The sequence below is a fragment of the Pyrus communis genome, chromosome 10 (genome assembly GCF_963583255.1).
Source record: "Pyrus communis chromosome 10, drPyrComm1.1, whole genome shotgun sequence".
Classification (NCBI taxonomy): Eukaryota; Viridiplantae; Streptophyta; class Magnoliopsida; order Rosales; family Rosaceae; genus Pyrus; species Pyrus communis.
This window is the reverse complement of record NC_084812.1, coordinates 25,785,263-25,856,875: the sequence shown is the minus strand read 5'-3', so window position 1 is coordinate 25,856,875 and position 71,613 is coordinate 25,785,263. Positions and strand designations below refer to the sequence as shown.

Genomic DNA, 71,613 nt, shown 5'->3' with positions numbered 1-71,613 from the left:
TAAGGCCAAGTCCAAGTCCAAGTCCCTAGCCGGACCAGGGTCCGGATCCGGGCAGGAGAAGATTCCAGGCCAACGGACGAAGCTCGGAGGTGAGATCCGGGCTCCTCCCTCTTCTCTTGGTGTGCTTTTTCGCATGTTTGTTGGTTTTAGGGTTTGTGAGGAGGAAGAAGATTTGCAAATTTGTTATGGTTTTAGGGTTTGTGAGGAGGAAGATATTATCTCTAATTTCGAATTTGCAGCTTATTTAACTCGATGTATATATGATTTTAGGGTTACCGTGCTTGAACTTAATTAGGGTACTTGATGATGCCTAATTTTTTGTCTTCATAAAAATTCCCTGGCTATGCTGAAAATTTGTATTTTGTTTCCTTTCCATGCCTCATTACATAATGCGAACTGAGCATAACTTTCTGTAGGATCTATCAAGTATCGTCCCAAATCTTTTTGATTTGGCCCTCCCGCAGTTACTCTACTTGTGTAGAATTAATTCTCAACAAATTTCATGCGTAGGGGACTATCTATTATTCTCAGTTAGCTATTTATACATATAATTCCCTTGAGGATACCAGCCTTCGAACCCACGACGTTGAGGATTTGTGCTTGCACCCTTAAATCATAATGGTAGGAAGAAGGCCGGGAGCTATTTACACACACACACACACATGCACGAACCCACAACATTGAGGACTTGTGCTTCCACACTTAACCACAATGGTAGGAAGAAGGCCGTTAGTTATTTACACACGCGCAAACACACACGAACCCACAACATTGAGGACTTGTGCTTGCACACTTAACCACAATGGTAGAAAGAAGGCCGGTAGCAATTTACACACACACACACACAGGTGGCAATGACATGCATATGGCAGGCTTTGTTATCTTCCTAACAAATTAACCTAGAGACAGAGTAGGACGTAATTGAGCATGAAGCACTAGTGGTAGGTATTTGATGATTCAATGAGATATCCTCCTAACAAATTAACCCAAACAGAGTAGAACTTAATTGATCATGAATCAGTAGTAATAATTATTTGATGACTCAATGAGATCGAGAATACAAAGTAATTAAGGGCCCGACTCAAATTCAGATGGCTTGCTTACTTAGCTTATATATGCACTGTGCAATTTGTATTATTAATTAATGTATCTCCACATTTCCTTAAACACCCAGATGGCCCTCCCTCTCAAGTCAAAAATGAAAAGGCTGTTGAAGAGAATCTGGCTAAACTCCAACTTGACGAGGGGAATACTACTACTCCAAAATCAAAACCAGAAGAGAAGAAAATGAGCAGGGCATTCACAGCTGAGAAACCTTTCAGATTCCAATTCAAACACCCTTGTGAAGTTTGCAATGTGTTTGGCCACTGGAGTGATTCATGCCCCTACCTGAAACGTATACCAGACAATGTAACTGAGGTTGGCAAGGGCTACATAATATTGGATGGCCGTGGGCTGAGGTATGCTGATATGATGTTCTGTCTTCTTTGTGGCAAATTTTGTGACCACGAGGATGAGGACTGCCCGGATTTAAGCAAATTCATTGCAGAAGGCCACCCCCTTCTCAACCTAGTTCCTCGCAGCCCGTAATCTTGCTGATGGCGAGGATGCTGTTGGATTGTCTAGTCTTGGGCTGTTGCTTTCTTCTTTATTTTCTTTGAGTTTCAGCACTCTGTAGTCTGTATATATGTCTTTGAGTAAGCTCACCTGCCCCGTCCGTAGTGACTGATGGCTGGCGGATGGATACTGTACTTGGGTTTGGTTTGCTTGTACTGGTCTTGAAATATTAATACTTGGTTGTTCTTGTTTCTAAGTGGACAGCCCTTTGCTTGTACTGGCCTTGGATGCAAAAGTTATTCAATACACAGCTAACTTGCACATTAATGAAACAAAAACTGTTAGATCCCGTTTGACCAATTGATCCAACTGTTTTTTGTTTCATTGTTCGCTAGAGAAAGCCCAGTCTTGGATGCGCGTTACAAAGGTTTGGGCGGCTGGTAGGGGTCTAACGCCTAGACGTCTAACTAGTGCATGGGTGGCAGCCTTGGCCTTTCTTTTTTAATTTTAATTAATTTGTTATATAACATATTTTTGTGTGTATATATATGTATATAAATATCTATTTATACATAACAAAATACATCATTGTATAGGATACATAAATTGCAAAATAGAATAACATATAGATTATAAAATATTAGAACATATGAAACATGAGTGTTCATCCAAGTATTTTACAATTTATTGAAAAAAATAAAATGCAAAATGAAAGTTATTTATTTTCTGCTTAAATAATGCGGTACCTGGTTGGATTGATGCTTTGCTTTGCTATGTTGTTTGATCTCTTATTATTAAAATAAAAAAAATTCAAAAAATTACTATTATTAAGGAAATGGGAAGAGTTCGAAACTATTACAATATTTAGGAGAATGAAGAGTTTTGAACCTAGGATGAGATGCATGAATAGAAACTCAATACCCTATCCACTAGGATATTGGACAACATGTTATTAGGTAGTACCGTACTACCACATCAACACATGATCATTCCACTCAAAAGTTGACACATGTATAATTGTTATACAGCTGGAATGAAAACTTATTTTAACATGGAAAATGAAATTTTAAAAAAATAATAAAAACTTGAAGAAAAAAAAAATACCCCTAACCACCTTCATCCCTTTCCCAGTGCAGTTCTCCAGAACTCCACCCCTTGCTCTAAGGCTGCCGCCCCTTTTTATTACATTGTTATAATACTTCTTGAATCTATATTTGTTATCATTTTTGTTTTACTTATTTATGTTCATTCTAATTTTGATTCATAGTTTCACTATCGTTGTTTCCATTGCTTGCTTAGACTTTTTCGATCATGAAAATTTGTGATGGCTCGTAGAATTATTAATTATTATTATAAAAATATTATTATTTGACTGAATCAACTTGTTAAAGGTATGTAAATTCCTTTCTTTCAAATTCTTTCAAAACAGATTGAATTATCCAATTCACTTTGTTATTGAGGAGTCTGTTTTTGTGAAAAATTGTGATAATGAATTCCTAGACCTTTTTTAAATGGATGAAAATGAATTTGGCGAATTTTTTTACTTCTCATGATTTTTTAATTCAGTTACTTTTTCAGCTTCTAGTAAATTGCCTGAAACGACTGTTGATTCTGCTACCACTGGTACAATCTTGTGTACAATTGTTTTGCCTAAAGGTGTTTTAATGTCTTTTGATGCAACGATTACTAATCTGGACTCCACAAAGAGTAATTTTCTATTATTCTTTTTTTTTTTTTTTTTTTTTTTTTATTTTGCAACAATTTACGTTTATTTCACTTATTTGTTTCTTTCTTTTTTTTTAGTTTCGTATCCTAAAAAAAAGCTTTGGAAAATACATGAAAATCCTCCCATCTACAACTCCTAGTGCCATTATAACCGGGGTGGTGTTGCCTTTATGGGATACTTAAAACTTGAAGCAGGCAATCAACTTGCAGTGTTACATATGCTCCGTTGAACGAGAGGTATCATATTTTTTATTTTTTATTGGCTAGTGTTATTTTTGTCTCTGATTTTTTGTTTCTATTGATTTTTTTATTAATTTTTGTTTTGTGTGTTGGTTATTTGTAGGTTCCAAAAGCTTATGTTATAAGTAGATTTTGTGACATTGTACACATTAAAAATTGTAAGGATGACGGCTGCAGATGTTCAATGATAGATATTAACGGCTGGTCTAAAGAATTGAACTATGGCGTCTACTGTATGAGAAGTGGAGCTAAATATGCATCCAAGTCATTGAAGTATTCATTCAAAGGGAATTCTGAACGTATAGGCAAAACTAATGAATGTAACGTAGAGCTGTTAAACATTAACAAAAATGTTAAATTTGGAGAAGCTGATGATGTGATGCTGCTTGTAATGTTAGTTTCCTCTTTCAGAATTGTCTCTTGCGGGGCTCTGTATTTGGGTATGTGACTACCACATATTTTGTTATAAATTTGTTTTTGTTGAATTTTTTTAAATTTATTTTGTTTATTGTTCTGATATATTTTGTTTATGTATTTTAGCTTCAAGGATTCCTTGCGTGGGTGAAAGAGATTTAGATATTCATGATTTTCTGCCTTGTTTGAAACTGGTAGTTGGCTTCTCTTACTCTGTTGCCGACTATCCCCTGTTTATGGTTGTGCTCAGGTAGCTTTTCAGGGTTGGAGGTGGCGTCTGGTGAGGTATTACTCGGCGGCGGTGGACTGGGATTCGCTTGGATGGACTAGAAAGCCGATGGTGTAGAAGGCAGTGGAAGCTTCGTGGTTTCTTGGTTGTTGTGTACGTCTTTGGGCCTTACTGCTTTCGTGGGCTCCTTTTCTGTTTGTATTTAGTCTCGGCCCCTTGTTTTGTTTGTTAGTAGGTGTTTCTTAGATCTTGTTTTGCTTGTAAATTTGTGGTGGTTGTCTAATAAATTCTCCTTTTGACCAAAAAAAAAAAAAAAAAAAAAAAAAAAAGGAGCAAACATGCAAGACATATAATGTAGAATCCTAGAATTTGATGAACACCTTCATAAATGTAAGAGCAATTTTAACAACTTTCCATCAAAACTTTCTTCCAAATTGATTCTTGACCTGTGAATGCTAAGGCAGGTTAATCCCCTGAAGAGCCATCCAATCTATTTCTTTCTGCATCTCTCCCAATCCCGCCAAACAAATGAATCTGCCAAAAAGTGTCATATCCCATACAGTTATTAACTTTCCATTGCCACGATAAACATATAAAATGTGTACTTTCTTCATTTCTTAATTTACTTTTCATCCTCGTATTTCTCTTTTGGTTTTACTGTCAAACTCATTGAGTTTGAGTCGCTAAACCTACCCAGACTCAGTCCACATTACAGCTGGATGTAACAACGTTTTGCTAGTAGTTCCAGGGGACTCGTCGTTGAATCTTTAACCCTTGGTCTCTTACATGGGGCAGTGATCCTTGTTTGGGATGGATGCTAACTGTGCACCCCCAGTCATTGTTCCAAGCAATTTCGACTGCTGTGGTGCCTTCAAACCTGAAAGAGGACTGCAATAATCATAAAATTACAAGTGCAGATATTCCTCCTTAATTTCTTACAGTCATTTAGTTTTAAGCTATCTAGCTCTTCACACCAATTTATCCTTATATACTTAACAATATATCCATATTGCCAAAGCAAGCAACCAATCGAGTCACAAAACGGTAATCTCATTAGTAACAGGTTTTAATAAATCACATCTTCTTCAATGGGGACCAACTCTTGAGGACAATTTATTTAATAAGTTAGTAAGTCCCACCCAAATTTCAAACACTGCTAAATCCGAACTTATTACGACGCTAAAAAATATCAAATACTTCAAATTTTTAACAGTTACTTCGTTAATCAAAACATAAAACTAAAACCTAATAATTGAAATTCAAACCTTCTTATACTCCAACATCATTAAAAAAATTATATATATACTACTCCCCCATGTACATACAAACGTATGGATCTAATAGCTTGAGTCAAAAGGCAAACCAACCCTCCCACGTGAAACCCATACACGTGGCATTCTCCGTCGATGACCGAGGACTTCCTCCTTCCCGACGGATTAGATCCCGGTGCGGCCGAGTCTAATTCGGGGTCTCCGGAATCGGGTAGCTCCGCGATTTCGGTTTCCGGCGATGATAAGGGGGGTCTGGACGTCTTCAGGTTTCTGAATTGTCCGGCGTCATCGAATGAGTGTTCGGAGAATTCTGGTGGGCCTGCGTCGTCTCAGGGCTCTGGGATTTCCGAGGCGGTGGACTCGCATTCGGGCAATTCGGGTAATTCTGTTACTGTTTCTTCCAATGCGATTTGCAGTTCAGATGATGAGAAGGTTAATGTGGAGGATGAAATGGCGAAAAATTACCTTGTGAAGAGGAAGAAAGATAGCGACGACGGCAACGTGGAGTCAAGAAGTGCCAAGTATCGGAGGTCAGACAATAACAACAATTCTGTTTCTGTGAATGTGGGTGCAAATGCGAACGATGAGGAGGAGAAGAGGAAGGCGAGATTGATGAGAAACAGAGAAAGTGCTCAGCTTTCTAGGCAGAGGAAGAAGCATTATGTGGAGGAGCTGGAGGACAAGGTGAGGGCTATGCATTCCACTATCACTGATTTGAATAATAGGATTTCTTATGTTATGGCCGAGAATGCTACTTTGAAGCAGCACTTGAGTAGTGGTGGCACCATGTGCCCGCCACCGCCACCACATTTAGGGATGCACCCGCTTCCTCCCATGCCACCGATGCCTTATCCATGGATGCCATATTCGCCCTATGTGACGAAGCCACAAGGGTCCCAGTCCCTTTTGTTACCAATTCTTAGATTGAAATCCCAGCAGCCAGCGGCTGCGGCCAAGTCCAAAAAGTTGGAAAGTAAGAAGAGTGAGGGTAGAACTAAGAAGGTTGCTAGTATTAGTTTTTCTGGGTCTGTTGTTTTTTATCTTGCTTTTTGGTGGGCTTGTTCCTATGGTGAATGTTAACTTTAGTGGTGTAATGGGTAGAGGTTTTGGTGGGTCTTCTTAAGTTCGTGATAGGTTCCATGGTCAAAACAGGGGGAGGCTTTTGAATGTTCACAGTCATTTGAACGGATCTGAAGAAATTATATCGTTGGGCATATCTGGTGGGAAATTCGATGTCTCTAACAAAATTCTTCATGAGAGGGGTCATCATACAAGAAATATGCCGAAAGAACAAGCGTCACGACCAGTTCCAGGTTCTGATGAATTTGCTCGTCTGCACAATACTAGTAGTGAGCCACTTGTGGCTTCTTTGTATGTTCCAAGAAATGATAAGCTTGTCAAGATTGACGGAAACTTGATTATACATTCGGTCCTGGCCAGTGAGAAAGCCATGGCTTCCCATGAGCCTTTTGAAAGGCAAAATAGTAGAGAGACTGGTTTGGCTGTGGCTAAAGATTTGGTTTCAGCATTAGCAATTCCTAAACCGAGAGGGAACAGAGGGATTCATGCTCCCTTATACAGAAATTCTGCCGGACCACACAAGGCTCTCACAAGTGGTTCAATTGATGTTCCAAAGGATCGTATGAAGTCAACTTCAGCTGATGGTAAACTGCAACAGTGGTTCCGTGAAGGTCTTGCGGGTAATAACATTGCACCTGGTTTCTTTTTTGTGTTAGGTTCTGTATATGTGCACATAGTGGATGCCTAACACGTTTATGGTTGGTTTGTTTTTGACTATTTGCCATGCATTTTCATTATATCAACAAGTGAAGTCGAAATTATTTTCATCAGTGTTGGTAATAGTTGTGCAGCTAAGTTTGAGGGGACCTATTGGTAGTTCGTAGTAAATATAAGTTTAGTTTAATCATGCTAGTAAGGAAATATCACTTGGGTAGATGAATTGTGAGATGAAGCTCTTGTTTTGAGTTTTCTTTTGGGTAGATAAGTCATGAGCTTTGAATTAGGAGAAATTAGGAAAATTGACTTTTGTTTGCAGTAGGTATAAAGAAAATTGTGTGAGGCTATGAGCCAGTTTCTATGATCAGTGACATGATTAATCTTGGACCTGACTGTTTTGAAAAAGTCGTTATGAGCCTGGACCAGTGTGTTTTGTTGGTACATGTGTGATGAGATCGGATCCATTTTCCAATTACAGCTACTTGTCAAGTAGTTAGGGTGTTGAGCATATTGTTAGTGTACTTGTATGGTTTGAAGGTCGATTTTATATACTTAGATTTGAGCTTTAACCATGCTTGAAAGTATGTCTGACAGTTTATTCATCCTTGCATCTCTTGTAAGTCTTAGAAATTGACATCAAATCAATAGTAAGCTCATTGTCGATAGTAATAGTAGTGCTTCAGACACATACCTACTTACACTTTCAGATGGGTATCTTACATATAGGGGTGATTAGCTTCCCTAGTCATCCTCTGGTAAGTTCTATATATATATTAGAATTTTGGACACAAAACTACCTACAACCCCAAATTGAGATACCACAGATAGAATCCTACTATTCTTTCTGTTCATTGTACTATGTTGCTTTTTCTAGTATCCTAATATGTTTGCTTTAACTCCTTCTGTTCATTTTACTTCCTTTGTCGGTGCTCACATCAAACACTTTGATACAAACTACATTATTGATTTCTTGAATATTCTGCAGGACCAATGCTGAGTTCTGGAATGTGCACTGAAGTATTTCAGTTCGATGTCTCAGCTACTACCTCTTCAGGAGGTATAATACCTGCATCTTCAGTTTCGAATGTTTTTGAAGACCATCAGAATACTACAGAGCTGAACAGGGGAAGGAACAGAAGGATCCTCCGTGGTCTCCCAATTCCCCTTGCTGGATCTGGTCATAACGTCACCGAAGAAAATGTGAAGGGAAATCAACGGAACAACACCCTGCCCGGTAATAGATCGGTTTCTCCCATGGTTGTCTCTGTTCTTGTTGATCCTAGAGAGGCTGGTGATATTGACGTGGATGGCGTGATCAAGCCGAAGTCACTTTCTCGAATTTTCGTTGTCGTGCTTTTAGACAGCGTGAAATATGTCACATACTCGTGCGTGCTCCCTCGATCTGGTCCTCACCTGGTGACTACTTGAACATGGAGAAGCGGCTTTGGAGTTTTGAATGATGACGACAACTACATCTACTAATTCTAGAAGCTCCCCCCTCCCCCAAAACAAAAAAACACAAAAAAAAAGGCCAGTTTTGTATATAAACAGAAGAAGAATTGATTGCCCGTATAAGAGAGGGCTTTAACTTATTGTGGAAGGTTTGGTTGTATGCCCTTCCTGTGTTAGGAAACATGTTTAAGAATAATTATCATTAGCTTGCGTGTGCACGCATATGTTTCGCACTGTTTTTTGTTATTGATGACGATGAAAAAGTATTTTCGTAGCCATTTCTGAAGGAACACTTGTGGTTCTGTAGTACGAGGACGGGAGGACGAGGATGAATTACATCGTCGTCTATTGCCTCGTATCGAAGTGGAACTATATAAATTAAGTTGCTGGATGGCAGAAACCAACCCTTGAAAATATGTAGGACTGGGAATTGAGACGTGAGGGTTAGTTTGGTATAGCTGTTCTTTAAGAAAAACTGTTTTTGGCTATACTGTGAAAATAAAAGAAGTGTAAAATAAATTTGTTGAGTGTTCGGCAAATATTTTCTTGTAAAAGTGTTGTTAAGGGTACGTAAACCTGTTTTTTTTTTTTTTTTCTCCTTATTTTGTAAAAGTGCTTTTAATAAAAAAAAAATAGTATTTGAGTTTTCGGTAAACTTTTAGGCCTAAAGCCAAAACAGTTCCTGTGTTGTAGTCATATGGCCAATTTAGTCTATGTGTTTTCAATTTGGTTAATTTGGTCATCGTATTTGTCTCTGTTAGCCAATTAAGGACAGTTCATTTGATATCTGTTAAAAAATTCATAAGAAAATTATAACAGATATAATTACCCTTTTTCTTTATAGAAAAATGCAAATCAATGAGAAATAACACATATACGATATAAAACTTCCAATCTAAAAAATGATTAAGGTAGTGACATAGAAAGGACAAGGGGTAATGTTAGGGAGGCGGTCGGGGAGTTGGGAGAAGAATATTTTTTTTTTTTTCATATTTAAATATTTCAAATCAAATAAATAAGTTTATAGTAATTTATAACTTTTTTTTTTACAGAAATTAGATCGAAATGTTCTTAATTGACTAACGGAAATAAACACAAGGACCAAATTGACTAAATTGAAAACACAGGAACTAAATAGACCCAATGACTAAAACACAAAGACCATTCTAACATTTAAGCCAAATTATATAAAATTGATGTGAATATGTGTTTTTTTTTTTTTAACAAACGGGGGTAAGGGAGTGTGCTAATCCTCAAACTAGGCTAGCCATAATAATGTGGTTCAAATTCACTTTTGACGAGAATCGAAACTAAGACATCTCGCTTACAAGTGAAGAGAAATACCACTAAAACCTAATACTAAATGGTTTATATGAATATGTTAAATAACTAAAAATAATGTAGTATTTAATGTGATATGATAATTGCCAAAGAGAATAATGAAGAAAGCAAAGATTGTCATTTTGTAAAATATGCAGGGGTATACTTATCATTTGAAATTTTTATTAAATGGGCACTATTCACTATGCTTTGAAGAAAAAAAAAACTTTTTTAAAAGCATAATAAACCTGCTTTTTGCTTTTCTATGTTTTCTACTGCCATTTACAATAATTTTTAAATAGGCAATTTTTTTATGGCTTTTTATATTAGCATCCTACAAAGTGTTGAATGCATTCCATATTAAAATTTAATATTCAATGACTTATTTACCCCATTATGCAATGACAATTTTGACCTTATTGGGTATTTAAAAAAAAAAAAAAATTCTAAATACACCCCAAAGCACTTTTAACTTATTATTTATCTTCTCCACTATCAAAACCCTCCATTGCTAAACAAAACCCTAACCCCCCTTGATCAGTTGATTGTGCATTGGATGCATCCTATGCCCAAGCCCCTTTGCCTTTTTCCAACCTCAAGCCTCTAGGTCTAGTTCTATTTAATAGTGATGTACGTGAAGTGAAAGATGATGAAAGTTGCTATGAAAAAATTGGGAAAATCCTCTCTTCCGTTATGGGGAAATTTGCAGCAAACAAAAACTCTAAAAAAATATTGCTCCTAATTTTTCATATCTCAAAAACCCTACCACAAGAATATCATCCAGGGCTCCTTATTCTACTACAAGTGACCACCATCTTGTTAGCAAGTATGGCAACCCTTGAGATCATCTTCTTCTATGTGGATGGGGTAACGTTGCCGAGATTCACGAGCGATGGTGGAGTACTTGTCGAACTAAGGTAATGGAACCAATTTGATCAGTTAATTTGAAATCTTTCAACAAATTAAACGTTCAAATGGTTAGATTCAATCCCTGAAAATTAAAAATGAGTGTTATAAGATTTGAGAAATGTGGAGTGTATAGAAAATATGGGATGTATGTACAAAATATAAAGTGTATATTAAGAATGTGGGGTGTGGGGTATTATAGGAAAGTATGTGGGGTGTATTAAGATAATTTTTAAGTGAAAAAGCAAATGTGGGGTGTATTAAGTATGCGAGGTTTATTCAACAATTTGTGAGGTGTTAATATAATAAGCCCAAACCAGCAAAAAATGAGCTAAAAACATATCTTGCTTGGTTTGGTACTGAGGTGATTCTAAAAAAAAACTGGTATAAAAAAAAGCTGTGAGCTGTTTTTGTGTTTGGTAAACATTTAGCTTCAATTTTTTTTCACAGTTTTGGGTGAAAAAAAAGCCAAAAACAAGAAGCTGCAAAATCTAGCTTTGAAAAACGGGTTTTTTTTCACATTTGTTTTACATAAAAGTTTACCAAACACTATAATACTGCTTTTTTTTTTTTTTTTTTTCAAAAGCACTTTTACAAAAAAGTTTACCAAACACTCTGCTGCTTTATTTCACAGCTGCTTATTCTCACAGCACAGTAGAAACAACTTTTTTTTCGAAGCACATCAATACCTAACCAACCCTTAGTAAGTTTGTTGATTGAAATCAAATAAAGCAGTTTTTAGGACACACCTAAAACATCGACTTTAACTAGGCTTGACATTTTTGGCACAGACTGTTATCCAAATATGAATCGACATTAAAATAATAGGTTTCGGGTTAACATGTTAACGAGTTGGGTCATTATTAAGTCAATCATTAAGTATTTGTTTGGTACTGAAATGCTTTTATAAAAAGTGGGTATAAAAAAAACTGAGCTAAAAAAATGTTTGGTAAACACTTAAAAACAACTTATTTTCACAGTTTTGGGTGGAAAAAAGCTGAAAACGTGAAGCAACAGAAATGAGCTTATTCTCACAGCACAGCAGAAACAGTTTTTTTTAAAGCACAGCAATACCAAACCAGCCGTAAGAATCTATTAACGAGTTGAATTGTTACGGATTACCTATTAAGAACCTAATAAAATATCTTGTTGCCAGACTTAATATTAAGCATGACAAGTTATTGCATGATTCTTTAACTTGACACAAAACCACGCATCTCGTTAACGAATTGGGTTATTATCCAACCAACTGTTAAAAACTAGTTAAAATAATGAATTTGACAAGACATGATTCATTAAAATAACGGCTATAGTTAAAAAAAGGATACAAACACCACAAACACGATCCCTTTTTAACAGGTCTAACTCTAACCCACTATAGTTGGCGAGCGACTGATTAGAAGAGAGAGAATCTTCACCTTCACCTCCGAGTGTTAGCGATGGCGCCGGAGCGGAGGATTTCAAAGGTGGTCAGAAACCCAAATCTGATCAGAGAAATTCGGAAACAATCGAGGTCCAAGACGTACCACAAGCGAGGGCTTTGGGCTATCAAGGCCAAGAACGGCGGCGTTTTCCCCCGCCACGACAAGAAGGCCGAGGCCGAGGCCCCGGCTGTCAAGCGCCCCAAGTTTTACCCCGCCGATGATGTTAAGAAGCCTCTCGTCAACAAGCGCAATGCCAAGCCCACAAAGCTCAGGTCTCTCTCTTTCCCTGTTTCTCAATCATCTTTATATCTATAGATTATGTGTATGTCTGTATTTCTTTCTGGCTGGTGATTGACGAGAAGATGTGCTGAATTGTTGTCTTAATGTGTTTGGATTCTGAGAAAAATGTGTGCTCCTGTGTGATTATTGTCTGAATTATGTGACCTTTTATCTATCTAATGGCTGGTTTGGGAAATGTTTTGTAGATAACTGTGAAGGTGTTTTTGGAACTAATTGAGAGTAAAACTAGGGTATCTTAGAAAAGCACTACAATTGCTTTTAAACTCAAAAATATTTCCTCTGAAAGCGTTTGTTGTTTAAAATTTGCTGTCATTTAAAAGCACTTTTCAGACGAGTTCTAATTTGTATATTTTTTTAATGAGTACTTTTTTTTAGGAAATTGTTATTGGCACTCTAAAAATCTTATTCTACACTCCAAACTTCCTATATTTGGAAAGAAACATATACTTCTAAGGAGTATAGAATGAGATTTTTGGAGTGCTAATAACACTTGTATAGAATGAGATTTTTGGAATGCTAATAACACTTCCTTTTTCCATCATGTATGTAGTTTTAGGTAGTGGGGTTTTATTTTTATTCGAGAAAATACCGAAAAATAGGTCGAAAGTGAGAAATAGGTGGGATTTTGCTAGCACAGATGGGGCATATGGGTGGGTACTATTGCTCTGCATTAAAATTGGCACCTGAAATGTGCAAAATGTTGAGATGTGATGTAGCAATGTGCATGTATTCTGTTTAACATTGTCGTATTGGGGTTCTGTTTATGATTTTCAATATCCATTTCAATCGCGAGGATAAAAAATTGGGAACGTTGAAAGTGGAGATATATAGTGTGGAAGTTACAACACGGAGAGTAAAAAATGGATTACTTTTTTTGCGACCTAACATGCACAAACTGCGAGATGGAAATTCTTTTTTTTTTTTTTTTAACTTTCATTGTTTACTTTCAATTGGATTGGTTTCTATAGTCTCATAAGTTTTTGAGTTGTGGTAACCTTTCTGTGTGTTCTTCTTTGGATACCTAATAATGTCTAGGTATTTTCTTTCCTTTATATCATGTAGGGCTAGCATTACTCCAGGTACTGTGTTGATCATTCTTGCCGGGAGGTTCATGGGAAAGAGGGTTGTGTTTCTGAAGCAGCTTTCATCTGGCTTGCTGTTGGTCACTGGTGAGTTCTTGTTCTCCTTAAACGTTGTTTCCTCTGTTTCAGTTCTTCATTATCGAATTGGTCTGGTTGATTTATCAGTCTTATTCTTTTTGTCAGTTGTTCTGCTGGTTGATTTCAGTTTATGAGCTGATGACTTGGTTTAATCTATATTAATATTAGATACAAATATATTACAAAGGAAAACAGGCTGATGAACGTTTAGTTGTAATTTGATGAAGCGGTGGCCATTTATCATTGAAAATGGTCACTATTTACACCGTGAGATTACAGTGATTAATTTTGTTAGTGTGTTTAAGTTCAAGAGAGCCACTTGTCTGTACATGTTGGTGATTGGATTTGTAGTTGTAAGAGTGTTGTTTTCCCTATATATTCTCCGTGCCTTGTGTCCCTGTATTGGAATGTTTCTGACTGCTGTTGTTTCTTGCTTTTCCAGGACCATTCAAGATTAACGGTGTTCCTCTAAGACGTGTGAACCAGTCTTACGTGATTGGAGCTCAGACTAAGATTGACATCTCTAAGGTTAATGCGGTTAAGTTTGATGACAAGTATTTTGCAAAGGAAGTCCAGAAGAAAAAGAGAAGGGGAGAAGGCGAATTCTTTGAAGCGGAGGAGGTTGGGTCTTTTATCTTTTAAGTGTATACTGTGGATGGTCATTCATTTGACAGTCTTTTTTTCGTTGTCTTCTAACTTTGATTTCTTTCTTCAAATTGTAGGACGAGAATGTACTTCCCCAGGAGAAAAAAGATGACCAGAAGGCTGTTGATACACCCTTGATTAGATGCATCAACAGAATTGCCTATATGAAGGAGTATTTAGCTGCAAGGTTTTCTCTCAAGCAAGGCATGAAGCCTCATGAGCTTGTTTTCTAGAGACGAAGCCAAAAAGTTTATCCTACAAATGTTCCATTTGTGTTTGAACTCGATTTAGTGGTTGTAATCTTTAAGTTCTATTTGCAATTGACATATAAACAGATTTTGCTTCAGATCATGTGTTCTTCACACCTCTTTTTTTTTCTCTTTGTTAAGCGATGTTTTGTTTCGCTCTTTCAGGGAAGTGGTTCTCACACGCCCTAAACCCCTAAGCTATGTTTTGTTTCACTTTTTCAGGGAAGTGGTTTCACATTCCCCATTGCACTTTTTTATTTTCGCCTTTGGTTTGAATAAATTGAGAATTGAAGGGTAAAATAAACATGTTTTTTGGTGGTGTTGGGGGGGGGTGGGGGGTGGGGGCGGGTCGTGGGGTTGGGTGTGGGTTTGTCTGTGTCTGTGTGAAGGGGTGTGAGAAAATCTATTTATAAAGAAACTTTTGTATTGCTTGTTTAGTGTTATAGTCGACTATACATGGTAGGCTAGATCCAACACATTAGAAAACAGCACCTTCAGCATAATGAAACAGGGCATTTATTCAAACTCAGAGGATGGAAGGGTTAGACGAACATGAGCTAGTCACAGTTTGCACAGGACTCGTTCACAAGTAATTTCCTCGGTTCAAGCGGGCAGTCCCTCGGCCGTTCTTCATCTTCATTGGAAGAAGCCTTTGGTTTTGATTTACCACTCCAAAACCAAAACCATAACGATCTGCTGCTGTTGGATTATATCTGGTTTTGTTGACTTGAGTTGCACGAACACAGCACACATCAACAGTTTATCGGGCGCCAACGCAGGTGATGGTAGCAACGGTACATGCTTCCCGAATTCCTCCAATATCACTTGTATTCAAAATAAATATTACCACTGCAATTATCGTTACTTCTATTACATCATTGCTCGAGATAACAACAATGATCCAAGTTCTTAGCACGCAACTTGCAAGGGGCTCTTAGAGTAAGGAATAGAACTGATACAGATTTTGCTACTTTACAGCACAATTGCTTCTCTTTCCTAACGATAAAAACCTATTTTTCTTGAACGAAATACTTTTTTCATACGACATGCTCTAGCAATAGCAAGAGCATCTCCCCCTTTTCTTCACCCGGAAAAGCTCGATATCTGCTTGAAGAAGTCCTTATTGTCCCTCAAGCTTTCGACAGAAGAAAAAAAAAAGGTTGAAGCTTCAAGTTACATTCGGCGAGGTTGAAGTTAGGATTACCGTAATCATGAAGCATGCTCTGGTTGGTTTTTGTGTTATCAAACCACATTGTCACCTGCGTTTTTGCAGTGCAATCGAGTGCAGCGAAACCCGATACTCAAGTTAAGGTGTTGCATCATGCTGATGTCTAAACGAACAGTGCAATGTTACAACAAATGTGCCGCAAATTAGAGATGGTTCTGTGGAGCAAAACTCTTGTATTTTATCGAGTGTGATGAATGGTTGCATCTGGTTTTGTTTTGAAATGTTAGATACGTCATTTGTGGTTCAATGGAAAGAAATAATCACCAATTATAGGAATCAGCCTGCTTTGCATCCACCGACCATGTCTAGCAAAAGTAATGCATTCTAGTTTCATGGAAAAGTTACACATTCTTTTCGCTTTATCATCAACCTCAATTAAGTTTAAATTGATATAAGAAGAAAGCATTGTCTACCATCAATCACAAGTTCAAACACATCAATCATTTAAAACTTTGCCTCAAACATATGTTCATGATTCCCAGACAAATGTACGATGAAAATGTTCCCATAGCGTCTACCAACAACGATATCATGATAAATGGTAGAAAACAATCTCCAAGAAAATCACGTGGTAGAAAACATTATTCCTTGTGTGTGGGGGTGTGTCATTGTAAACCAAGTTGAGCTTACGGAGAATTGAGATTACGGAGGGCAGGTGACCTTGTGATGCAGGGTGACCGGATGTATGTGTCGAACAATGAGGAGTTGGAAAAAGGAGATCATTGACGAGGCACACATCTCAGCTTATGCTATATGCATCCAGGCTGCACAAAAATGTACTTTACCATTTGACCTTTCTATTAATGGTCTGGGATGAAAAGAGATTGCCGAGTACGTGAGCAAGTGCATAATTTGTTACTAGGTCAAGGCTGAAAGAAAGGAACTTGCTTGGCTGATAATAGACTGGATGTTCATGCACCATAAGGAACGTTTTCATGCAAACGGGGGTTGATAGAATATCAAGTATATGTTTTAGAATAACCTGTTATTTAACTGAAGAATTATAGGGTAGGAACGAGAATGAGGTGGCACATAGAAAAAGTGTCAAACCTTGATCCCGACATACATCCATGATCAACGCATGAGTCCATGACAATCGACTGTAAGGGGGTGCCAAATACTGAAATAACATTAACAATATTTACAAATAACCATGGTTCTACAAAATGCTAGACGCTGGTATGGCGGTGAGATGGGGCCTAGTGCCTAAGCGGACTAGGCAGATTTAGATAAACTTATTATATATTATATGAATATAATAAATTTATTTGTTTGGGAATTGTTATTAGCACTCCAAAAATCTCATTCTACACTCCAAACTTTCTATATTAGAAAAGAAAAATACACTTGTGAGGAGTGTAGAATGAGATTTTTGAAGTGCCATTAACACTTCCCATTTGTTTTATGTACATAATATGACTTATGATGGCCCAAGAAGAAAAACATAATCCAAATAATTCATATAACATTTATATGTACATAATATGAAGGAAAAAAACATTATCCAAATAATTCATATAACATTTATATATGGAAATTGTTATTGGCACTCCAAAAATCTCATTTTACACTCCAAACTTTCTATAATTAGAAAGAAAAATACACTTATAAGGAGTGTAGAATGAAATTTTTGAAGTGCTAATAATAGTTCCCTTATATATATATAGACACACACACACACACACACACCAAACTTTAAAAATGATAAAAAGCCCGCCTAGTTAGTTGGTTCATAATTTAAATGTCACATCCCGGCCCCAGGCGGATCACTTCCCGGGCCCGCTCCACCACCGTAGCACGATATTGTCCGCTTTGGGCTTACCATTCCCTTACGGTTTTGTCTTTGGGAACTCACGAGCAACTTCCCAGTGGGTCACCCATCATGGGATTGCTCTAGCCCCCTTCTCGCTTAACTTCGGAGTTCCTACGGAACTCGAAGCCAGTGAGCTCCCAAAAGGCCTCGTGCTAGGTAGGGATTGGAATATACATTTAAGGATCACTTCCCTGGGCGATGTGGGATGTCACAATCCACCCCCCTTAGGGGCCCGACGTCCTCGTCGGCACATTTCCGGCCAGGGATTGGCTATGATACCAATTTGTCACATCCCGGCCCGGGGCGGATCACTTCCCCGCCCCGCTCCACCACCGTAGCACGATATTGTCCGCTTTGGGCTTACCATTCCCTCACGGTTTTGTTTTTGGGAACTCACGAGCAACTTCCCAGTAGGTCACCCATCATGGGATTGCTCTAGCCCCCTTCTCGCTTAACTTCAGAGTTCCTACGGAACCCGAAGCCAGTGAGCTCCCAAAAGGCCTCGTGCTAAGTAGGGATTGGAATATACATTTAAGGATCACTTCCCTGGACGATGTGGGATGTCACATTAAAACCATTCAATAACTCTTCCCGTGGTTTCATAATTAAAAAAAAGAGGTATTCATCAATTCCCCCCCTGAACTTGTGACCACTAGCCAATATCCCCCCTCAACTTTATTTTTGGCCAATTTCCCCCCTCAACTCTCATAATTAGTCAATTTCCCCCCTCAACTTTAATTTAGCCAATTTCCCCCCTAAACGCTTATAATTAGTCAATTTGCACCATATTGTTAATTTTTTAATTTGATCATAATTAAACAAGTTTGTGTAGGAAACTAAATAAGATGAATGTTAATCATGTTCCTATATCTTTATCCTATTACAAATAGATTAAAATTTAGAATTTTACAATTTATCATAGATAGTATTATTAGTCATAATAAATCAGTATGGAGTAATTTTATTTGATTTTTGACCATACAAAATTGATAACGAAAAGGATTGATGTGTAAATTTTTGTATGTGAATACAATTTTCTTTATAAAAGTGAAAGCTAAGTTCAAGTAAATTGTGGAGAATCGAGCTTTAGTGAAAAAATGGCTAGTCTATTCATAATTTTCGACTCCTTATTAAGAATAACTCATTTTATTGAAATAGGTCTGATCCATGAGTTTAGGATTATTATTTCTTTTTGTTATTATTTCTTCTTCTACATGCTTTAAACCCGATTCATAACTTTTTCTTATAATCAACCCATATCACTTACTAACTGTATTATGTTTTGTCCATTTTACCCTATATTATGCAGGTGAGTTTATGTTAATTTTAGTATTTTGTTGGAAGTTATTAGAAAGATTGAAAATTAAGAAAAGAATAGATGGAAAATTAAAATAAATAAAAAAATTAACAGTAGGGTGCAAATTGACTAATTTTGAGAGTTGAGGGGGGAAATTGGCCAAATTAAAGTTGAGGGGGGAAATTGACTAATTACGAGAGTTGAGGGGGGAAATTGTCTAAAATTAAAGTTGAGGGGGGAAATTGATGAATACCTCTTGAAAAAAAAAATAAAAAGCCCACGTAGTGGGTGGAGTCCAGACCATCACCACCTTGGAAAGTGTAAAACCCTTCCACCTAGTTCAAATGGCTCTTCGACGACGGAATATCTGTGAGTGTCCCTTCCAAAATGCATGTTTTATTTTTAGAAATGCATACATGAAAAGCATGATCTTATGAAAGGTTTATAAGTTATCGGATTTACGCTTTATGAAATATCATGCTCTATCGAATTTACGTTACTGAAATATTTATGCATATGATTTATGATATGATGTTTGAGCTTTTGAGCTCCGATGAGATATATTTTGGAAAGATTACGTTGATAATTTTTATGTGCTTACTTGGTGGATATTCATTTATATATGCCTTCGGACGGAAGATTTATATATGCCTTTGAGCAGGCGAAGTAGGGCCTTCAAGCGGAAGATCTATATATGCCTTCACGCAATTGTGTTACCACTACTAAGCACACTAGATACGATATATGTTTTATGAAGGTTTTATGGCATGCTAGGGTTTTTGGAAAACCTATTACTTATTAGCTATTTGAGTTTTTCTAAAATTGGGGGTTAGTACATTTGAAGAGTAATTGTTTTAGTATTACTATGTATAAACTTGGTCCACTCATGTTTTGTTTTGCGCCCCCTTCAAGACCTAGGAACGAGGCATATGACTTGAGCTACGAGGCATTCCCATATCAGTGAATTTATGTCCTCCTCTCTGCGTAGGACATCTCTTGTAATCGCACTTTCTAATATCCCTTCCGCTTGTATTTCAAATTAGTAGTATGCTCTGAACATGTTATACATTATCAGTTTTAAATTGTTGGCAGTGGATTATTATATTTTGTTAAGGTTTGTACTTGAATAATATATTGCATAGTTACGCGTGAAATTATTATGCATGTTTTACATGTTCTCGACATATGCATTCATGAAATGGCTTGTGTCATCCTCGGGTGTTGGCTAGCAATTGGCCATCTTGGTGTCCGACGTGTCATCAATCGTCAGTCACGGTCAATAGTAGGGTCAACAACACTACATAACTCGATCTAGAAGATCCAGACATTGAATCGGTAACTTCCTAAGATACTTATTAAGCTTCTAGAACAACATACTAAAATTTCTTTATGATCCAACGGTCAGATCTCCACCAATCACAATTTCAAGTGGTGGTCAACTACCAAACTACTTTAAAACAATAGAATTTTGCTAAACTGAATTGGCCGTCAAAATTTTTTAAGAGGGGTACTGAGCCAAAATCTGAAAAAGTAAACGCTAGGGAAATATTCCAGAGAATATTCAGATCCGGTTGGATATGGGTCAAACCTCGGATCGAGTCGAGTTTGGGTTATCAGATTCGAATCCGGGTTGCGGGTTTGATCAATCTTATTGGGTATGCATAATTTGGGCTGTATTGTATGTTCTCGTGTTTAATCTGTTTGGTTGATGTTTGTTTTATTATTATCTTGTTTTTGCTGGTTTTATGCTTGTATGCTGATTATTCTTGAATGTGGTTTTGGTTGTGTTCGCAGAACGTTACTGTGAATGTTGGTTGCATTTGTTGAGGGGATATTGAATGTATTTTGAGATGATGTTATGAATTATTATTTGGTAAGTGGAATGGTGGGGAGGGTGCGAGGGAAGAATCTGGAGCTTGGATGTAGATTTTGGGCAGCTTGTTTATTTTATTTTATTTTATATTTTTGGCTGCCAGTGCTTCCCTTTGTTTGCTGCTTAATTGAGAGGTTGGGTGCTTTTGGTTGAGGAGAGGGTCTTTGGTCAACAGGCAGTGGGATTTTGGGATTTTCTAAACAAACAACCGAAACAGGAGAGAAGAAAACAGTGTCTGGTTGTTTAACGAAAACTGCACACAACAATGACAGTTTTGTTGGGTGCCACCGCAGCTGGTGGTGGCAACGGTGGTTGTTACTTCTTAATACGACTCCAGATTATATTGCTTGTATGGCTGCTCGGAGAAATGGTGTTCATCTATCTCAAAGAGGCTTCGAAACAATGTGTGCCCCAATCTGAACCCAATGGTTCTGGTTACTCCAAGTGCAATTAATTAAATCAAATTCAACAATACTGTGAATGAATTTCGACTGCTAGCTAAGCACCACCCTTGTCTCTTACATGGGGCAGTGATCCCGAATTTGGGATGGATGCTAGCTGAGCACCACCAGTCTTGTCCCAAGAAACACGAGCACCGCACCATGTAAGAGACCAAAGGAATTTCAACTGCTGTGGTGCCCTTAAATCAAATTAATTAAAATACCAGTGGAGGCCAGAAGCAATTTCGACTGCTGTGGTGCCCTTAATCCTCTAATTGCTATGATTTAAAATGTTAAAATGTTCTAAGATCAAAAGTTCCCTTCTTACAATTATGCAACAAAACTCAAGGCTTTATTTATTTTTTTTATAGGCTGAAACTTTACATGCAAGTGGAACTTTTCAAGAAAATGATGGGTAGATATTAGGCTGAGTATCTTAATGGAAATTTTGAACAAACAAGTGATATCGTAGATGAATGTTCTGAAAATTTTATTTTCGAAACTCAGAAGAAAAAATTAACTATATTTGGCAAGACATATTTCATAATGACATCACACGCTGCACGCGCCTGTTGGTCGTCTGTGACGACGCGCAACTGCCATCGTCGCCGTTGTTGTTCATAACGATTATTACTCACTGTTCTAAAAATTGGCCTAGACAACTCCAGGCAGGCTAGGTGGTCTTAGGCAGTTTTTTTCTTCTATTGTGTGCTTTTTTTTTTTTTTTGGTTTTATTATGGTGGTATACTTATGAAAGTGGTGTACCTAATTTGCAAATAATGGATTTACTACAAGTTCATCCAATATATATGGAAATGGTGTACCTAATTTGCATTTTATTATTATTTTATTATCCATACAAGTATAGTTTTTTTTTAGGTGTAAATAGACTCTTATTTACAAGATATGTAATAAATTTACATAAATCCACTTAGCCGCCTAGGAGCTAGGCCCCTGCCCACCGCCCGACTAGCGCCTAACGATTTTTAAAACCTTGTTATTACATAAGTATTGATTAAAGTGTTTATTTCTTATTAGTGACATGTCAATTAGTTTGCAAATTTAGTCTACCTAGCATTACCCTCAAACTGTATTTTGTAAACTACATGATGTGGCATGACATGATTGGATTTCTTCTCCAAATCATTAAAGAAAGAAAGGAACTCTAACGAAAAGCTCTCGGTGTTGTTCACTTTAACGAAAAATCACATTTTACACTAAAAAATCAATCTTGGTAATATTCACTTTACCCTATATTTTGTCCTTATTGTTAAAACTCAAAATTTTCAAGCTATTTTCATTAGTTTTCCTAAGAAAGAATCTAATCGTTAGGTGCCGCATCATGTGATCTACAAAATATGATCTCTATATCATTTTTCCAAAAATAAAAAATAAATAAATGTTTGGTGTTTTGTTCAATGTACTCTTGTAAATGAAGCTTGCATGTCTGTCACAGTAAAATAAAGGGGTTTTTGAACTGTAATCCTTCAAGAAGATTAAAATTTAATAAAAATCTGGTGTTATATTGAATATTGATTTTAGTCCCTTAATGTGTACTTAATTCAAATTCATATTATATTTTTGTCTTTATATTTAATAGATAATTTATTTAATGTTATTACATTAAATTTTAAATTTATTATTATACACATTTTAATTCATTAATTTTGTTGAACTTTCTCTAATTAGTGTACCTAAACGTCCGTATCATAATATATTTTACTAAATTAGTGTACCAAAATGTCTGTAGCTAAATATATTGTAGTGAAATAGTGACACATAAGAAAATATGTAAAAACATAAGTGTACTGAAATTTCTGTACCTAACTATATGATATTAAACTAGTGTACTGAAATGTTGGTACCTAAACATATTATACTAACCCAGTGTACCGAAATGTCTGTACCTAAACATATTATACTAACCCAGTGTACCGAAATGTTCGTACCTAAAATATATTGTAATGAATTAGTGGCAGATAAGAAAATATGCAAATACATAAATGTACCGAAAAATCTCTACGAAAACATTTTCTTATATAAGATGCTTACCAAAATGAGAATTAAAATTTATAATATTCTCATAAAATTTAAATTCATAAAATTATAAATTAAAAAAAAAAACATTGAATACATATGGTGGCATTACATAGATTCTAGGGACTAAAATCAAATTTTAATGTTGAATAAGACATTTTTCTAAATTTCATCTTATTTAGGGATTAAAATCTAATTTTCTATAAAATGAATGTACGGTATGACCATGTCGAAAATAACCCAATAAAGTATAAGAAACAACATGAACGATGATATTCATATGGGATAAGATCAAGGGACAAATATTTTTACAAATACTTTTACACTCTTTTTAAGCCTTTTGATTACATGACATCTAATGGTTCTTATTTATTCATTAAATGATATGGATGCTTATGTGGATTTTAACTAATATTAAAGATCAAATAAAACTGAAAAAAAAAACATAAAATCTGGAAAATTAAAAAAAAGGAAGAAACTTAAACTGAAATTGGTTCTCCCATTCCCATTTTGATCAAGACTTGGATTCAAGCTTTGAACCCTAATAAAAAAATCATTAACTAATTTTTTTTTTTTTTTTTTTTTTGGTTTTTCAGACTTGGATTCAAACTTCATCCTTTATGTGTATTCGGGCTCTCATCAAATATTTTCTTTGTTCTGTTGGTAATTTTAAAAGAACAAATTGAATGGGAATACACAATATTATAGAGGTGATATTGGTATCACATAATATAAGAGAAAATACATCTTACATCTTTGTGTTTTAAGACGAGAGATTCCATATTTTGTGATTTTTTGAGAAACTCCGTTAGCAGTTCCCAGATGCAGTAATTTTGAAAAACCGAATTCAATTTTTTCAAATTATCAAAAGCAAGCGCACAACAAGGTTTGGAATTAGGTCAAATGAAATAACATGAACAAGGGTAATATATTCAACTTCATGTAATTGCCATACAAGACATGGAGTTGCAAAAGCATATCAGCAAAGGGGGAGAACAGCGAACAACTAGGGTTTCTTTCTTTTTGAATTTTAGTTTTAATTTTCCAAATTTTACGTTTTTTTTTTTCCAGTTTTATTTGATCTTTAATATTAGTTAAAATCCACATAAGCATTCATGTCATTTAATAAATAAATAAGAACCATTGGATTTCATGTGATCAAAAGGTTTAAAAAAAGTGTAAAAGTATTTGTAAAAATATTTGTCTCTTGGTCTTATCCCTATTCGTATTGAGTATCAATGTCATATTAACAAAGTTATATTCATGTATTGGTTAAAAACTCTAAACCCAAGCCCTACACTCAAAGCTCTAAGCCATTCCAAAGAACACTCTAAAACTCATAACTCAAAATGATCAACCCCATTGTTGACGGACATTCTAAATTTCAAAACTCAAAACGACGAACCAATTTCGAGTTTTGAGATTTAGAATGTCCTCCTTTAAGAAAATAAAAATAAATAAATAAAAACTTAACCCCGAGCTCTAGCTCGCACCATCTAAATAAATCCTAAAAGAAATAGGCTTGATGACGTAATCACCTTACTTTGATTTAGTATATAAACCACCTTTCTAGAGCCTCCCATGCAGAAGCCCCAAATTCTCTCGTCTCTTGAAAACAAAACCATGAACCCCCGATCCAGGGCGATAGCCAAGGCCAAGGCCAAGGCTAAGGCCAAGTCCAAGTCCAAGTCCCTAGCCGGACCAGGATCCGGATCCGGGCAGGAGAAGATTCCAGGCCAACGGACGAAGCTCGGAGGTGAGATCCGGGCTCCTCCCTCTTCTCTTGGTGTGCTTTTTCGCATGTTTGTTGGATTTAGGGTTTGTGAGGAGGAAGAAGATTTGCAAATTTGTTATGGTTTTAGGGTTTGTGAGGAGGAAGATATTATCTCTAATTTCGAATTTGCAGCTTATTTAACTCGATGTATATATGATTTTAGGGTTACCGTGCTTGAACTTAATTAGGGTACTTGATGATGCCTAATTTTTCGTCTTCATAAAAATTCCCTGTCTATGCTGAAAATGTGTATTTTGTTTCCTTTCCATGCCTCATTACATAATGCGAACTGAGCATAACTTTCTGTAGGATCTATCAAGTATCGTCCCAAATCTTTTTGATTTGGCCCTCCCGCAGTTACTCTACTTGTGTAGAATTAATTCTCAACAAATTTCATGCGTAGGGGACTATCTATTATTCTCAGTTAGCTATTTATACATATAATTCCCTTGAGGATACCAGCCTTCAAACCCACGACGTTGAGGATTTGTGCTTGCACCCTTAAATCACAATGGTAGGAAGAAGGCCGGGAGCTATTTACACACACACACACATGCACGAACCCACAACATTGAGGACTTGTGCTTCCACACTTAACCACAATGGTAGGAAGAAGGCCGTTAGTTATTTACACACGCGCAAACACACACGAACCCACAACATTGAGGACTTGTGCTTGCACACTTAACCACAATGGTAGAAAGAAGGCCGGTAGCAATTTACACACACACACACAGGTGGCAATGACATGCATATGGCAGACTTTGTTATCTTCCTAACAAATTAACCTAGAGACAGAGTAGGACGTAATTGAGCATGAAGCACTAGTGGTAGGTATTTGATGATTCAATGAGATATCCTCCTAACAAATTAACCCAAACAGAGTAGAACTTAATTGATCATGAATCAGTAGTAATAATTATTTGATGACTCAATGAGATCGAGAATACAAAGTAATTAAGGGCCCGACTCAAATTCAGATGGCTTGCTTACTTAGCTTATATATGCACTGTGCAATTTGTATTATTAATTAATGTATCTCCACATTTCCTTAAACACCCAGATGGCCCTCCCTCTCAAGTCAAAAATGAAAAGGCTGTTGAAGAGAATCTGGCTAAACTCCAACTTGACGAGGGGAATACTACTACTCCAAAATCAAAACCAGAAGAGAAGAAAATGAGCAGGGCATTCACAGCTGAGAAACCTTTCAGATTCCAATTCAAACACCCTTGTGAAGTTTGCAATGTGTTTGGCCACTGGAGTGATTCATGCCCCTACCTGAAACGTATACCAGACAATGTAACTGAGGTTGGCAAGGGCTACATAATATTGGATGGCCGTGGGCTGAGGTATGCTGATATGATGTTCTGTCTTCTTTGTGGCAAATTTTGTGACCACGAGGATGAGGACTGCCCGGATTTAAGCAAATTCATTGCAGAAGGCCACCCCCTTCTCAACCTAGTTCCTCGCAGCCCGTAATCTTGCTGATGGCGAGGATGCTGTTGGATTGTCTAGTCTTGGGCTGTTGCTTTCTTCTTTATTTTCTTTGAGTTTCAGCACTCTGTAGTCTGTATATATGTCTTTGAGTAAGCTCACCTGCCCCGTCCGTAGTGACTGATGGCTGGCGGATGGATACTGTACTTGGGTTTGGTTTGCTTGTACTGGTCTTGAAATATTAATACTTGGTTGTTCTTGTTTCTAAGTGGACAGCCCTTTGCTTGTACTGGCCTTGGATGCAAAAGTTATTCAATACACAGCTAACTTGCACATTAATGAAACAAAAACTGTTAGATCCCGTTTGACCAATTGATCCAACTGTTTTTTGTTTCATTGTTCGCTAGAGAAAGCCCAGTCTTGGATGCGCGTTACCAAGGTTTAGGCGGCTGGTAGGGGCCTAACGCCTAGACGTCTAACTAGTGCATGCGCGTTACCAAGGTTTAGGCGGCTGGTAGGGGCCTAACGCCTAGACGTCTAACTAGTGCATGGGTGGCAGCCTTGGCCTTTCTTTTTTAATTTTAATTAATTTGTTATATAACATATTTTTGTGTGTATATATATGTATATAAATATCTATTTATACATAACAAAATACATCATTGTATAGGATACATAAATTGCAAAATAGAATAACATATAGATTATAAAATATTAGAACATATGAAACATGAGTGTTCATCCAAGTATTTTACAATTTATTGAAAAAAATAAAATGCAAAATGAAAGTTATTTATTTTCTGCTTAAATAATGCGGTACCTGGTTGGATTGATGCTTTGCTTTGCTATGTTGTTTGATCTCTTATTATTAAAATAAAAAAATTAAAAAAATTACTATTATTAAGGAAATGGGAAGAGTTCGAAACTATTACAATATTTAGGAGAATGAAGAGTTTTGAACCTAGGATGGGATGCATGAATAGAAACTCAATACCCTATCCACTAGGATATTGGACAACATATTATTAGGTAGTACCGTACTACCACATCAACACATGATCATTCCACTCAAAAGTTGACACATGTATAATTGTTATACAGCTGGAATGAAAACTTATTTTAACATGGAAAATGAAATTTAAAAAAAATAATAAAAACTTGAAGAAAAAAAAAAATACCCCTAACCACCTTCATCCCTTTCCCAGTGCAGTTCTCCAGAACTCTACCCCTTGCTCTAAGGCTGCCGCCCCTTTTTATTACATTGTTATAATACTTCTTGAATCTATATTTGTTATCATTTTTGTTTTACTTATTTATGTTCATTCTAATTTTGATTCATAGTTTCACTATCGTTGTTTCCATTGCTTGCTTAGACTTTTTCGATGATGAAAATTTATGATGGCTCGTAGAATTATTAATTATTATTATAAAAATATTATTATTTGACTGAATCAACTTGTTAAAGGTATGTAAATTCCTTTCTTTCAAATTCTTTCAAAACAGATTGAATTATCCAATTCACTTTGTTATTGAGGAGTCTGTTTTTGTGAAAAATTGTGATAATGAATTCCTAGACCTTTTTTAAATGGATGAAAATGAATTTGGAGAATTTTTTTACTTCTCATGATTTTTTAATTCAGTTACTTTTTCAGCTTCTAGTAAATTGTCTGAAACGACTGTTGATTCTGCTACCACTGGTACAATCTTGTGTACAATTGTTTTGCCTAAAGGTGTTTTAATGTCTTTTGATGCAACGATTACTAATCTGGACTCCACAAAGAGTAATTTTCTATTATTCTTTTTTTTTTTTTTTTTTGTTTATTTGTTTATTTTGCAACAATTTACGTTTATTTCACTTATTTGTTTCTTTCTTTTTTTTTTAGTTTCGTATCCTAAAAAAAAGCTTTGGAAAATACATGAAAATCCTCCCATCTACAACTCCTAGTGCCATTATAACCGGGGTGGTGTTGCCTTTATGGGATACTTAAAACTTGAAGCAGGCAATCAACTTGCAGTGTTACATATGCTCCGTTGAACGAGAGGTATCATATTTTTTATTTTTTATTGGCTAGTGTTATTTTTGTCTCTGATTTTTTGTTTCTATTGATTTTTTTATTAATTTTTGTTTTGTGTGTTGGTTATTTGTAGGTTCCAAAAGCTTATGTTATAAGTAGATTTTGTGACATTGTACACATTAAAAATTGTAAGGATGACGGCTGCAGATGTTCAGTGATAGATATTAACGGCTGGTCTAAAGAATTGAACTATGGCGTCTACTGTATGAGAAGTGGAGCTAAATATGCATCCAAGTCATTGAAGTATTCATTCAAAGGGAATTCTGAACGTATAGGCAAAACTAATGAATGTAACGTAGAGTTGTTAAACATTAACAAAAATGTTAAATTTGGAGAAGCTGATGATGTGATGCTGCTTGTAATGTTAGTTTCCTCTTTCAGAATTGTCTCTTGCGGGGCTCTGTATTTGGGTATGTGACTACCACATATTTTGTTATAAATTTGTTTTTGTTGAATTTTTTTTAAATTTATTTTGTTTATTGTTCTGATATATTTTGTTTATGTATTTTAGCTTCAAGGATTCCTTGCGTGGGTGAAAGAGATTTAGATATTCATGATTTTCTACCTTGTTTGAAACTGGTAGTTGGCTTCTCTTACTCTGTTGCCGACTATCCCCTGTTTATGGTTGTGCTCAGGTAGCTTTTCAGGGTTGGAGGTGGCGTCTGGTGAGGTATTACTCGGCGGCGGTGGACTGGGATTCGCTTGGATGGACTAGGATTCGCTTGGATGGACTAGAAAGCCGATGGTGTAGAAGGCAGTGCAAGCTTCGTGGTTTCTTGGTTGTTGTGTACGTCTTTGGGCCTTACTGTTTTCGTGGGCTCCTTTTCTGTTTGTATTTAGTCTCGGCCCCTTGTTTTGTTTGTTAGTAGGTGTTTCTTAGATCTTGTTTTGCTTGTAAATTTGTGGTGGTTGTCTAATAAATTCTCCTTTTGACCAAAAAAAAAAAAAAAAAAAAAAAAAAAAAAGGAGCAAACATGCAAGACATATAATGTAGAATCCTAGAATTTGATGAACACCTTCATAAATGTAAGAGCAATTTTAACAACTTTCCATCAAAACTTTCTTCCAAATTGATTCTTGACCTGTGAATGCTAAGGCAGGTTAATCCCCTGAAGAGCCATCCAATCTATTTCTTTCTGCATCTCTCCCAATCCCGCCAAACAAATTAATCTGCCAAAAAGTGTCATATCCCATACAGTTATTAACTTTCCATTGCCACGATAAACATATAAAATGTGTACTTTCTTCATTTCTTAATTTACTTTTCATCCTCGTATTTCTCTTTTGGTTTTACTGTCAAACTCATTGAGTTTGAGTCGCTAAACCTACCCAGACTCAGTCCACATTACAGCTGGATGTAACAACGTTTTGCTAGTAGTTCCAGGGGACTCGTCGTTGAATCTTTAACCCTTGGTCTCTTACATGGGGCAGTGATCCTTGTTTGGGATGGATGCTAACTGTGCACCCCCAGTCATTGTTCCAAGCAATTTCGACTGCTGTGGTTCCTTCAAACCTGAAAGAGGACTGCAATAATCATAAAATTACAAGTGCAGATATTCCTCCTTAATTTCTTACAGTCATTTAGTTTTAAGCTATCTAGCTCTTCACACCAATTTATCCTTATATACTTAACAATATATCCATATTGCCAAAGCAAGCAACCAATCGAGTCACAAAACGGTAATCTCATTAGTAACAGGTTTTAATAAATCACATCTTCTTCAATGGGGACCAACTCTTGAGGACAATTTATTTAATAAGTTAGTAAGTCCCATCCAAATTTCAACCACTGCTGAATCAATATTTAACAAGTTTACATTATGTTGGGAGCCAATCATTCCCTGTCCTCTAATTTCTATGATTTAGACTGTTAAAATATTCTAAGATCAAAAGTTCTGTTCTTCCAAGTTCTGCAAACAAGACTGAGGGCTTTATTTATATTTTAAGATAATGCTGGGCAGATATTAGGCTTAGTAACTGTAACGGAAAGTTTGAATAAACAAGGGATATCGTAGGTCGGTAGGTGAACGTTCTGAAAATTTAGTTTCGAAATTGGAATTGAAGAAAAAAGTATCTATATTTGGCAAGACATAATTCACCCATGGACGTGCAGCCATGGTCCCCGCTGTTGTTGATGACTAAATTATTACTTAAATATTGATTAACATGCATATTTTTTATTGGCAACACATCATTTAATTTGCAAATTTAGTTTACTTAACATTACTCTCAAACTATATTTCGTAGACCCCATGACGTGGTGAGAGATGACTGGATTTCTTCTTTAATTCACTAAGGAAAAATCTAACTATCAATCACTGCATCAAGCGGTCTACAAAATATGATCTCCATAACATTTTTTTAAAATAAAAATAAAATTTTAAATGGTTGGTGTTTCGTTCGATGTACTCTTGTAAATAAAGCTCATGTGTTTGTCACAGCTGTAAAATAAATGTACGGTACGACTGTGTCGAAAATAACCCAATACAGACGAAAAAACATGAACGATGAAATTGGTACTGAGTATCAACATCGTTTTAACAACGTTATATTCATGTATCGATTACAAACTCTAAACCCAAGTCCTGCACTCTAAGCTCTAAACTCCTCCTAAGAACATTTCTACAACTCAAAACTCAAAACTCAAAATCATCAACCCTGTATTGTTCTAAATCTCAAAATTCAAAATGATCAACCTTATACCTTTAAGGACGTTATAAAACCTTACCTCCTTAATATTAACCTCGAGCTCTAACTCACCTTGTAAATCCAAAAAGAAATAAGCTTGATGACGTAATGTACCGTACTTCGATTAGTAACAGGCCCATTTGTAATCTATCTTACTTTGATTTAGTTTTGGTATTACCGTGCTTTAAAAAAAAAAAAAACTGTTTCTGTTATACTGTGAGAATAAATAGTGGTAAAATAAGGTTGTTGAATGTTTGGTAATTTTTTTTTGTTAAGAGACTTTTTTTTTAATAGAAGTGCTCTTAACACACAAAAAATAAAAAAATAAAAAAAACCAATGTTTGAATGTTTGGTAAATTTTCGTATAAATTGTTGTGAGTATGTTAAATGACTAAAAAAGATATGGTATTTAATGTGATATAATTATTGTGAAAGACAATAATGTAAAGGCAAATATTATAATTTTGTACAATATGTGAAGATATACTTGTCATTTGAAATTTTCATTAAATGAGCACTACTACTGTTGACACACCCCGACCGGAATCAAGGCGTGCTGGCCGTCACGTGAGGGTGACGTAACCATGTGCACAGTGTGAAAGAAAAAGATAATAATAAAAGTACGAATAAATAAAAACCAAACTACTAAAAATCTAGTTAAGGTAACACACTAATGCGAGACTAAGTGTGATAAATATAATCAGAGTTTAGAAAGCCTAAGTGCAGTCCAGAAGAACAAATACTAATTGCACAACACCCAAAGGTGATACTACATTTGTGATGTTCTGTCAGAACCACCGTTAAGTCCTCGTGAATCACCAAAGCTGCTTCTAACTAGAACCTGGAGGGGCGCAAAACAGAAAGTGTGAGTGGCAAAAACAAAGTTTTTCAAAATCATTTCATTATCAAAAGTTCTAACCCCTCGCCGTAAAACCTGTATAGTTTCCCAAAAAATAGAATATACGCATATATCGAAAACATGTTCAAAAGTATGTCATGTCGAATGCCTCCACATAAACAAGTAACATGTCAGCTGGAGTCACCTAACGTGACCTGTACGGCTGAATCTAGAGCTCAAATCCCCAACTCACTAACTATACCTGCACACGAGTCGGAATCACCTAAAGTGGTTTGTATGACAGGACTGGGTGTAAATAAATACGCTCAAGTGCTACAATCACGTGAAGACTTGGTGAATAATCACGGGTCACCTACGAATCGGAACCACCTATAGTGGTCTGTACGACAGGATTGTGCACCTATTTGGATCCAAGATGAGCGTGTGGTGCGGGAGGTGAACATCACGTGAAAGACTGTGTCCTACTCTGAGCTGGAGCACTAACACCGGAGGTGCAGGTTATGAGCTCTCTATGTATCTCACATAACCACTAATTCACAATCATAAACCATAAACTTACCTGGCACTTACATGTGCGTCCGCATCACTAAACATACATATATGCAACTACTAATGCATAAATAAATAGGCAAACACTATGCATGGCATTTAAAATATATAAATATTCAATTTCATTTTCTGGGAAAAACCACAAGTATATATGTATATACGGAAAACCAAAAGCTCACTCACTGATATGTGGAAGGGTCGTAACCCCCTTGCCTCGAGTGACTGCGCTCGTCCTCAGGATGGGTCTCACCTATATGCGAAACAACTATAAAAACGTCAATTTAAAGCACATAACCAAAACTAGATAATAATTTCTCATACAATGCTCAAATGGGGTGTGTGAATACACGTGAGTTATTCTGTCTTCTTTGTGGCAAGATTCGTGATCACGAGGATGAAAACTGCCCGGATTTAAGCAAATTCATTGCAGAAGGCCACCCCTTTCTTAATCTAGCGCCTCGCAACCCATAATCTTGTTGATGGCGAGGATGCTGTTGGATTGTCTAGTCATGGGCTGTTGCTTTCTTTTTTAGTTTATGTTTCAGCACTCTGGTCTGTGTATATGTCTTTGAGTAAGCTCACTTGCCCCATCCGTAGTCACTGATGGCTGGCGGATGGATACTGTATTTGGCTTTGGTTTGCTTGTACCGGTCGTGGAATATTAATACTCGACTTTTCTTGTATCTAAGTGGAAAGCCCTTTGCTTGTACAGGCCTTGGATGCAAAAGTTATTCAATGCACAGCTAACTTGCACATTAATGAAACAAAAATTTTGTAGATCCCGTTTGACCAATTGATCCGTGTTTTTGTTCCATTGTTCACTAGAGAAAGCCCCATCTTGGATGCATGGTACCAAGGTTCTAAAAGGCACTAGTCAGGCGGTTGACAGGGACCTAATGCCAAGGCATCTATGATCACCGTATTCAGTCAGTCGAGGGGAATGGTTTAGAGTTAAGTTGTAAGCTCTGTTTCTTTCTAATTTAGACACTCTGATTATTTCATTTGGCAATTCAACGATTGGGAAAAGCTTTATTAAGATCTAAGACCCTTTAGTAATATGAACCCTAATGGTAGTTGATTCAATAAAGGAGCGGCCACGGCAGAAGCATATTGTTCAATTGCTTCTTCCACTTTGTATTTCTTTTAACCCAGTTTATCGGCTCCCGACATTGAAAGAGCAAGGTCATGCATCTTGAACGCTTTTACCCTACCCTTCCGTGGGCTTTTCTCTTACCAGTTTTTTGCATGCCACGGGCAAGTGACCTCTGCTATGTAGCTTGGAGCTATCTGTTTTAGCTCAGCCCCTCCGAACGACATGCCACATGCCCCTTTCCTATCCACAAACCTCTTGTAATTTACACTAGTTTAGTAGATGGGGTGGGGCGGGTATGGTTGCAAGGGATGTTTCGGGTCATTTTGGGGCAGCTCGTGTGGCCAAGTTCGAAAATGTCTTCTCTCCGGCTCATGCTAAGGCCTTAGTGGCCAAAGAAGGCTTGGCGATGATTGTTGAAAGGGGCTTATCTAATATCATTCTAGAAAGCGACTCTCTCCAGATCACGACTGCGTTGCAGAGTCATTCGATTGACGTGTCCTTCATTGGGCCTTTCATTGAGGATGGCAAAGCTTTCATGTCAAGGATCACTGGAGCTAATTCGGCCCATGTTTGTCATCAAGCTAATGAAATGGTTCACCGTCTTGCAAGGGTTGCGCTGCGTGAGATGATTTCTCGATCATGGTTTGAGGAGCCGCCATATTTTCTAGCGGACCTCTTTGTAACCGACGCTTAAGGCTAAGACCATCTCCAACAATGGCTTATAACCTAAAATTCCCCTTTTTTTTCCCCTCAAAACCCACTCCAACCCATGTGCTAAATAAAACCTAAAACCCAAAACTTAAAGAGAAGGCCAAATACCAGCCCGTTTTTAGGCCAAAAGTCATTATGGGCCCTACCTGTTGTGAGTGAAACACGGGCTGTGTAGCCCAGTTTCCTTTCCGCCAGTCGCCCACGCGCCGCACGCTCCAGCATTTCCAATCAGCCGACAGCCCCACGTGGGGCTGTTCCCTCAGGTTTCAAAGCAAAAAGCAGCCTAACGGCTACTTTTTGCAATCCAATGGTGACTTTAAATGGGCCGTTGGGTAATCCAACGGTCCAGGTTCAATTTTTTTTTTTTTTAGTTTTATATTTATGTATTTATTGAATCCAACGGCTTAGATCAAATATAATTAAATATAACGGTAAAAAAAAAGATCTAACGGTCCAAATTTAAATCCAACGGCTAGAATAATTTTAAAAATTTATTTAACTTAAAATTTAACCAAAAACTCTATAAATACCTATGTATTTGTTCAAACATCCACACAAAACTCACTTTTCTCCTACAATTCTTCCAATTTTTCTTTATACCATTTATTCTCATTTCCAGAATTTTCAAGATGACAAAAGAGCATGTTAGAGGTCGTAATTGGACCTTTGACGAAGATATTGCTTTATGTTTGGCATGGATTTCGATTAGCGAAGATGGTGTTTATGATCGGTGGAAGATTATCAACAAAGCGTGCACTTTGTGGAAAGGAAGCTTGGAGAGAGCCATGGTTGACATGCCTAGTGGAAGGGGCGCCTCAGAAATTGTGAGTTTGTTTGTTGATATTTTAGTTGTCATGTACATAGTAGTATTTTGCAACTAATTGTTTTTATGTATTTGTTGCATAGGGTGACAAAGCAATGGCAATTTACAAGACAAGAACTACACCAAAAAATCAAGCTTTTAAGTTGCATCATGCTTGGAACATCCTCAAGGATTGTCCGAGGTGGGGAACCGATGCGAACCAACAATGTGGAAGATTATTTCATAATGAAGCCCCACCCCCAAATGATGTCAATGAAGGTGTGAATTTTACCGACAATGAAGGTATCGAACAAATGACCCCAACTTCTTCTTTTGCAAGGCCCCCGGGTAGTGATAAGCAAAAGGAAGCAAAGAGAAAAGGGAAGTCCTAATATCCGACACGTGCACAATTTGCTAGCGATATGGCAATAATGAACGAAATCCAGTGCCGTCGGCAAGAAGAATTGGCCCAGATGCTTTTGGCCATGAAGGAACAAGGGGATAGGGAGCAAGAAAGGTACAAAACTAATTTGATAATGGAGGACCTCGACAAATACACTCCAGAGAGGAAGAGATACTTACGTGGTAAGCAAAAGGAAATTTTACGAAGGAATGTCACAAGGATTATATTTCAAGATGATGATTCATCTCAAGACTATCACCCAAGTCCATCACCAAGTCAAGATGGTGAATATCATTATTAAGTTTATGTAGTCTATGAGTTTTCGATTGTATTAAGTTTATGTAGTTTATTAATTGTTTTTATTTTTTTATTTTTTAAGTTTATGTGGTTTATTAATTGCCTTTTTTATTTTTTAAGTTTATGTGGTTTATTAAATGTCGTTGATATTAAGTTTATGTGGTTTCTCTTGATTTTCATGTATTGATTTAGTGATTTTTCAAAATTTATCGGAATTTAAATATTTTTAGGTTAAAATGTTCATAAAATTAATTTAGGATAGTCTACATAAATTTTTTTTTTTTTAAAAAGTTAATTTAAAAAAAAAAAAAGCCTTAATCCATTCTTTGATAATCTGAGGCTAAAATTTTAAGCCAGAAGGGTTGGATTAGAAAAGCTGTTTCTGGACTAAAACCTAAATTTTCTGGGCTAAATATTTTTAGGTTTTAGGTCACCATTGAAGATGGTCTAAGGCTGTTTGAGTGAGGGATGTTTTGAATCCCTTTGTTTGTGGTTGTAATGTTCTCACAACCTTGCTATTTTTCTGAAATGAAATTCTGTCGTTGCTATTAAAAAAAACAAAAAAAAAAAAAGAATACCACCTTGGCTCACATACAAATACAACCACCTAGCAACTATGAATTTCAAAACTGTCCCAAAGAATCTCAACTAGAATGCAAAACAACCAATCAGCGTGTATTAAGAAAATATTGTACATTTTCGATGATAATTAAGCCCACAACGATGCCCCAAAGCGAAGTCTATTGCATAATCCCTCCACTTCCCCACCCCTATACAGTTTTCATAATCCTTTTGTTTTGTAACATCCGTATTACTCATTCAATGGTCATAACACAACTCTTCCACGTTCCTTGTTCTCTTTTCCCACATCACATTAGAGCTTCCAAAAACAGTTTGTACCAAAGCGTTGAGAGTGGTAGGCGAATGATGAAACCGAAGTCTATGCTTTAACCTCCCATTCTGCACACAATGCACCAATATAGAGATAGACTGTCATTAATCTTTCCTCCTTAGGCAATGAAACAAGTATTAACACTACCATGAGCCAAAATCTATACAAAAATTTGTGCCTTATATGGTTCTTTTGCTTTCCAAATCATCTGAAGACGATAAAAAAGGGGAGCAGCTGATTCATTAATTAATCTGCTGAAGAATGACTTGCACAAAAATACATGGGATGACTCAAATCTTCCAATAATTTCTATCCGATGTCGTCAATCAATAGTAAAGACACATTTTCATGTAAATGATGTAAAGAAGAAAGCACCATAACCTCCAAATCTTTCTAAAACCTAATCTCTACCCCCAATCCCTACCGCTAAACAGAGATAGGATTGAAATGATTATCATGTGATATGTCTTCCCAAGGACATTGACTCAAGCCCTTACCCACAAACATTTATTTAACATTTTCTTTCAATGCGAATATTCAGCAGTGATTACCAATAAAGTAGTTGCAACATGAATGTGAATTTACAGATATTAAGATCGAGCAGGAGTATATGTTACGTCACCTGCTACGTAGTGGACAGAGGCTATCATTACTTTGTCCGAGTTTTGACCATCCTCCAAGTTCAAATTGTTTATATTTGAAGATATCTCTTCATTAAGATGAGCGTACTAGCATCCAATCAACCTTGTGCCTGAAAAACACAATGGTTTACAAAGTGCATTTTGTAATTAATATAGGAAATTATTTCAATAAACTAAGCTATAGTTAAATGCTAAAAGCAGAGATAAATTTAGTCCTTTCAGAAGAAAACTAGTGAGCACAGTGGTCATGTCTCTGGGCATCATACGAAGATCTGGAATAGTATCCCACATTAGTTGAGGTTAGGGGGTTTTTATGGGATGAAAGAGAGTTGCTCATTGTCAAGCACATAGGTAAATTAAAGTCAGGTTGCTAAGTTCTATTTAAACCTAAGTATATAAAATCCCCAAGAAACTCAACAAATGAGTCGAGGTTGAGTCAACACCACTCAAATTTCAACGGAAAACCTTTCATACTCCCTCACCTCTCTAAATAGATTTCTTTATTATTTTAACATGTAACTCATGTGATGATTGACTAGAAACAGAGTAACTTCATACGTAGCTCAGCACAAAATTAGAAAGGCAAAGCAGAAAAGAGTCATAGAGAAGGGGAAGTGATTTTAATGTACCTGAATTTTCCTTGGTGGTAATCATCCTATTTTTCAAGTCTTGAGCAGCCTCATTCATGCCTCGTTCATTGTAGGCTTGGATCATGGTAGCAAATGTGATATGATCAGGCACACATTTTTTCTCTTTCATTGCTAAAAACAGTTCACTCACCTTTCTTAGGTCACCAGCCCGACAATAAGCACTAATAATACAGTTGAAAAAAGGTGTATCTAACATGACATCCGAATTCTCTACTTGCCTCAAAATGGAATCAACCTTACTTATACTCCCAGCTTTGCTATACGCACTAACAAGAGAACAATAGGTGATAGAGTTGGGCTTCATTCCTTGATGCTTCATTCTTCGGAAATATTCATCCATCTTCTCAATATTTCCAGCTTTACCGAATACCTCAATTACAATATTATAAGTAACAATAGTAGGGGTGAAAAATCTTTTCTTCATAAATTCCATAACAGATCTCATCTTCTCGTACATTCTTGCCTTCCCATATGACTTAATCAGGATATTGAATGTCTTAGGGTCTGGCCTTATTCCCATCAGCTGAAATTCATCATACCACTTCTCCATCTTCTCTATCTGTCCACAATTCCCGTAAGCACTGAGAAAAGAATTGAAAGTGAAAACATCAGGAAGGCAGCTGCCACTTTCAATCATATTTGTCAACGTTTCCTCCATCAGTTCAAACATTTCAGCCTTACCATATCCATCAATTAGGGTATTGTATATGACTGTGTTGCATCCAATCCCCAGGTACAACATCTCAGCAAGAACTTGTTCAATCAGGTCAGGACGATTGAACTTGGTGCAGGAATTAATAAGAATAGAATACGTATATACGTCTGGTTTGCAGTCAGAAACTGACTTCATATCATCGACGGTAGAGAATGCCTTATCAAGGAGGCCACTTTTGCCATAAACACTAACTAGAGCTGTGTAGACATCAACAGTAGGTTTGAGCCCATCACTCAACATGAGCTCAAAAAGCAAGCTGGCCTGCTCAGGTTGCCTGCACTTGCCAAGCATCATCAGCAGCTTGGTGTACGTTTGGCATCTCGGCTCATACCAGTGCTGCTTACGAAGTAGACCAAAAATCTAAAGAAATGAACCGTTGGTTTTGGATTAAAAACAACTCAAAATTTGAACAAAAGGGAGAAACGAAGACTCAAAGTAATCCAGCGTATTTAAGATTGCAAACCAAGAAGCTATAACTAGAACTGAAAATTCTTGTGCAGACTTATTCAGTTTTAGATGTCCAGAGGAGTTTAGAATTGAACCCTTTGCTTATATATCTAATGAAAATGAACAAAATAGCAGCTATAAGCTTACTTCTCATCAAGTTTCACTTATTTACTAACAGAACTGAGAAAACAGAACATCTAACAGACCCAGAAGCCTCAATTGACAAAACAATAAATTCCCACAAGACCAAAGATCACTACCTTCTTCTGAGGCCACAAGTAATCCTATCCCCACTGAACTAAAGCTGTCAGCTTTTCATTTCATAATTAAAGTTCAATAGTTTCAAACTTACAATATCATTATTTTTAGAACAAAATAAACAACCCAAAATCCAAAATTCTCAGAAGATAAAAAAAAAAAAAAAAAAAAAAAACCCAATTCCGAAATTCTTAGAAACAAAAAACGCACTTCCAAAATTCTCAGAAACCAAAAAACAAAGAAAAAAAACAAGAGAGAAAATTCCAACAGACCTTGAGAGCAGTTTCCCAGAGATTGGCTGCAATAGCCTCGTCCAGAGCCTCCAAAACGGCCTTGGGCCAAAGGTTATTGTACTTCTTGGAGTTGGCTTTCCTCTCAATGTTTCTCACGGCGGCGTCCGTTCGGAGGAGTCGAGACAGATTCTTCTGCTCCTTCGTCGGAGACGGGTCGGAGCTCCGTTTCGATAAACGGAGGCAGCGGATTGTTGGGTTTGGTTTGTGGGTGTGTTCAGAGTAGAAAGTCGTCCAATACGTGGCGCCGGTTAAGGAGGTTGAGGTCGAGACGCGCAGGTTAGTGGGATAAAGGAGTTGACGCTCCATTGCACAGGGGCCAGTGATTGTCTCTTGACTGTTACGCGGGTAATGGGAGTGATGCTGGGTGGTCGGGGTTTTAAAGAAGAAGATGAGAAGTATCATAGTATGCCTAGGATAGGATGCGCTGGCAGGCCGGGTTCCAGGGAGAATTTTAAAGTAACTGGTATTTAAGGGAAAGAATCCCTTCCACCTAATCCACTAAGGTTACAAATTCGAATATTTAAAATTTGATTAAACAGTTAAAGTTATTTATAACTTTTTATGTGCCCCTATTTATAACCGTTGATCAAATTTCAAGGGTCTGAATTTATGAACTTGTAGAATTAGGTGGAAAGGATCCGGATAAGATCTTTTTTCGTATTTAAGCAGAATATTTCAGATGTCATAAAATAATTAGATGAATACATAAGTGTATATTATTTTTTAATTGTATTTCGATATGTGAAGTATTGCTTGAGTACCCAATACTTCAAAGAAATCTCTCCAATATAGTACAATAGACATCCATAATAAGATAATTCAAAACTCAACTTGAATATCAAGAACAAAACTGCATTTTATAAAAGATACACTACCCGAAAAGTATCACGAATAAAAACAAGTGACCATCAATAAAAACCTTTTTCATAAAAGAATATGCAAGATAATATTTCGAGTAAGCTTAATAGCATCACACATGACACAAACTAAAGACAATGCATGGCTTAACTTACTCTTAGAATCATACAATAACAATTAATCTTTATCTCATTAAGTGAAACCGACTGTATGAATCATACAACTCCACAACCCTTTGTTTGCACCCTTCAATTTGCTTCAAGTACTTTATATCTTTTCTTAAAATCTTATCTAAGTCTTCCTAAATCTTTCTCTCTTCCTTTTGACTTGAGCCTCTTTATTGTTCCGCTTCTTTCTTCTTTTTTGACAAACAAAAGAAAACCCATCTTTCGTCAAAAAAGTGAAAACTTGGCTATTCAAGGATTGAGAAATAACTTCTTAAAATACTTCGTAGCCTATTTACATAACTTTGTGCTTATGATCGATATGGTTGATAAAATTAAGTTAAAACTAAGATTGTTTAATGTTCAAAAATAGATGGATGGATAATGTAAAAATGTATTTCAACTTTATCTATTTACTACAATTGATTGATAAAACGATATAATTTTAATTAATTTTTTTCAACCTTCACAAAATAGTTTATAATATAAATTGTTCTAATTATAAACACAAAGTTTTGATGATGAATCCATAACCCATACACTTCTGGTAAAAAAAAAAAAATAATAATAATGAAAATGATTTGAAAATTTTGAGTTTTAACTATAAAAACAACATAAAAGATAAAATAAATAGTAACAAGATTGATTTTTTAGTGTAAAAATATGATTTTTCGTGTGGTAAAAAAATGCCAAACCAAAGGTGAAGAGGTGAGAGAGAGCAGACGACGCTGGTAAAATAAAAAAGAAGCTTATTCCTGGCCGCCCGATCAGTTTTGAACGGCCGATGTTGATTGGTGAGGAAGAGTTCGGAGAGAATCTGCATCCCGCGCAGTAAAACCCTGAGGCCATAAACCCTAATTCCTAAAACCCTCGGCCCCAATTTTGAAACTCCCACCCATAGCTATACATAGTCCCCAAAAATCTCAATTTTACAGAACAATTTGGACTTCAGCAATGACAATGGAGGTGGAAGGAGGAGAGGGGAAGGGGAAGACTATGTTGTGCCTTCTGACGGACCCAGATGGAAATCCATTAGGAACTCCGGTCAACTTTCCTCTAAACACAGAACCGCAACACCTTCAACAGATCGTCAATCAGCTTCGTCGAAATGTATAATCATTTCTACTTCTTCTCTTTGAAATTTTCCATCTTAGTGTTGCGTTTTGTAATTCGCCTGTTAAAAGATGTAGAATTTCGATTAATAATATAAAATGTGTGAGCAAAATTGAAGAAGAATGTTTCTTGAACTGATGGGATTGTAGAAATTTTCTTTTTAGAAATGATTTTATTTTTATTGAAATTTGTAAACATTTAAAAAAAAAAGAATTGAAAAAAATATCAGCTTTGTCATTGATTGTGTTGAAAAATGTGTAAATACTTCAATTAGATGCTTCATATGTATTCAATGTAAGTAATCTGATTGTTCTACGTATTTTCAGGATTCTGGATAAAATCAGTAGTTTCTGTTTTGATGATTTTAGAATTTTTTTTTTTTTAGTTGTCAATCATTATTAGGTTTCTAGCGCGTTATTTGGTACAGTCTGTATCATCAAGTTTGTTAATTGAAAACATATCCAGATTTATGAATCTTGCATGCAATGATTTGTGACATTTTTTGCGGATCCTGCTTCATGTGTTGTGGTTTTCCATGGTCATACGAGTAATGAGGTACACGTTTTGGGTTTGTTCAGGAGGAGAGGCTACCGTATGCTTTCTATATAGCAGATAAGGAACTTGTTGAGTCACTTGGAAAGTTTGCAGAGAAGAACAAAAGTGAGTTAGATAATGGCAGCATTTCAGCTGCCATGATTGTATTTATCTTAAAAATTAATGATTTTAGGTCCATCTTTTCATGTGATACTCTTTTCTGGTGAAAAACCTTGGCAGTTTCTGTGGAGAAGGTGCTTCATATAGTTTATCAACCACAAGCTGTTTTCCGAATTCGGCCTGTTCATCGTTGCTCAGCAACAATTGCTGGTAAATCTTGTGATCAACCTTTCTCGAGATTGGCTCACTAGATGACATTTTTTGTTACTGGTATGACATATATAATGTAATTTTTGTTTATGATCGAATCAAACCTATTGTTCTGTCACTACAGGTCACACAGAAGCTGTACTTTCAGTTGCTTTTAGCCCTGATGGCCAACAGTTGGCGAGTGGTTCTGGTGATACCACCGTCCGACTATGGGACCTTAATACTCAGACGCCGTTGTTCACATGTACAGGTTTGGAGTCTTAGTTTAATACTACATTCCTAGCCCTTATACCTTTTAAACATTACACAATGCTTGTACACTATGAAAAGTTATATAAAACGGAAGATAAAATTGTGGAATGAAAAAGAGAGAAGGAATTACAGATAATTTGGATATCTGAGAGTATATTTTCCCGGATTACTGTAATGATTAGAGATCGATAATATAAGTATTATTAGTTTAAGGCTTTTTCACTGAGACTATAATTCGTATGGGGAATGTCACATCCTGTGGTTTCTTAGGGTAATAGCACACTTATGCATCCTGTGGTTTGCTGCATACCTAGTGAAAATAAAGTTCCTTCATTTTTTCCTTTCAACATTTATTTTTGTTTGATGGCTCACGTTAAATTGTAGTCTATTACATTTTATAAGGCCCTCATAAATTTTGAACTTTTTCCCCATAAAATAATAATATATCTTAAGCAGATGGTCACTCTTCACCGTCTTGTCGTTCTACTATTTGCACTAACTGTGGACCTTGTTTTATTCAGGACATAAGAATTGGGTCCTTGCTATTGCATGGTCACCTGATGGGAAGTATCTTGTTAGTGGCAGCAAGGCTGGAGAACTTCAATGTTGGGATCCACGAACAGGGAAGCCATCAGGAAATCCACTTATTGTAAAGTCTCTATGCTTCAGTCACTGATCATTATGAACTTCTTTATTGTTTGTTACATTTTGCACTCTGTCGCTTGTGACACATATAGGGAGAAACTCTTCTGCAATGAGGATCTTGCTATAACATTACGCTCAAAAGCACTAGAAGGAAAATGTTCCTTCGCTCTTTCTCTGTGCATGTTTTTAAGTAATGAGTTCCCATTCCCATAAACATTAAAGCAATGAGCGCCAATATACTTTTTTAAATACATAATAAGGACCTTATAACATATGTTAATTAATGGGGTATTATGTGCCATGAATTTTAACACCTTTATAAGATGAAAGTAGGTTCCCCTTGTATTTGGATGTCGAAATTTACTGTTTGAAATTTTGAATAAATCCACATGTTAGGCTGTCTGCAATTAGGTAACCTTCTGGATTAAGTGTAATGCCCCATTTAGACTTTCTCAAGATTGTGGTAGTTATGTGAAATCAAAATAAAGGAAGAGGGTTCCTAAAAGTAGCCTTTTACTTGACAATCCCTACTGCCTTACTGGGAACATGTGTCTTCTTTGTTATTTGTATGATAAAAATATTATTCCATTCATTTGTTAGGGCCACAAGAAATGGATTACTGGAATCTCTTGGGAACCAGTCCACCTAAGTGCTCCGTGTCGACGCTTTGTGAGTGCCAGCAAAGATGGTGATGCACGTATATGGGATGTTACGTTGAGGAAATCTGTTGTATGTCTTAGTGGCCACACACTTGCAGTAACATGTGTAAAATGGGGTGGAGATGGTTTCATATACACAGGGTATATTTTTTTTTCCTAATTCTTTTGATAATAAGAAACATATCTTTCTAATGAAAAGTAAAATGCAATATTTGTTATTTATGTTTGACATAATTCTGTAAATTATTAAAATAAAATAAAAAAACTCTGCGGATGATCATAATGCTCATTAATTTAAATGGTCCAATTATCCTGACATCGATTTACACCTTGTTCCCCTATGTTGTAAAAAGAAAAATTATTGGATTCTTGGCCAAGACTTTTGGGATGACAATACGATTTATAACAAATATCTCTATCTTAACTGTCTCAGCTCCCAGGATTGTACTATCAAAGTCTGGGAGACCACACAAGGAAAACTAATTCGTGAACTGAAGGTAAGTAAGATCATGATATTTGCAACATGCCATAGATCTGTTTTAAACTTTTGTGCATTGTCCATATCCTATAACGTATTTATCTATGCTTTATTCTGATCTGTAGATGTGTTGATTCATTGTTTATTATGGGCTTCTTGACCAAATTATAGTGGTTTTTTTATAATGATTTTAATGATAATCTATTTCCATCTCTTCTTTAAGACCTTGTTATGTGAGGGTATATAAAGTGCTTTTGAAAAAAAAAAGCAGTATTATAGTGTTTGGTAAACTTTTATGTAAAACAGATGTGAAAAAAAGCCAGTTTTTCAAAGCTGGGTTTTGCAGCTTCTTGTTTTTGGCTTTTTTTCACCCAAAACTGTGAAAAAAAGCTGAAGCTGAATGTTTACCAAACACAAAAACAGCTTCCAACTTTTTTTGATACCAGCTTTTTTCAGAATCACCTCAATACCAAATCAGGCCATAGACTGTTCAAATTTGTGATTTTTTACTTCAATGGGTTTCTGGATTTCTTATTTACAGAACTTTCATCGGAGTGTGTATTAGCTAGTGTCTGTCTCTTTTATTAACAATTTGAATTTCTAATTCCAGATTATATGATTTTGCAATTCAATTGTTCTGTTGTTTTTCATTCCTTTTAAGTCACTTATGGTTAGTAATATGCTTATTCGTCTAATTTCATATGCCTTGTCCACGGAATGGTACTTGTTGATATTCAATTGTTGATGCTCATGGATCTCAATGTCTGTATTTTACATTTCATGGCCTTTGATATCTTATATGGTATGTTTAGGGTCATGGTCATTGGGTTAACTCTCTTACATTGAGTACTGAATATATTCTTCGTACGGGAGCCTTTGATCACACTGGCAAGCAATATTCATCTCCAGAGGAAATGAAGCAGGTGATTGTTATCTTCTGCTTTTATACTTGCATTAGTCCCTGTTTGGTTTGATATTGTTCATTGTCTTCAGGTGTCATGTTGTTTCATTTGAAATGAGTAGTGTGGTTCGATTTTTCATAGTGATATTTTAGTATCAAAAGAGAAAAAAATTTGGTGCCGTTTCACTAGTTTTAAGGGGCCTTCCACTCATTCATTTATTTAATTGTTCCTGATGGTGTGGATTTTACCCTCCTTTTAATAAGTCACCCTTGTATGGAAGAAGTACAAAACAAATTAAAAGGCGAGGAAAATGGTCATTTTTTTTAACTTTGTATTCATCTTTTTCTTTGACATTGATGTTGAGGAGGACAAGAACTATTTTCTGAGTATTCCCTTTGAATCTCCGCTTTTGAGTTCCTTTTCAATTGGGAACTGCAAACTCTTGACCTTTGATTGAACAATTCCTAAGCTGGAATACCTGTATTGAAGAATTGTGTTATCAAATTTATTGATGCTGATTATTTCAGAACTCACTAAGCTTGAGGGTAGATTTTTTGAAGCTTTTATTTTGTGCGCTTCTATTACATTGGTTGCCACATCTCAGTTTTGTGATTAAATTACAGTTTTCTGACTAAAGGAAACCTCTCCTGATATATGCTTTCTTCCTCATCCAAGGAACTGATTGTATTTTATTTTACTAACATATAGGCAGCTTTGGAAAGATATAACAAAATGAAAGGCGATTCCCCTGAAAGATTGGTTTCTGGATCTGATGATTTCACAATGTTTCTATGGGAACCTTTTCTCAAAAAACAACCTAAAACTCGCATGACGGGTCACCAACAGGTAAAATAATTGAATGCTATGTCCGGTTGTTAATCTTTATTTTATTTTATTTTTGCTCAAACCAAGTTTCTTATTATTGTTTATTTGAAGTGCAATACTACCTTAGTTTTGCAGTTTGTGTCTGTATCAATGCTTGTGATTATGACTTAAAATGACAAGATCTTATTCATCAGCTGACATGGTAACAGCCCATATATATAAATCTTAATAATGGAAGTATGAACATGTTTCTTGGTAACAGCCTATAAACCACGTCTGCTTTTCACCTGATGGGCAATGGATAGCAAGTGCCTCATTTGATAGGTCTGTCAAGTTATGGAACGGTACTACTGGAAAATTTGTTGCAGCTTTCCGGGGCCATGTTGGTCCTGTCTACCAGATCAGGTCTGAATTGATTTCAATGGTTTCTGTTTTTTGAACGGTTATGCTGTATGGCTAATTATTACCTATCGCCTCACAGCTGGTCAGCAGACAGCAGGCTACTTGTTAGTGGCAGCAAAGATTCCACTCTTAAGGTAAACCACTTACTGGTACTGAACTTTCTTTTTGTGGTGATAAGGATTCTTGACAAAGAGTGAGATTTTAAGATTTCACGTTGCGTTTGAAGCACATCAGGAATCATAATGTGGTGTAAGTGGAGAAAGTAATTGACATGTGATTTCTTCACATTTTGATAACTATTTATGTCAGACGATAAGAGTCATCTCAAATCTTGCTAGTGGTATCAATATCAGTTCATATGTAAACTGGATTTCGGTTTCCATTGAAATGACATCAAATTGATTTGAGTTTGTATATCAAGCCTAAGATTGTTTTCACACATCCGAGAAGTAAAGTGTTGTCTTTTAATTTCCACTAATGATTTTGCCAGTACAAGGCATATTTCTTAGTTTTGACCTGATATTTTGTGGTTATGTACATGGATATGGTCATGGCATAAGCAATCATGGAATATTTTCATCACGTATGAACTCTTCAAACTATTGAGCTACTAAATTCAGATGCCTTACACTTGTTTTGTTATACTGTGTACCTTGGTTGGGGTGCTATGCTCTTGTTGCTACTAGTGGAAGTATCTCGGGGTTACATCTGTGACTTATGGATGAATTTATTTTAATCATGTAGGTTTGGGATATCAAAGCACGGGCGCTAAAACTAGATCTTCCTGGCCATGCAGATGAGGTGTGTTTTCCCTTCACCTTAAAGACACAGATATACTGTTTCCTTTATTGAAGCATGCTTGGAGGAGGATTCCATAGGACAGAGACCAATTGAAAACTGCAGGAAGACATCAACTAAATCAATTGACCCTCACGTAAAGCAATGCATAAGGATTTGTCCATGTCTTCTAATTCTACTCAAGTGCTTTTAGATATTGCATGAATTAAGCTACCCCATCCATATGCGAGAAGGCAGCACGTGTAAACCAAGTTTTCTTCACCCATCTTGAATCTTTACAAAAACAAGTTGGGCTACTTTGAGGGAACCCAAGTCCTCCAGATTTCTATCGTCTGGTGGCACTTTATCTTCATTCTACATGTTATATGAGGAGTACATAGCAGTTAGTGCCACAAAAGAAGACAAACAAAATATGTCATATCTATACTGTAGACTCTTTACTGAATCGATAGACCTTCAGTTTAGGCAACCTAGAACAATTTTTCAATTTTCCATTTTATGCATGCACCGGTAAGAAACTTTACACACATGTCCTCTTTATATTGACATATGGTTTAACCCATTTTCGAATTTTCAACTTCTTTTTGAAAGGTTTTTGCTGTCGATTGGAGTCCAGATGGTCAGAAGGTTGCTTCTGGTGGTAAAGATAGAGTTCTGAAGTTATGGATGGGCTAGACCAACGGTAGGCCGAAGTGCGGGCAGCTAGATAATTGAAATACATGATGGTGGTAAATGAGCACTGAAGTATTTGGTACGGTATACATAAAGTATACTGTACAAGTACAGTATACGAACAAGGATTGGGAATCTAATAATCCGTCACAAGAGAGGTTGAAAGGAAAAGCTTCTAAATCAGCATTAAAGTTTTCGATCCATTGGGGGGAAGGCATTTTATGAGCTGTCAGTTGAATCTGGGTGTAACTTTACGTTGTGTTGGATGGAAACGAACCTTGAACTGATATTTTGTTTGTTATTGTGGGAAATGTATGGTGCCAATATATGAATATAACATTTCGTAGCTCTGAACAATACAATTCATGATTGTCATTCTGGATTTGTTGCTGCCTTTAGTTAAAAAGCATGGATTTGATGGGTTAAAAACGTACTTATTTGGGGCCGTGGAGCAAGTTGATGAACCATGAAGTTGGTTTTACCATTCCTGCCAAAATATGAAGTTGGTTTTTCTCCTTTGGTTTGGGCAGTGGGCTAGAGTTTTACTCAACTTTAAAATGTAAAACACAATCGCCATTTAGTAGTATAGTCCAGTAGTATTCTTTTTTACTTGTAAATGAAAGGTCTTAGGTTGGATTTTCGCCAAAGGGAATTTGAACCACATTATTGCTAGCACAATTGTAAGACTAAGCATATCGTCTTTTCTTAATGTAGATAATATGATTTGTTAAAAAAAAAAATGTAAAACACAATCGGGCTCGGTATTATTCAACTCCGTTTCAGATAAAGGCGCATAACGGTTTTAAGCCCAAATGGATTATGCCACTACCAAAGACCGAATTGTTATTTTGTAGTTCGAACAAATGGACTGTTGTATGTGGAACTCACTTACACGAGAGAGTACGTCAACACGATTATTTTTTGAGTGATGATAGACCTAAACCCATCCCATTGTTCTATTTCTACACTTATATTATAATTTCACTCACCATAAAAATTAAAAAAATTAAAAAATTATTTCTCCACCCACCAAAAACCAAAACCTTTGACACCTGCCAAAGGGAAAGGAAGAGAGAAGCACAAGGGAAGTTTTCCAATATAGAGGCAGATTGCTCCAAATCAATTTATTCCAACTGGAATTGGGTATTCTTTGATTTTAAAATCAGGGTTGTCGTCATTGTTCATTTATGAGGAAAAGGAGGAGAGGATGGAGGTCGTAGTACCAGAATTGAAAGGGAGAGTGGGGTGGTGTTTGTTGCTGGGGAGGGTAATGGATGATTGGGGATTTGATAGTCATCGGTCCATTGTGGATGATTTGGGAGGATGATGGATTTATTTTTACTTTTGTTAGTTTTAGTTTTTCTTTATTCTCTTTTAGTTTATTTAATTAAAGTTATAACAAATTTATAAATGTGGATTTAAAAGTCTTTTGCTAAAAGGATAATTATGTGATTAATATTTTGATTAAAAGGTGGGTGGAAAAATAAGACAATGGGGTGATTTTTGTATTTTTTTTTAATAAGAGATTTTGAGTGCAACTGCAAATGCTCGTAAGTAGTTGAATTATTAGTAACTCGTATGTTAACGTAAAATTTTTGGAGTTTAATTACCATTGCTCAAAGTAATCAAATGTTATCAACAAGCAATTTAGTTTGACTTTACCCAACCAAAAAAAAAAAAAAAAAAAAAAATTGGGAGAGGAAGGTTTCAATCCTATCAAAGAAACAGAAAGGTCCCAACTCCCAAACAAAACAAAAGACAAGGTTTGATAAAAAAATAAAAATCAAAAGCCAAGGGGTTTAAACCTAATCCGAATTCGAAGGGTTTTAGAAACTGCCAACGGTATCTTCTTCGTTACCCTAAAACCCTAGCCATTTGAATGTAGTCCCTGAAATCCCCAATTCCAATTCAAATGCTTCTTCTTCTTCACCAGTAAAGGGGAAAGGGAAAAGGGTCATGGCTGCACTGGCTCACGCCCTGCTTGGCGTTCCATCCCGTTGTGGTCTTTGCCGCGCCGTTAATCCCAAGGACAATTACAAGCTCTGCGTTTGGGGGTTTTCCAGAGCAATTGCTTGCTATGGAGTCTCCATTTCTAGTGTTTCCACGAGGAAGAAGGATGGTGGTAATCTCACCGGCCCTTGGGCACTGAATGCAACTGACGCCCTCATCGTCGTCCACAATGCTACAGCTCGCACCACTGTCGAAATCCCCGTTACCTGTTATCAGGTCACTGCTTCATTCCACTGATAAATTTATAATCTTTAATCTTTCTCTGTTTAGTGATAATTTGGTGAATTGGGTACTGATTTAGCTGTAATTTGTGGACTTTCTGTTGTTCAATCCTAAGTTTTACATGTAACATGTGTGGCGAAAAGCGTGCTTGTACTTTTGTATATGCTCTAGTATGAACTGTGTTTTGAATTTCAACCTGTCCGTATAGGCCACTGTCATATATTTGTTCATCTGCCAGAAAGTTAATACATGCAAAAAGGGATACATGTTACCAGATGTTATGTTTGTGATTGTACAGTCTAATAGGCAAATGAACGGTGTTAGCTAAAATAATGAGCTTTGATGTTCTTTTTTTTATATTTTTTTTTCAATCGTGTCATTGGATTTACAGATTGGATGTCTATTATTATGCTGCCAATGATGAAATTATTTGGAGTTTTGAGATTCAGTATGTTCCTGTTATTTCACTTCTCTACCCGTTTTGTAAATGGATGTTTTGTCTGGCCGCACTTCTAATTTTGTTCATTCTTTTCCTCCCATTTCCCATATTGGTTCCTTATCTATAGTTTTCTATGCAGAAGAGAGAGAGCTTGAACAGTTAAAAATGCTGTGATTCTAATAGTAGTTGTCAGAGTTCGTATATTATATGAAATTTTTGTTTTGTTTACTTGTGTGAAGATGATTGAGAAATGCATTCCTTGTGCTAGCATATCCATATTTTCTGAAATTTCTTATCACTCTGCATTTAGCTTAATCCCAAATCAACTTGCAGCTTATTGGTGTTCCTGAACAAGCTGAAAAAGATGTGGTTGTTGAAGCAGTAATTGATTTGAAGAGTGCTAAAATTGATGAAGGTTACACCATGGATGCTATTAAATCTCGCAAGGTAGGGAGTAGGGACTTGACAATGTTAATGTGTTGCTTGTCCGGTCTTAAGAATTCATTTTTATTCCTTATAGCATGTAATAAAAGCCTTCTTCTTAGTTGTCTTTTCGGTTCCTTTACAGGACCTTCTAATGAACGTGAGAGAGAAGCTTATTTTTGAACCAGAATATGCTGGTAGTAAAAAGGAAAATATCCCACCTAAATCCTCCCTTCATATCCCTTGGGCATGGCTGCCAGCTGCACTTTGCCTCCTTCAAGAGGTTTGGCTTGTTTTTATACAATATACTTGGTTTAGTGTAGGCTTAGCTTTCACTTTTCAGCTTTCAGCTCTTTTTATTTTCTTTTTAATATATTGTTAAAACTCTCATTTTTTTTTTTTTTTTTTCTGATTTTTATTATTATACTTTGTAGTGATTTGGCACCCTGGTTTTTGTGTATGGCCCATCATTTGTTATGAATATTAAGTGTGATATTCTCCCCCCTCCCCTCCCTAAATCAAAAAGGTTTTGAAAGATGGATACTATTGGATTTCTGTAATCCAGGTTGGGGAAGTAAAGCTTGTGCAAGACATTGGTCAGGCAGCTGTTCAGCATCCAGATGCTAAGCCGTATACTCACGATCTTCTTCTTTCTATGGCACTAGCTGAGGTAAGGAAGGTCAGAAAATAGGTTAGGATCTTGTACCATCCGTTTTGTTGGAGTGTCCTTTGCTTACCTTAAGTGTTTTATTGAAGTGTGCAACTGCAAAAATTGGTTTTGAGAAGACCAAGGTGTCCCAAGGATTTGAAGCTCTTGCTCGTGCTCAGTGTCTTCTAAGGAGTAAAAAATCTCTTGAGAAAATATCGTTGTTATCTCAGGTAATGCTCACGTGTTCTATAAGGCATTTCTCTGTTCAGTCTACTTTATCCAACTAATAAATTTCCCTAAAAGGAATAAAAGAGAGTATTTGCATGTTCTGTTTTGTCAACATCATCACTGGTAATACTGTTGTGCAGATTGACAAAGCTAAAGCTGTATGTGAGTGTCTGATTGCATCAAAAGGTTCTGATCTGAAACTTGAGGAAGCTTTTTCTTTGTTCCTTCTTGGTCAGGTATGTGCTTCTTTTTCCTCCCAATCAATTATTTTGCTCTGTTTCGTAAGATATTTCTGGTATCATGCGTAAGCTGTGAATTTTTTTCCCTTTCAATGTGTTTTTTTAAGCTCTCTCTCATGTTTTCTCAATTCAATACTTGATAATATATTGGTTGCCAGGGTAGTGAGGCTGCAATTGTTGAGAAGCTTCAGAAGCTGGATGTGGACAAAAATAAGTTAATACAATCTCTATGTAAACAAGGCAACCTCAAACAAGCCCTGCAGTTCCTTCCGCACGAGCCTAACCCCTCCCAACAGACCTATGAGCTCTTACTACTCTCTTGCACTCACCATAAGTCTCTCTCTGATGGGCTTGACGTGCATCGTCACATTGTTGATGGTGGGTGGGACCAAGACCCTTTCCTGGCCACCAAACTCATAGAGATGTACTCAGCATTGGACTCTATTGATAATGCACGTGAAGTGTTTGATAAAACTCGTAAAAGAACTATTTATATGTGGAATGCACTCTTCAGAGCTCTTACATTGGCGGGTCATGGAACTGAGGTGCTAGATTTGTATCGACAAATGAATACAGTTGGGATTTCGTCAGATCGGTTTACATATACATATGTGCTCAAAGCTTGTGTTGTTTCTGAGTGTTTGAGTTCACTCCTACAGAAGGGGAAGGAGATTCATGGACATATTTTGAAGAACGGATATGGGGCACATGTTCATGTTATGACCACTTTGTTGGATATGTATGCGAGGTTTGGGTGTGTTTTTTATGCTAGTAGTGTATTTAATCAGATGCAGATTAGAAATGTGGTTTCATGGAGTGCTATGATTGCATGCTATGCAAAGAATGGGAGGCCTTATGAAGCCTTGGAACTGTTTCGGGAAATGATACTTGAGGCCCAAGATTTGTTTCCCAATCCTGTCACAATGGTTAGTGTGCTTCAAGCTTGTGCAGCGCTTACTGCTTTGGAGCAGGGGAGGTTCATTCATGGATATATCCTCAGAAGAGGTCTTGATTCAATCCTTCCAGTTATGAGTGCTCTTATCACAATGTATGCGAGATGCGGTAAGCTTGACTTGGGGGAACGAGTTTTCAGTTTGATGAATAAGAAGGATGTTGTTTCGTGGAATTCCTTGATTTCTAGTTATGGCATTCATGGATACGGAAAAAAGGCAATTCAAATTTTTGAAGACATGATCAATCATGGAGTTTCACCAAGTCGCATTTCATTCGTTAGTGTCTTGGGGGCTTGTAGTCACGCAGGTCTTGTTGAAGAGGGGAAGATATTATTTAATTCTATGGTTAAAGAACATGGATTATATCCCAGTGTTGAGCACTATGCTTGTATGGTGGATCTTCTTGGTCGTGCCAATCGGTTAGATGAAGCAGCTAAAGTAATAGATAATATGCGGATTGAGCCAGGGGCTAAAGTTTGGGGTGCTCTTCTTGGATCATGTAGAATACATTGTAACGTTGAGCTGGCAGAGAGAGCAAGCAGAAGGCTATTTGAGCTTGAGCCTAGGAATGCTGGGAACTATGTACTTCTAGCTGATATTTATGCAGAAGCCAAGTTGTGGGATGATGTAAAAAGAGTGAAGAAGCATTTAGAAGCTCGAGAACTCCAAAAGGTCCCAGGTCGGAGTTGGATTGAAGTTAAAAGGAAGATATACTCATTCATATCCGTTGATGAGTTTAACCCACAGATGGAGCAGCTCCATGCATTGTTGGCTGAATTGTCAGCAGAGATGAAGGATCAAGGATATAAGCCGCAAACCAAAGTTGTCCTCTATGATCTCGATGAGGAAGAGAAGGAACGAATAGTGTTAGGCCATAGTGAAAAGTTAGCAGTTGCATTTGGACTCATAAATACCAAAAGAGGGGAAACTATTAGGATTTCCAAGAACTTAAGGTTATGTGAAGATTGTCACTCTGTTACGAAGTTCATTTCCAAATTCGCCAATAGAGAGATTCTGGTTCGAGATGTGAATCGGTTTCACCATTTCCGTGACGGGGTTTGTTCATGTGGAGATTATTGGTAGTTGCGGGCAGATATTTTTTTCCTAATATCAAAAGGGGAGAATTTTGAGGTTTATAGAGATCTTAAGGATGTATAGTGTATACTAGGAAACACTTTTACACATTCTTTCAATAAACTCTTTTTTCTGTTTTCTTATTCATGTCGGTTTGAAACTCTCTAGTTTGTATTCTTATTTGTACTCAACTGGATTGGCATTCATAAATTAAACAAAAATGCTACTCTTATCATATTTTTCACTTTTGTTAGGTCCAGAGTTCGATTATTCATTCCCCCAATATCGCGCTTGTATAAAGAAAAAAAAACTTCACATAATTAAACAACCTTTTTTAAATCGAGCCATCAAGAGTTGAAACAACATCTGAACATTCATGCGCCATCGAGGATAAATTTAGAAAATCCAAACATGAACAATGTAATGTCCAACGTTTCTTGTGAGAGAGTGCAGAAACAAACACTTGAATTCAAAGCTGGAGGAAGCCCTTCTCTTTGAGGCTTTCAATAGTGTCCCTAAGACTTACTTCCAATGGAAGAAAATCAACTCCCAAACTTTTTGCTTTTTCCTTTGATATTTGAAAGCCTGGTTCACAAGGTTTGTCATCCTCACATCTGCCGAACTATGAAAGAAACAGATATTTTCCTTAGAAATTTACCTCATTCAGCGACCTTTGATCAATGACGTACTTAACGAATATAAAAACTGGGAATTTGATCGAAAGCAATAATTTGAAGATCAAACCGCATAAACTTGAAGAAACAAAATACAAATTTGTGGGATTTTGCAAATGAAAACTTACTTTTCAGGTGGGAAAAAAGTGGGATGGAGTTTATGCAAAATATTCAAAACCTTGGACACGGGTGTAACATGACCAACGAAACAATATCTGCCACTAGCCGAAGGGACTTCAAATGCTTGAACATGAGCATAGGCAACATCTCTAACATCACTAGATATATAATTTGAACTGATTACATCGTGGACATCTGCATTGAAACGAAACAATTAAAACTTAATTGCTAGAAACATTTAAAACTTGCATTACAAGAATCATCTAATTTGCTAGGAAACGGCCTGTGAGCTTCTACAAACAGTCATGATCTGCCCTAACCAAGAAAGAGAGAAAAAATCCGGTTGCGGAAGTGCACCATTTTTGAGATTCAGAATCATCTTCACAGTGAGATTAAGAGTTGGCTGTAGGAGCGGACCAATCACATACGATGGGTTTATTGTAACCAAGTCAATCCCATTTTCTTTGGAAATTTTCCAAGCAGCCTCCTCAGCTATAGTTTTTGAAAGAAAATACCATTCCTGCAAAAAATTAAAGAATGAAAGGTAAAAACTTGGAGGAAAATAATACGTACGTATGGGAACACACAAGCGTACCTTCAACTGCGCACAAACAGCTTGATCCGAATACCATGTTTCGTCAACTACCACATCAGGGTTCAAAGGTCTTCCATTCACTATGACTGCAGCCATAGAAGATGTTAAAACCACTCTCTTGACAGTAGGAAATTTTACGCACGATTTTAGAACATTGAGTGTTCCCTTGCAGGGCCAATTAGTTCTGCCTGAGACACAGAACGATAGAATCGTTTCAAATAAGCATACTGAAGAGAGAGAGAGAGAGAGAGAGAGAGAGAGAGAGAATCCGCATCATTGCGTAACCTAGAAACTTAATAAAGAATTTCATGGCCAAAACACACTTTTAGTCCTCCTAATTTGCTAGGGTTTCCAATCTGATCACATGCTAACACTTACCATCTATTTGTACCATCATTGTATCATCTCTCTAATAGAGGCAAAGTCCAACAACACATGTGGGTCTCATCTCTAATAGAAAGATAATACAAAGAGATAATAAGAATAGCATTTTCGTATATGAACGTAAAAGGATGAAGTACCTGCGGATCAGCGGCTGAAAATTGTACAGGCGATGCTGTATGAAAAACACCTTCACATCCATCGACTGCAGCGTCGAAGGATCCTTCTTCTAATAAATTTGCTTTGAACAATTGAAGCCTTTCTTTTGCTCCATCAAGTGAGAGCAGGTGTTCTGTTTTCTTTGAATCATCTACATGCACACAAAAAACATTCAAAATATGTCCTTCAAATAACCAATTGCCATTCAACACTTAAAAAAATATTATATTCTTAAAAATACTATTCCTTAGTGTAGATAATATCGCTTATTCAAAAAAAAAAAAATATATCCATCTAATAATTTGTGATTTAGAGAAAAAAAAGAAAAGAAAGTGTTTTGTGCCCCTACCCATAGCATAATTTTTACATCTTCCTAACTCTTTGTTTTTACATGAGGAAAATGATTTTCACACATTTTTTTTTTTTACATTTTGCATATTCATATTTATTTCTCTCCTTAATTCTCTTTTGATATATTTAATCTAAAAATTAAAACTAAATAAGTGTACAATAAAAGAAAAAGGTGTGCAAAAGTCATTTTGCAACTTACAAAATTACCTTCTACTTTCTAGGGTATACTCTACAATGTGGTTTTACGACTTCGAAATACTTTATTTCTCAAAGTTTTTTGAAAGATCGTCCATGCAGAAGATTTAGTAAAATTGGAAATCGACGAGTCAAGTGTAATCGAATAAATAGGTGAGCACATCATTTTCATTTAAAAAAACTCTTAAATGATTATGATAAAGGTTGAATAAAATAATGAATTACTAAATCCCGTTATATGAAACCTTAGGCTATCTCTAATTGGGCGGACCATAGGGTCATAGGCCAAAGAATAACCCTGTTTGGCACAAAACTCGTCTTCAATGGAGGTCTAGGGGACCCACTAAGCCAAAATCCAGCCATATGGCTAGCGGACTAGCCATTCTTAGCCAGCCAGCAAGCTCGTTTAGTTGGACCCAGCTGACATTTTTTTTTTTAACGAAATTTGAAAAAAAAAATTATGAATTATAATTTTTTTTCCCTATAAATACCTAAGACATTTCTACACCATTTCTCACATTCTTTTCACCCTTCCATACTATTTTACCTCATTTTATTTCAATTCTTCACATTCTATTCACCTCAAACACTTTTTTCATACCCCCCCTCTTACTCTTCCAATAATCTTTCCTTTAATTTTTTCACTAATTTTCAAATTGCTACATCTTCAAGTGGCACTCAAAATATGTCTAGAAACCTTATTTTCATATAGTAATTTAATTCAATTAACTAATAAAATGAAAGAATAAACTTAAAATAATAAATTATTGAGAGGGCTAAAAAATAGTCTCCTTCGTTTGGAGATGGTATATAAATATGGTTTGACACTGTTCATAAAAAAATAATTTTTTGCAGGGCTATAATCTGAATATTTGGGGGGGGGGGGGGGGTGCGGCGCTAAACATAGCCCCTTTGGTTAGAGATGGCCTTAGGTCTTCCACACTAGGCCGAAAAAAAAAAGTTTGAAACTAATACATTGAGTTCATATAAGAATTACATTTATACAATGAGTCAGAAAATGTGAATGTGATACTTATATTGAACGCATAAGTTTAATATATTAAACTCATGAATGAGATACTTATAAACTAGTAGGTTCTAAAATATAGCTCTCACAATTACTGAACTCACATTAGTATTATAGATACCAAACTCAAATTATCTAAATCTTATGTTTTTTTTAATATAATTTTTTTTATAACAAAAATAACTAATTCTTAGTCAAACTATTGTAGAAAGCATTTTCTAGAATAAACAAACCCAACTTGCATTTCATGGCACTATGGGGGGAGAAAATTTTCATTATGCTCGAAACATAGATGGTATAACACATGTTATTATATAAGTGGAGGAAAATTTTATTTTCTAAATTGTTAATTTTTTTTAACACAAGTACCTTACCACTTATATAATGACATGTGATATACTACTGGTGTTCTGGACACACTAAAAAAATCTCTCGGCCGGATGGATGACTGGGTCGGCCTAAAAGACATTATATTATATATTGTATATTGGTACTGCCATAATTCTTGGACACTTCCCAAATTCAATCCATGTCTAGCTTTCTTCGGAATTTGAAATTTCTTATATACGTACGTTATGTCCGAAACTCAAAAAATGGGGATGATTTCAGTTGAAACTTGAAAATACAGATCAACTTCAAGTCAAGAGTAAAATGATAATACAAGTTCATTGTTGTAACTTGTAAGTTTGTAAAAAAAACATTTATTTTACCACGCTGAAAAGTACATCCAAATTTTGTTATAAAAAATCTGAATTTTCCTTAGAAAAGCATTGATAAGTCTTTTAAAGAGAAATAACTGAAAAGCGCTTTTTTAGAAGATAAAAACTGCTTTTAAACTTCATGAAGACTAGCAATTTTTCGTTAGAAAACATTGTCACAGGTGCACTCTAGATCTGTTGCAATCGCTTTAGGCCATAAATTTGTCAATTAAAAAAAAAAAAACCCAGAATTTAAAGGGTGAAACATATTGAAACAGCTGCTGTCTATATATATACATATGTATATATTAATATGAGTAATTTTATTAAGAAAGAAACTAAGAAAATGGAAGGGAGGGAGATATATATACAGTATACTGACTTGGTTCACGAACAGTGGCTTTGACAATATAACCTCGTTCCAGTAAGAGCTTCACCAGCCATGCTGCTATGTAACCGGAGCCTCCTGTTACACACACCACCTTCCTCATCCCCTCTCTCTTGATCTCTCTCCCTCTCTCTCCCTCTCTCTCTCTCTCTCTCTCTCTCTCTCTCTCTCTGTGTCTGTGAAAGCTCAGAAAAAAAGCTTTATATTTAGTTTTGCCAGAGTTGTTTTCACGGTGAGGTGAGGTGAGAGATCAGAACGGTCAATAAAGGCAATGTCAGCTAAACACAAGTTACACAATGATATTATTGGTAATGTCTATTGTATTACTTTGTTAAGAAAGATTCTACTTCGTGACCGGCCACCTAGGGCCCACATTCATGAGGGGCCTTTTTTTTAACCATATATATAAATTTATTACAAATTTTGTGTCTGTTTATATAAGAAGTTTAAAGACTTTTAAGTCTTTGTCAAAATACAATACCCCATTGCCTCACAAAACAAGTTTTTTCAAAACTAAAGTTGATCAAATCTTATCTTCGATCAGTTATGTAACAAGAAAGAATGAATGATTTTAGCTATTTTATAATTGAAAAAGAACTAGTTAAAAAATTAGATTATGTAAAATATAATTAGTACATTTACGTCTAAAAATACGAAACATGTAATATTTAAGTAATGTTTGATATTATTTTTCTTTTGATATTAGTTTTTAATGATATATAATGTAAAAGTAGACTTTTTAATGGATTTAGTGAATTTTTGTTATCAATGTACAAACGGTTAGAAATCAAATAATTCTAGGGTCCTATTTTGAAGGCTCGTTAAGACCCCCAAATCCTCAGGACCGGCCTTAGACTAATTGGAAAAGAAAAAGCAGTCGTTGATTCTGTATAACATAAAATCAAAATATTTCGAGAATTTAATATTGACACACCTAAACAACTAGTACTCATCTCTTGTGAAATATATAAAATAAATTGCATGCCTATAGCATGATGATTATTTTAGAATGGCAATTACAGATTTCTTATAAAAATAAAGAGTGAATATTTGTTTACCACCTTATTATTAAATCAAACTATATATTTGGAGAATTTAATATTGACACACCTAAACAACTAGTACTGGTCTCTTGTGAAATATATAAAATAAATTGCATGCCTGCAGCGTGATGATTATTTTAGAATGGCAATTACAAATTTCTTATAAAAATAAAGAGTTAATATTTGTTTACCCCCTTATTATTCATCGTTATATATTTTTTAATTTTGAGATTTGTATAATAAAAAATTAGATCAAACTCATTCAACTATAATTACTGGATATATAGTGAGCATAGCTGTCACTTTAGGTTGATGAGCAAAATATTTTTTAAAAAATATAAAAGAGAAATTGCATGCATGATGATTTTTTTTGCTGAAGACCTTTTTCTAAAGGAGTTGAGCACGAAATCTAGGGCTCAAATAGTGGCGAAGCCACGTGAGGGCGAGGAGTGACGGCCGTCACTCCTCTCGCCGGAAAACAAGCCTGGAGCAAAGGTTTAGCCCCTCCCCTCCTCGGAAACTAGATTGGTTCAGCCCCTCCCTGTTCCGGTGCACTGGTTGGCTAATGGCGCGGAAATGACCTATTTTGATGTTTTGGGGCTTCTCAGGGTAGGAATTGTGAGGAGGTTTGGATTGGATTTAGAATTAGGGTTTTGATCGAGGATTGGGGTGTTAAATTGGGGGAATTGGGGGGTTTTGGGGTCTAATTTGGTGGTCCAAAGAATTTGAAGGGTTGGAGGGAGAGAATTGAATTGGCAGGCAGCAGTGATGGCGATGGTGGTGATGTGGATTCGTGGTGGATTGGCGGTGGATGGTGGTGAGATTAATGTTTGATTCTGATCGTGTGGGTAAAGGTTTTTAGATGGTTGAAATGAGGTAGGAGTTTATAGGAAACAGGACGACACCTGCCAAAAACATACATCACACATTGATTAAGTAATTAAATGTGGAGATGCATAGTGAGTGCTCATTATTAAGAAGAATTGGTGATCTTGCAAATGAGTTGGTGAAGACCAGGAGGTATGCAAGCTACATGTTAGTGTATAAGCTTCTTACATTAGCTTTGGTGTTACCAATTGCAACTGCTTCGGTGGAAAGAGTTTTTTCTGCTATGAAGATTGTGAAAACACGATTGCGTAACAAAATGGGAGATCAATCGTTGAGTGATAGCAAGTTTGTTTACATTGAGAGAGATGTATTTGCTTTTATTGATAATGAGCCTATTATGCGACGTTCTTATGATATGAAACCTCGTCGGCAACAATTGTAATTTGTTTGTATTGATAAATTACAGAAGACATTACTATATAAAAAGATTTGGTTGTTGCTATTCTTTTGAACCTTGCACTCTTTTAACTTCGCCCCTCCCCCCATCAATTCCTGGCTTCGCCACTGGGTGCAAACATAAATTTTCTTTGTCCTGCTACAAACCCTCTGAGAGTTTTATATTTTATTTATTTTAGTTTAAGACCACAACAAATTCTGGAGTGTTGTGATGCTAATATGCGTAGTATTAATAAACAAAAATAATGTTATGACATGATTAGATTGGTAACTCCCATGTGTTCATATTACAATCAACATTGTGAGCGAAGCAGATTTCGGACTCTCATATTGAGTGGAACCTACTGCTGTCCTATACAAGAATGGAATAATATCTAATATTTTACCACATAGTGTTTCTAAATTAGAAAAGACTAATAACTTAATATTGTGGTTTAGTTGTATTTATTTTCAGTTGTAAAATGATAGAAATTAGATTCTAGTGAATGGCGAATTCGAAATATTTATTCTTTTATCTTTTAGTGTAAATATTCGTTGTATAAATAAAAATGACCAATAAAAGAATATATAATATATAATATTCTTACCATATTGTATAAAAGAATTGGACTAAATATCTCATATAGGATCTAATGTTTTAGAGTTGATGATTTTGTTTCGTTGCATATGCTTGTGAGTTATTATACCCCGCCGTTTTAAAGTTTCTAAATTTTGGTTTTGATACATAGCAGTATTTTGCATTGAAGGGGTTTTGAAGTTTTTTTTGTTGCATGTGCATCCCTTTCAACTATTAAACACAATTAATCCTCCTTTTACCTTGCACAATTTATGGGAAGAGGATCCTCTCCGGATCTACTTTATGGAAATTCTAGGAATCCTGATATCCTAACCGTTCATCGTACATCGCGCGGCCAATTTTTGTCAGATACTATTTTTGTTTAATTTTAAATAAAAAAAGTCAAATAATTTATGTCCGCACGATCACAATGAATGACTAAAATATGGGAATCCTAGAATCCCTACAAAATGGATCCACATGGGATCCAATTTCCAATTTACGTACTAGTAAAAAAAAAGAAGAAAAATTGACCACAAAAAAAAAGAAGAATGACCAAGACGTCGTTTGGGGGTTCCAAATTGTGTGCATCAACGATTTATTCAACTATTACTTGTCTTTTTGCACTTTTTAAAAAGATTTGTTCGCCTTTTGCTAAAATAATCAATATTTTCAAAAGAACAATGATGCAGTTCGAAGTAAAAGAATTACAACGGTAAATACTTAAAGAACTAAAATTTGGAATTCACCGTTTGTTTAAGAGAAATACGAAAGAGTTATTTTATTAAAAATTGAATTGATGATTTATAATGAGAACATCATCGACTGAAATAAAACATTTTCGACTTCGTTGGGCATATTAAAAGCTTAGAAAATTAAAACGACATTAATCAGTCGAAAATCAAAAAATCCAAAATTCATTGCAAATTTATTTAGCAGTTTTGGAAGCCTAAACAGTCATTTTTGACCTTAAATACAACGGAATCATAATCTTGTTCTCCTCGCGATTCTCCTAAATAAAAGTGAATCCGAGTACCATCTTTCTTCCATAACCACATCAGATGTTAAGAGGGGTCCAATCATCTTTACTGAAGCCATAGAAGATGTTAAAACCACTTCTTGACAGGGAAATTTCATGCATGATTTTAAAACATTTAAATGTTCCTTTAACTGCAGGGCCAACCAAGTCTGCCTGAAATACGGACAAAAACATTCTGGCTTTACATCATAAGTCTTGAAACTACATCGATTTTCTTCAACTACCTGTCGAAAGACCCCTCTTCGACTAAATCAGCTTTGAACAATTGAAGCCCTTCATTTGCTCCATCAAGTGAGTGCAATTGCTCTGTTTTCTTAGAATCATATTCTGTGACATAGACAAACAGAACTAGTGAATTGAACTAAGATTGCAGCAAGGCCTTTTGAGATAAAACCTCTAACCGGTTCCATCGGATGGGCGGAAGAAGTTAGAGAGGATGTGGGCTTCAACACAGTTGGCCTAAAGGTTTGCCTGATATGACAAGTAGATTGCAGAACCACAATTGCCTCTCCAGATCAAGATTTCAGAATATGACTTGGATCCTATAAATTGTTCTTTTTTTTTTTTTTTTTTTTTTTTTTTTTTTTTTTTTTTTTTTAATTTTTATAAAACTAGAACAGAAACAAAAACAAAAACAAAATACAAAATAGAAAATCCAGACTTTGAAAATGAACAATAACAAACTAACTGTTAGGTAAGTTTACTAACAATACTTACTCGGATCACAAACAATACTTTTGACAATGTTCGGGCAAAGATTTCTCTAGAGAAGGCTCATCAGACCTCAGAACAGCTACCCAAGAGATTGGCACTTTGAATGTATAGTTGGGCTCTTGCTTGCTGAGATGTTACAAGTAGAGAACAAAGTTAGTTCTGAAAGGTGCCTTTATAGGGCCTTAGGTGTAGGCCTTGAGACTCACAATCAAAACTAACTAAGTGCTAGACGTGCCATTGCTATCTCAATATAGCAGATGTATAACAAGTGTGTTTTAAGTTCATCCAAGTTACTTCAAACTTATTATCAAAGGATTGTCGTGGATGGGTCAAGTCCACATTAAGTTCTTTTTCTTGCCTTGTAAACAAGGACTTTTAGTTCATGGTCTTGTATGTTCGAAATGGAGGGAGTCCAGAGCCCCTTAAGTCATTTTAGTCCTAGATTGCTTTTAATGAAAACAATATTCATTAAACTAACCAGATCTAGATGCAAATAAGACTCTTATAATAGAAAAAACAAATGGAAATGACTTGAATATATGTTGGAGAATACATTAAGTAATAGATCTACCAATTTAGAGAACAAACAAAGAGTTTTGGGCAAGATTTCATCTTGTCTGGCAAGGTTGAACTTCTTGCAATCACTTCATCTTGAATTTACAGGGTTTTGTATACTAAAAAGGGATGGATGGTAAACAAGTTTACACAAGGGAATCGATACTACACCAGTGAAGAAGGTAGCAGAGCTTTTAAACTAAACAAAAGATATCTTTGGGATCATCCTTAAAAGGACTAAATCTGGGCTGAGTTTAGCTTTTAGATGCAAATCTAGCTTGAGAGCAGAGTTTGTATGTTTGTTTGTTTGATTGGTTGAGTGTCCTTATCTTTGGGCCTCTTCCCCCTTTTATAGGTAAATTAGCCCGACTGTTTGATAAGAGCATATTTAGGCGACTTACTTAGCTTGTTTTTGTGCATTTATATTGTTAATTCATAGTTGTTTTAGTAGTTTAAGCCATTTTCGTGTGTTTTTAGGTTCATATGGCTAAGGAGGCAAAAAGATGCATTTTGGAGCATTTTGGAGCAAAATTGGACTTGGAATGGATAGCTTATGTTTGGAGCAAAAGGAATGGACGAAATTGAAGACCTAATATCAAAGGATCCTACCTATTCTAGGTCACAAAACTTGCAACCTTAAGCCATGCCGTGTGTCCCCTTATGTTTCCCTTCCTTGCCGTGCAAGGAAGGGCTTTGTTTCCTATTCTAACTACTTAAAACCACATTTCTTTTCACCCTAATCTCAGCCACACCTCACACACCTTTCCAACCTAATCCACATGTTTTCCCATTCTTTAAATCATTCATCATTGCACCACACTCCAAACATTGCCGTCCATCCCCTTGCAATTTCAGCCATCCCACTTCATCATTTTAGCCACCATGACATTATTCCTTCATCATTGCACATGCATTCATCATCATTCACCCTAGCTTGCAGCCACATGCTTTCCCATTTCTTTAAATCAGCCACATGCACCCAAACAAGCCCTTTGTGTCGTGCCTAGCTCACCATTCCAGCATTCATACACAATTCACTCCATTCCACACATCCTTGCCGTGCCTTCATTCCAAATTCCAGCATATATACAAACCTTCCTTCACCATTCCACTAAACCTATCATTCTACATCATCCATAATCCCCAAAACTATCCTTAGACCTTGTGCCGCAACAAAGAGGAAGAGAAGAGGGCCTAAACGTTCATACAATTCAAGTTTGAGTTGTTGGAATGTTTAGGTGTTTCTTTTCCTTTGATTTCAATGTTTAATTTAAATTCTCTTTGTTTTGTACGTATGAGGAACTAAACCCCCCTTGGCTAGGGGGGGATTCGAAATATATGTTTATGCTTGCGATATAATTTGATTACTTCTAATTACGTTTCATAAGTTGTGAATTCAATTTACTTATCTATGTGATTTACACTTATTTATGTATGTTTCTTGAGAGTGCACGCTTGATTTTCATGCATGAATATGACGCTAGAATATAAGTGAGTTTCACCTAATAGTTATGAACTTATATTCACAAGTAGTAAAAGTTGATGATCTCAATTGCGTTAAGTAAATTCTTGGCATAAGTTTCATGCAGTTCATAGTAACGAGTGCTTCGTCAATGCTTATGGTTTTCAAAGAACTTAATGATTCTTGCTTGTATCTCTATTATGCAATTCATATAGGGAACTTGTGGGGAATGTTTTGGGTTGTCGTATGCAATCATCCAATTCAATAACGTTAGGAAAATCTGAGGGTTAATTAGTGCAATTCACGGTTAATCTGGGGCGTTGAGAATTCATGGTTTATTGAAAAGCAATTGGAAATCGTTTTATATGCAAGTATAACATGTATGGAGATGAACCCCTTAGCTAACTTCCCATCCATTCAATTCCATCAAATTCATATTTACATTCTGCTTTAAATTGCAATCTGTGCATTTAGTTTAATTTCATCCAAAACTCAATCCCCCTTTACTTTATTGTTCAATTTAGTTAGAAATCAATTTAGTTTGTGTTTTTAAAGTATTTTGAGTCTTTTGGTTTGTCTTAGTGTTTTAAAGTTTAATTTTGCATTCTTTGAGTCTAGTATAGTGTTTTATATTGTGTTTTTATGTTTTTGAGTCAGTTTAGAGGTTTTAGCAAGCCCTCCTAATCCCCGGTCTAGAACGATCCCTACTTGCATCCTTACTACAATTTGACAACAAGAGGGTTAATTTGTGTGCTTAACTATTTTCGCATCACTGTTGTAACTTTGTCTTTGCCTGAAAGCACTTGGAGGGTAGTGAGTCATTAGCTTTTTACTTGAAATGCCACTAGAAAGTGCTTTTTGGTTGGTAGTAGGTTAGTCTCCATCACTTGTCACTTCAATGGTAAACACATGGCTTGTATTTGGCTGAGAAGGCTTCGATTTTCCTTTGGGCTCGATGCTGGGCTTCGGGCAAGTCTTCTTTTAATTGACATGCTTGGGCTTTCCTTCATTCAAACCCAGTGTTCAAATATTAACCCAAACAGTGCCCCATTTAATCATTGTTGAGTCTACGAATTGAGGTGTTAATAATGATTGAATAGCCGTCATATGCATTTACTTGGGACTTGCACCATTCTGGACAGCCATTGTCTAACAAAACCATTGCACTGACCCATGATTTCCAACGTTAACTAACCATTTACTATATAATCCCCACTTAAACTCTTTCAGCCAAATACCTTATCAATCTTCAAACCTTCCAATTCCCAGAATTTCCAGAATTCCCTTGTTCTTCAGTTCTTGCTTCTAGTCCCAACTTTCTTCCTATCTTCTTCTCAAAATCACCAATGGCACCCAAAGTTGTTCAAACTCAACCTTCTTATGAAACTGGTGAAGGGATTTCCACCATGCGCCGCTTGCTCAACGACTTTCATTGCCCTCGGGCTGGCCTGCATACCGAACTTTTCTTCAAGGAGGGATGAGCGCACTTCTTAGGACCTACATGGACATCTTCAGTCCTTATTGCAGAGGAGACCAACATGCCTAAGGAGAATTGGTATACCCCCAACCCATTTCAGGCCAAATTGGGCATTTCGTCTTCTAAGTGGTCCAACCACCGTTGCAACTTTCCTCTAATGAAGGACGAAGCCTGGGCGCAATGGGTCAACGAACTCGAGCCCACCTTCAAGCAAAAGTGGATGAACGATGGGATATATGAGCTGATAATGCTCTCGAAGACCACCGTTATTACCAAGCCTAAGCTGCTCATAACGGTTATTCTCTTTTGGAACTTAGGCACCAATACCTTCAACTTTAGGATGGGCCCTATGTTTCCGACCATTCTCAACATAGTGCAGATCTTCGGACTAAGGCCCTTGGGAAGAGTGGTGGATGTCACCCATGACTAGGCACCTCATTCTCGTTCGACCGCTGAGAATTCAAGCATCTTTGGTCCCATGATTCAATTGGAGTATAACTCTGCGACTTTCAAGAGTTCTTTCACGAGTTTTATCCCGTTTGCCAACAAGGAATTTGGCCCATCTTCCTCTAATGCCAATAAAGACCAAGAGCACATGTACTTTCTACTGTACTGGCTCAACAAACATGATAGGATTGCAGTGGTTGACGCTTAGATTCAAAGATTGGAAAAACAACTCTCTTCTTTGAAGGCTGAGAAGATGGCCTTGGCTATTCACCTATTTCAAAAAGTAGAAGAGATGGAGAAGATTTCTTAAGAAGTAGAAGATTCAAAAGCCCAACTTGCTAATAACAATATGTATTTAGGAGAACCAGGCCGAATTTTCACCATTATGCAAACTTACTATTCCAAAATAGTTGCCTTGGCCGAGGATGCAAAGTTGTTAGGCTAGGATCAATTGTAACCATTTTACATGAAATAAAATATACTTCTTCTTCATCCTCTCTTGTTTCAATTCTTGCTTTTCATTGAAGTTTTACCGATAGTAGTCTAACTTTAACCTCTCTCAAATTGCTTATATCTCCTCAATATAACAATCTTTCACATCCCATAAAGTTGGATGGTATTTCTTTAAAAACTTAGCATTAACTGGTTGTTTTTGCAAGTTTCCCTCCAGATCTGTCAAGTAATATTCTCCCTTATCTAGCAGTTGATTGATAATGAAATGACCCTCCCAAGTAGGGCTTCACTTTCCAGAGCCCCTAACTTGAGCTCCTACAGGCAAAAATGCCTTCCAAACTAATTCTCCTTCCTTGAAGTTTTTCAACCTCACCTTCATATTGTATGCTTGGGCAATAACTTTCTTCCCTTCTTGAATTTTATTTAAACCTTTAATTCAGGCTGTATCCAAATCTTCAACTTCTTAACACATAGCCTGAATATATTCTTCACTGTGCAACCTAAATTGGTTTTGAATCCTAACAGAACTCACATTTATCTCCATAGGGAGCACATTATCTTGCACGAAGGTTAGGGCATAAGGAATAGTTCCAGTTCCTGCCCTCTTAGAGGTTCTATAAGCCCACAAAGTGTCTCCTAACTTTTCATGACACATCTCTAAATTATTTGCCACCATTCTTTTAATGATGTTCACCAAGATCTTATTGCTAGCTTCTGCTTGACTATTTGACTGGGGGTAGTAAGGACTAGATTAGATCATCTTTATCTTGAATTTACTTGCAAATTCCTCTACCTCTTTTGAAACAAAAGATGGCCCATGATATATGACAATTGTCTTAGGCACCCTATATCTGTGTAAGGTCTTGGTTTCAATGAACTTCTTGATTGCAATTGAAGTGATAGTCTTCACAACTGATGCCTCCACGTACTTAGTGAAATAATCTGTTGCCACAATTATGAATGTGTGCCTCTTGCTAGAAGCTAGGTAAATTTGCCCGATGAAGTCCATAGCCCACCTTCTGAAAGGCTAAGGCTTGACTACATGGTGCACTGGTACTGAGGGCACATGTTGGAGACGTCTATGTCTTTGGCATTCTTCACATCCTTGGGCATAGGCCTTGCAGTCTTTCTCCATGTTGGGCCAAAATTAACCATATCTTCTAAGTAACCATCTCATTTTGGTTCTAGCTTGATGTGCTTCACAGATTCCTTCATGTACTTCGACCATTACTCTCATTGACTCTTCTTGGCCTAAGCATTTTAACAACAATCCACCTGGAGATTTTCTTAGTAGACTTTCCTCACACAAAACATACTTAGTTGCTTGTTGTCTATTTCTTTTACTTGTGGGGAAAGAAGGATTTTTCAAGTATTGAATAATGGGTGATCTCTAATCTTCTATTTCTGGATTTTTAGCCATCACATCTAGGCTAAATCCTCTATCAAAGATGGATGAGAGATTCCTCTTTTGCACCTCCACTTCTACCTCGAATCTTCTTTCTTGGATCTACACTCCAAAAGCCACATGTGCCATCTCATTGGCCATTGCATTTGATTCTCTAGGGATATGGCTGACTGTTACCTTATGGCCCCAATAGCTTAATAATTAAGTGGCTGCCAAGTAATAATCATCCATAGTGATTTGCCTGCACTTGTAATCTCCATTTAGCTGATTAATCACCAAACACTTTACTTCAGTTGCCCCTAACTCTATTAAGATTTCTAGGCCAATTATCAGTGCCTCATATTATGCTCAATTGTTGGTAGTCTCTCGATAATCTAGAAGAAATGAATAGCAATGGTGAGCACCTTTTGGATCAATGATGACAATCTCGGCCCCAACATTAGTTTGAGTGCAAGATCCACCAAAGGGTGATCCAGAGGCTAGTATTTATTTTTATCTCTTGCTGGATCGATTCCTCTTTGCCTAAGAAGACTTTGCTTGGGGGAATCCACACATTGGCTAATTCCAGAGTTCTTGGGATGTTGATAATCTCATCCTGAGACTCCTGATGCTCAGCCAAGAAGTCTGCAATTGCTTGTCCTTTGATCGTTCTTTGGGGCACATATTGAAAGCTGAACTCTGAAAGTGCTAGAATCCACTTTCCAATTCTCCAAGTTAGCATTGGATTTGACAACATGTACTTGATCACATCAACCTTGGCAATGATATGGATGTGGCAAGGCAACATGTAACGCCTTAACTTGCAAGCAGTGAAGTATAGAGCTAAGCACAACCTCTTCACTAGAGCATATCTTGTTTCTACCTCAGTAAGGATTCTACTGAGGTAGTAGATTGCCTGCTACTTCCCACCTTCATTGTTTTGAGCCAACAAACTTCCCATTGACTTTTCAGAGGCAGAAATATAAAGTTTTAAAGGCTTCCCTCTTTGAGATGACATGAGCATTGGTGGAGAAGTCAAATAAGCCTTTATTCTGTCAAAGGCCTTCTGGTGTGATGGACCCCACTTGAACTCTTTTTTGTCTTTCAATCTTAATAGAGGAGTCAGTAGCTGAATCTTACCCGCCAAGTTAGCAATGAATCTCCTCAAGAAATTAATCTTTCTTAGTAGCCTCTGTATTTGTACCTTGTTGGTCAGATGAGGTGATTCCATTATTGCCTGAACTTTATTCTTGTCAACTTCCATCCCTCTTTGATGAACAAGAAATCCCAAAAAGTTGCCCGACCTTACCCCAAAAGCACATTTCTTCAGATTCATTTTCAACTTATGGATCCTCATTCTTGTTAAGGCTTGTCTGAGGTCAACTGGGTGCTGTTCTTCAGTTTTAGACTTCACCATAATGTCATCAATGTATACTTCCATGTTATGGCCAATTAAGTCATGAAAGATGGCATTCATTGCTCTTTGATAGGTTGCACTAGCATTTTTGAGCCCGAATGGCATAACTAAGTACTTATATGCTCCAACATGGCCTAGGCACCTAAAAGGTGTTTTATGTATATCTTTTTTGGCCCCTTTTATCTAATTATAACCAGCATTCCCATCCATAAAAGATAGGACTTTGTTTTTTGTAAATGCATCTATGGATAGGTCAACCATGAGCATGGGGTATTCATCTTTAGGAGTGGCCCCATTAATATTTCTATAATCAACACAACACCTAACTAGATTAATTATAGCTTTTAATACAGGTACAATGTTGGCCAACCACTCAACATATTTGGCAGGCCTAATAAATCCAGCCTTCATTAGCATTTCGATTTCTT

The 71,613-nt window shown here is 36.3% G+C and overlaps 4 protein-coding genes, 2 long non-coding RNA genes and 2 pseudogenes across 6 annotated transcripts in view; 6 read left to right on the top strand and 2 right to left on the bottom strand.

Annotated features, from left to right (window-relative positions):
- LOC137748768 (uncharacterized) overlaps positions 1-1,863 on the top strand; it is a 1,927-nt gene extending 64 nt beyond the window's left edge. Inside the window, exons 1-2 of the long non-coding RNA XR_011070115.1 lie at positions 1-89; positions 1,175-1,863. The exon at positions 1-89 is cut by the window's left edge and continues 64 nt beyond it. This is a non-coding gene — a long non-coding RNA (uncharacterized lncRNA). The remainder of the gene's footprint in view (positions 90-1,174) is intronic.
- A 3,638-nt stretch (positions 1,864-5,501) lies between these two features.
- Positions 5,502-8,899, top strand: LOC137747515 (bZIP transcription factor 17-like; annotated as a pseudogene).
- Positions 8,900-12,201: 3,302 nt separating this feature from the next.
- On the top strand, positions 12,202-14,726 carry LOC137748349 (large ribosomal subunit protein eL6x-like). Its single transcript, XM_068488494.1, has 4 exons — positions 12,202-12,547; positions 13,638-13,744; positions 14,178-14,356; positions 14,458-14,726. Exons 1-4 carry the CDS (start codon positions 12,291-12,293, stop codon positions 14,611-14,613), a joined length of 699 nt encoding a protein of 232 aa, XP_068344595.1. The 5' UTR covers positions 12,202-12,290; the 3' UTR covers positions 14,614-14,726.
- A 10,183-nt stretch (positions 14,727-24,909) lies between these two features.
- On the top strand, positions 24,910-26,792 carry LOC137748634 (uncharacterized). The gene is made up of 2 exons (XR_011070099.1): positions 24,910-25,072; positions 26,154-26,792. It is a non-coding gene; the product is annotated as an uncharacterized lncRNA (long non-coding RNA).
- A 9,765-nt stretch (positions 26,793-36,557) lies between these two features.
- Positions 36,558-40,316, bottom strand: LOC137748740 (pentatricopeptide repeat-containing protein At3g53170). The gene is made up of 4 exons (XM_068488919.1): positions 39,877-40,316; positions 38,164-39,259; positions 37,516-37,644; positions 36,558-36,961 (listed from the first exon to the last, which is right to left on the bottom strand). Exons 1-3 carry the CDS (start codon positions 40,297-40,299, stop codon positions 37,622-37,624), a joined length of 1,542 nt encoding a protein of 513 aa, XP_068345020.1. The 5' UTR covers positions 40,300-40,316; the 3' UTR covers positions 36,558-36,961; positions 37,516-37,621.
- Positions 40,317-41,804: 1,488 nt separating this feature from the next.
- LOC137748739 (notchless protein homolog) lies at positions 41,805-48,907 on the top strand. Its single transcript, XM_068488918.1, has 13 exons — positions 41,805-42,029; positions 42,611-42,692; positions 42,807-42,896; positions 43,021-43,146; positions 43,670-43,797; positions 44,394-44,593; positions 44,886-44,949; positions 45,743-45,853; positions 46,541-46,678; positions 46,920-47,062; positions 47,139-47,193; positions 47,804-47,860; positions 48,449-48,907. The coding sequence occupies exons 1-13, from the start codon at positions 41,874-41,876 to the stop codon at positions 48,530-48,532; spliced, it is 1,434 nt and encodes a 477-aa protein (XP_068345019.1). The 5' UTR covers positions 41,805-41,873; the 3' UTR covers positions 48,533-48,907.
- Positions 48,908-50,332: 1,425 nt separating this feature from the next.
- Positions 50,333-55,003, top strand: LOC137748738 (pentatricopeptide repeat-containing protein CRR2, chloroplastic). The gene is made up of 7 exons (XM_068488916.1): positions 50,333-50,755; positions 51,534-51,647; positions 51,769-51,906; positions 52,189-52,293; positions 52,380-52,502; positions 52,641-52,736; positions 52,898-55,003. The coding sequence occupies exons 1-7, from the start codon at positions 50,486-50,488 to the stop codon at positions 54,773-54,775; spliced, it is 2,724 nt and encodes a 907-aa protein (XP_068345017.1). The 5' UTR covers positions 50,333-50,485; the 3' UTR covers positions 54,776-55,003.
- A 153-nt stretch (positions 55,004-55,156) lies between these two features.
- Positions 55,157-59,457, bottom strand: LOC137748737 (phenylacetaldehyde reductase-like; annotated as a pseudogene).
- Positions 59,458-71,613: the final 12,156 nt, after the last annotated feature.

Coding starts and splice junctions, on each gene's coding strand:
- LOC137748349 (XM_068488494.1), top strand. CDS start 12,291: ATGGCGCCGGAGCGGAGGATTTCAAAGGTGGTCAGAAACCCAAATCTG. Junction 12,548..13,637: donor GCCAAGCCCACAAAGCTCAG/GTCTCTCTCTTT, acceptor TATATCATGTAG/GGCTAGCATTACTCCAGGTA. Junction 13,745..14,177: donor TGGCTTGCTGTTGGTCACTG/GTGAGTTCTTGT, acceptor TTGCTTTTCCAG/GACCATTCAAGATTAACGGT.
- LOC137748740 (XM_068488919.1), bottom strand. CDS start 40,299: ATGATACTTCTCATCTTCTTCTTTAAAACCCCGACCACCCAGCATCAC. Junction 39,260..39,876: donor TCTGGGAAACTGCTCTCAAG/GTCTGTTGGAAT, acceptor TCATTTCTTTAG/ATTTTTGGTCTACTTCGTAA. Junction 37,645..38,163: donor TACCACCAAGGAAAATTCAG/GTACATTAAAAT, acceptor TGTGTTTTTCAG/GCACAAGGTTGATTGGATGC.
- LOC137748739 (XM_068488918.1), top strand. CDS start 41,874: ATGACAATGGAGGTGGAAGGAGGAGAGGGGAAGGGGAAGACTATGTTG. Junction 42,030..42,610: donor TCAATCAGCTTCGTCGAAAT/GTATAATCATTT, acceptor GGGTTTGTTCAG/GAGGAGAGGCTACCGTATGC. Junction 44,594..44,885: donor GATGGTTTCATATACACAGG/GTATATTTTTTT, acceptor TAACTGTCTCAG/CTCCCAGGATTGTACTATCA.
- LOC137748738 (XM_068488916.1), top strand. CDS start 50,486: ATGGCTGCACTGGCTCACGCCCTGCTTGGCGTTCCATCCCGTTGTGGT. Junction 51,907..52,188: donor CACTTTGCCTCCTTCAAGAG/GTTTGGCTTGTT, acceptor TCTGTAATCCAG/GTTGGGGAAGTAAAGCTTGT. Junction 52,737..52,897: donor CTTTGTTCCTTCTTGGTCAG/GTATGTGCTTCT, acceptor ATTGGTTGCCAG/GGTAGTGAGGCTGCAATTGT.